The sequence below is a fragment of the Rhinoraja longicauda genome, chromosome 14 (assembly GCF_053455715.1).
Source record: "Rhinoraja longicauda isolate Sanriku21f chromosome 14, sRhiLon1.1, whole genome shotgun sequence".
In the NCBI taxonomy this organism is placed as follows: Eukaryota; Metazoa; Chordata; class Chondrichthyes; order Rajiformes; family Arhynchobatidae; genus Rhinoraja; species Rhinoraja longicauda.
The window spans coordinates 46,658,059-46,730,147 of NC_135966.1; positions in this window are offsets into that span (position 1 = coordinate 46,658,059).

Genomic DNA, 72,089 nt, shown 5'->3' on the forward strand with positions numbered 1-72,089 from the left:
CATTTTTAACAGCTCTATCTCTGAGAGTGCAAGGAAGGGAAGACTATTGATTACTTAGCTGAAGATTCATGGACTCTATATACATTATGATTCAGTACAGGTTGGTGTTTAGAGCTGCCCATTGTTCATTGGTGTCTGTAGTGAGTGATTTCAATGGAATTGACCCTTCCTGCAAACTCGACCAATCTCCCAATACCACAGACAAACAAAAACTACCTATGCTGTATTTAAAATACATGGGTGTCCGAAATAACATTGTGCATGTGTAATAGATTCTTTTGTCCATATTCCTGCATTAGTTCAGTTCAGTTTAGTTTAATTTAGTTTATTGTCACGTGTACTGAGGTACAGTAGAAAGCTTTTGTTGCGTGCTAACCAGTCAGTGGAAGAAATACATCGTTAATCGAGCCATCCACAACGTACAAATACATATTAAGGGAATGAAGTCTGAAGAAGGGTCTCGATCCGAAACGTCACCCATTCCTTCTCTCCAGAGATGCTGCCTGCCCCGCTGAGTTACTCCACCATTTTGTGTCTGTCTTCAGTTTAAACCAGCATCTGCAGTTCCTTCCTGCACATGTTAAGGAAATAACGTTTAGTGCAGGGTAACATCCGATTGAAAATAGTCCAAGGGTCCCCGTTGAGGTAGGTAGAAATGAGAAATATTGTTCGACAGTCCTTTAGCTGTAAATAACACAGGATGCTGGCACCTTCACTAAACTGTAGGCATTACACAGTAACTTGCCTCAAAAATGACAGGTCCCACAAAATCCACTTACAGCTGTTTCGTCTTTTGTAATCACTTTTTGCCCATGTTCTATTTTCTTGACTGCTCCACTTAGTTTTAATAGGGCCCCAATTACAGCTGGTCCCATTCAATCCCATTGATTATGGATCCACCCCCACCATTATATTTTCATAACTGTCAAAGAAAAGAGCAGGTGGGCAGATCAGCGCCTTTATGTTCAATGTGTACTTGAAGATCACGATTTAGTGAGCTCTTTGCAGCAGGAATAACGTGGAATTGGATGCAAAAAGGAACACCGATTCGAGAAACACGCCCACTCACCCTTGCATGAAACAATACCAAGTTTGAGGGGTGAGGGCGGACTGGTATGAGGGAGTGAGTGTAATGAATCAGGGCGCATTCATTGCTTTCTTCTCCAGTGGAGGCCTGTGGAGTGAATGACAATAGACAATAGACAATAGACAATAGGTGCAGGAGGAGGCCATTCGGCCCTTCGAGCCAGCACCGCCATTCAATGTGATCATGGCTGATCATTCTCAATCAGTACCCCGTTCCTGCCTTCTCCCCATACCCCCTGACGCCACTATCCTTAAGAGATCTATCTAGCTCTCTCTTGAATGCATTCAGAGAATTGGCTTCCACTGCTTTCTGAGGCAGAGAATTCCACAGATTCACAACTCTCTGACTGAAAAAGTTTTTCCTCATCTCAGTTCTAAATGGCCTACCCCTTATTCTTAAACTGTGGCCCTTTGTTCTGGACTCCCCCAACATTGGGAACATGTTTCCTGCCTCTAACGTGTCCAACCCCTTAATAATCTTATACGTTTCGATAAGATCTCCTCTCATCCTTCTAAATTCCAATGTATACAAGCCTAGTGAATCCAGTCTTTCAACATACGATAGTCCCGCCATTCCGGGAATTAACCTAGTAAAACTACGCTGCACGCCCTCAATAGCAAGAATATCCTTCCTCAAATTTGGAGACCAAAACTGCACACAGTACTCCAGGTGCGGTCTCACCAGGGCTCTGCACAACTGCAGAAGGACCTCTTTGCTCCAATAGTCAACTCCTCTTGTTATGAAGGCCAACATTCCATTGGCTTTCTTCACTGCCTGCTGTACCTGCATGCTTCCTTTCAGTGACTGATGCACTAGGACACCCAGATCTCGCTGTACGTCCCCTGTTCCTAATTTGACACCATTCAGATAATACTCTGCCTTCCTATTCTTACCACCAAAGTGGATAACCTCACACTTATCCACATTAAACTGCATCTGCCATGCATCCGCCCACTCACACAACCTGTCCAAGTCACCCTGCAACCTCATAGCATCTTCCTCACAGTTCACACTACCACCCAGCTTTGTATCATCTGAAAATTTGCTAATGGTACTTTTAAATCCCTTCATCCAAGTCATTAATGTATATTGTAAATAGCTGCGGTCCCAGCACCGAGCCTTGCGGTACCCCACTAGTTACTGCCTGCCATTCTGAAAGGGACCCATTTATCCCCACTCTTTGCTTTCTGTCTGTCAACTGATTTTCTATCCATGTCAGTACCCTACCTCCAATACCATGTGCTCTAATTTTGCCCACTAATCTCCTATGTGGAACCTTGTCAAATGCTTTCTGAAAGTCAAGGTACACCACATCCACCAGCTCTCCCCTGTCAATTTTCCTGGTTACATCCTCGAAGAATTCCAGAAGATTAGTCAAGCATGATTTCCCCTTCGTAAATCCATGCTGACTTGGAACAATCCTGTTACTACTATCCAAATGCTCAGCAATTTCATCTTTTATAATTGACTCCAGCATCTTCCCCACCACTGATGTCAGACTAACTGGTCTATAATTTCCCGTTTTCTCTCTCCCTCCTTTCTTAAAAAGTGGGACAACATTAGCTACCCTCCGATCCACAGGAACTGATCCTGAATCTATAGAACATTGGAAAATGATCACCAATGCGTCCACAATTTCTAGCGCCACCTCCTTAAGTACCCTGGGATGCAGACCATCAGGCCCTGGGGATGTATAAGCCTTCAGTCCCATCAGTCTACCCAACACCATTTTCTGCCTAATGTGGATTTCCTTCAGTTCCTCCGTCACCCTAGGATCTCTGGCCACTAGAACATCTGGGAGATTGCTTGTATCTTCCTTAGTGAAGACAGATCCAAAGTACCGGTTCAACTCGTCTGCCATTTCCTTGTTTCCCATAATAAATTCCCCCTGTTCTGTCTTCAAGGGTCCCACATTTGCCTTGACTATTTTTTTCCTCTTCACATACCTAAAAAAGCTTTTACTATCGTCCTTTATATTATTGGCTAGCTTACCCTCGTACCTCATCTTTTCTCCCCGTATTGCCTTCTTAATCATCTTCTGTTGCTCTTTAAAAGAGTCCCAATCCTCTGGCTTCCCACTCTTCTTTGCTTTGTTGTACTTCTGCTCTTTTATTTTTATGCTGTCCTTGACTTCCCTTGTCAGCCATGGGTGTCTCTTACTCCCCTTGGAATCTTTCCTTCTCTTTGGGATAAATTGATCCTGCAACTTCTGCATTATTCCCAGGAATACCTGCCATTGCTGTTCCACCATCTTCCCTGCTAGGGCCTCCTTCCAGTCAATTCTGGCCAGCTCCTGCCTCATGCCTCTGTAATCCCCTTTGCTGTACTGTAATACTGACACTTCCGATTTTCCCTTCTCCCTCTCAATTTGTAGAGTAAAACTTATCATATTGTGATCACTGCATCCTAATGGCTATTTTACGTCGAGTCCCCTTATCAGATCAGGTTCATTACACAACACTAAATCGAGAGCTGGGTAGATGCTGGGAGAGTGGTGACAAACAGGAAATGGGAATATTTCATTTTGTGCCTTTTGTGTGGACATGTGCTCCCATTGAGCTGTATTATGAAGACGTAGGGTGTCCCTCATTCTCCTTGGCTGGATGGTAGCACATTGTTGCAGTCCATGTGGTGAGGCAACTCCTCCTGTACAGCTCAGCGGGCAGTATCCAATGACAACGCAGGAGGAGCTGCGATCCATTTCCAGGTTACAAAGGGCCATGACCTGGAAGGGAATATGGATATGTTGATGCCCTTCCCTCGGCAGTAAAGGTAGCAAATTTTAGAAATAGGTTTGAGCGTAAAAGGAGTTGCTGCGAAACAAAGTCTAGGTTGTCAAGTCAAGTCAAGTCAATTTATTTGTATAGCACATTTAAAAACAACCCACGTTGACCAAAGTGCTGCACATCTGACCAGGAAAAAAAAGAAACATACAGTGGCAGGCAGCCAAACACAACGGCGCGGCCATCTTGAACAAAATGTTGTGGACAATGCCGCCACAGGTAGCAAAGGTGGCTCACATTTAGGGCGGTAGATTAAGTGCCATTTAAGCTGCCTGCTTTTTCAACGATGTTGCCAAGATTCATGAACGGTGTTGACGTAGAAAGTATTCCTGATGGTGTTTTCAAAGCCTTTCATGAGTCAGGTTCCTACCCATTCCCCCCCCCCCCCCTCCCCCACTCACCTGGTTCCACCTTTCATCTATCTCACCCCTTCCCCTCACTCCTATATTCGATCACCCCTCTACAGTCCTGCTACAGCATCATGACACAAAACGTCAACCATTCCTTTCTCCCACAGATGCCGCCTGAACCACTGAGGTCTTCCAACGGGCTTTTGTTTTGCTCTAAATTCCAGCATCCCATGTCTCCATCCAAGAACTTCCATTGGTCCTGGACTGACGAGCTTGCAGAACACAAACCGCACGTGGTCACGGGGTGAACGTACAAACTCCGTACAGACGGCGCCCGTAGTCGGGAACAAACCTGCGTCTCTGGCGCTGAAAGCGCTGTAAGGCATCAACTCTACCGTTGTGCCACCGTGCCGTCCACACAGTCCAGTTGTCCCCCAGCAGCAACGACCGCACAGGTTCTGGCGGCCGAGGTTTGATCTTCCATGATGCACTGGAATCTCCAGCTTCAGCCATTGAAGCTTAGCCAGCTCCCCCAGACCCTTGTGTTTGGATGTGACTCGAGGGTGTGGCCGCACGCCTTCTGTGTGTCCAGCGGGAAGAGGGGCTTGGTGGTGCCCCTCTCTGGGATACAGCAGTGGCTCCATGAAGCATTAAACTGCTGCCTTCTCTCAGAAGCACCTTCCGTCCAGTGCTTCTCCTACAGTTGGCAGTCAGTCAGTTGGCCCAGGCTGTTGCCACACTCCTGGCTCCTGGCAGATGAGGACCACCAGTGCTTGTCCTCCATTGGAAGTGATCATGGCCGAGGATCTCACTGAGGAAGCTTCGCATGTGAACAGGATGCACAGAGGCAGAAAAAAGAAGGGCAGGAAGGGTCTGCACAAGTACGGCAGCTCCCTGCGCTCATACCTTACGTTGACCATCAGCAACAGAGAAACAGCGACAATGGAGTTGAGTCACAGTGGATCCTCACCTTTCTCTCTTTTCATGGGTGGTGGGAGGTCGGCCAGCACTGATGGTTCCCAAACCCGCTGCTGGAAGTGGTGATGAGCTGCCATCCTGTGGTGCTTCGATACCACTGGGTGAGCAGCTTCCACACAGTAAACACGCTCGAGCACAGGTTGCCAAGGGTGACTGATGTGGAGCCCACACTGCTGGCACCAGGGAGCACACGAATGGCTGCCATTGTCGTCCCAGCTGTTACAGATTAAACCTCCACGTGCGCTGGCATGGGAACGTTGATGTGTTGCAGGGGGCACACAGTTCAGGCAAACCTTGGCAGTTGTGGTGTACCATGGCGGTAGGTGAGGGTGGCAATGGTGAGGTGAGGGTTCAGTTGTGGTTACCCTGCTGGAGGAAGGATGGCATTAAGCTGGAAACAGTGCAAAGCTAATTTACAAGGATGCTGCCGGGACTTGAGGGGCTGAGCTACAGTAGAGGGTGAGGTTGGGAAGACTAGGAGTTTATTCCTTGGCTAAGGGGTGATCTTATAGAGGTGTATAAAATCACAAAGGGAATAGACAGGCTGAATGCACAGTCTGAAGAAGGGTCTCGACCAGAAATGTCACCCATTCCTTCTCTCCTGAGATGCTGCCTGACCTGCTGAGTTACTCCAGCATTTTGTGAATAAATACCTTCAGGCTGAATGCACGGAGTCGTTTACCCAGAGCAGGTACATTAAAAAAAAAGAGGGGAACATATGTTGAAGGGGCAAAATTTAATTGGAACTTCAGGGGCAACTTTTTCACTCAGTGGGTGGTGTGTACATGGAGCAAGTTGTCAGAGCAGGTAGTTGAGGCAAGTAATAAAACAGCATTTAAAAGACAGGTACTTGGATAGGAAAGATTTGGAGGGATACTAGACCAAGTGGACCCGTTGGGCCTAAACATCTCCTGCATTGGTGCAGCACCCTCTCCCCCCCCCTCCCCTCTCCCCCCCACCCCTCTCCCCCTCCCCTCCCCCTCCCCCCTTCCCCTCCCCCCCCCCCCCCCCACTCCATCCCCCTCAACCCCCCTTATCCTCAGCCAGCATCTGCAGTTCCTTCCGACGTGGTGGATTTTAACTGGTGTGATCAGAGGTTCCAACCTCTGTGCAAAGCTCTGACCTCAGCTCATGGAGGGGAAAATATAGTTGCCGGGGAAGGTTCATTCCCCGAAGAAAAAGAAGGCTCGCAAACAGAATATAATGGCACTTGGTAGAGCAGTGCTTACGAACAGCAGATAAAGGAAAAGTTGATCCATCTCCTATGGTCTCACATAGTGGGTCAATTGAGGTTCACGCCTAAAGAGAGTTGCCCCATTTGTAATTGTAACCACAAACGTTTCATTGCCTTTTAGGAATGGAGAAGAGGAAGCCTTCGACAAAGGCTAAAACGAACCCTGACTCCTGCAACCTCTGTAAGCACGCACAGAAACTTACTCGATATTAGTTGGACCTATTTGTGAGGTTTCACAGAGGCAACAGCATTTGTACCAAGCAGCTAAAAAGAACATTGCTTCTAACTTAAAACAAAACTCAGCAATTTGGTTTATGAAGGTGTGAGTTATTTTTGTTTATTGTCATGTGCACCGAGGTACAGTGAAACTCTTTTGTTGCGTGCTACCCAGTCAGCAGAAAGACAACACAAGATTACAATCGAGCCATTTACAGTGATAAGGGAATAACGTTTAGTGCAAAGTTAAGCCAGCAGAGTCTGGTCAAGGATAATGCGAGGGTCATCAAAGAGGCAGATAGTATCAGTAGTTCTGGACTTGTTCTGGACTTGTTTTATAATTTCATCACAATCGTATATCCAAATGGTGCACTTTAAGCAAAATTTAAATCAAGAGAAAACGACCAGTGAGATCTCCGTGGGAAATTCCAGGTCTCCACTAAACACAGTTCAGCCCCTTTGTAAGGCTGTGGGCAAAATCACAGTCCAGAGTTCACTGAGCTATGGGGTTGAGGAGGGATGAGTTTGTCTGGCCCAGGTTAGTTGATGCCAACCAGGGCAGTGTGGGTGTTGGCAAGAAATGCTGAAGGTCCTGCTCCTGTTATGTGAGTGTTGATGTCAGTCAAGGACAGAATGGGCTTGGATATGAAAGGCATCTTGAAGCCTGCAGTGATCAGTGGATGAGCCACTGGAGGATAGGGATATTATAGGGAAAAAAGTGAACCATATCAAGATGGGCTGAATGGCCCTCACTCACTTATGACCTTTGTCTGCAGTATCATTACCAACGATTCGCAAGCTCCTTGAATGATTTCTTCCTGAAGTCTTCCCATTCATTTCTGGTAGTAATATATAGATCTCGTTTCCCTTATCCCTCACCAGTCTGAAGAAGGGTCTCGACCCGGAACGCCACCCATTCCTTCTCTCCAGAGATGCTGCCTGTCCCGCTGAGTTACTCCAGCTTTTTGTGTCTATCGTCGGTTTAAACCAGCATCTGCAGTTCCTTCCTACACAAGAATGAAATAGTTACTTGTGAACATTATTGGTCCGTTGGTGTACAGACCTCACAAGAATAGGGCACTATAGAAACAAAAGGACCTTTCTTGCAAAAAAACATGTTTTTTTTGTGTGTGTGTGATTGCTTTTCAAGATGGTTGGCCTGTTTCAAAAACGGATCAAAACATAAAGGCTGGAAGTGTGCAGCCACCGTGCATCGACCTCTCCTCTTCGACCCCAGTTCCTGGAGAGGAAGCAAGGTTAATGAGATCAGCTGAACCCAGACGCCACCGGTTTTTAATGCACAAACCTGATGGAAACATCTCTAAAAAGGGCGCAGCGGTAGAGTTGCTGCCTTACTGTGTTTGCAGCGCCGGAGACCCGGGTTCGATCCTGACTACAGGTGCTGTCTGTACAGAGTTTGTACGTTCTCCCCGTGACCGCGCGGGTTTTCTCCGAGATCTTTGGTTTCTTCCCACACTCCAAAGACGTACAGATTTGTAGGTTGATTGGCTTGGTGTAAATAAGTGTAAATTGTCCCTAGTGTGTGCAAGGTAGTGTTAATGTGCGGGGATCGCTGGTCGTTGAGGACTCTGTGAGCCAAAGGGCCTGTTTCCGTGTTGTACCTCTAAACTAAACTCAACTAAAAGCCTTTTGGATCAAGATGACATTTTGGGGCTTTACTTTAATTCAGTGGAAGCTTTATTAAAGGTTTGCCAGGGCAGCGAAGTAAGATGGGGATTAGCACTTTTAATAGCCCAGTGTCTGCTCGTCTTCTCATCAGTTCTAGGTCTGTCCTATACTCTCGACTCCGGCCTTTTACTTGGTTTCTCTATTTAAGAAGAAATAACATTTTAAACAGGGTGCTGGGATTCAGCAAGTGACTTGTTTTCCTTTCCCTTCATTAGCTGCCTGCTGTGGAGTGGTGCATGCATCCTTTTAGCTGGCTTCCTGTTGCGTAATGAGCCTGATATTTATTATTTACTGCTCTCTGAGTGTCATTTTGGGGACACTGTCATCTGGTAAAGTGTTGTGCCAAGCTTCGGAACGGAGGGAGAGAGCAATGAGGTGGAAGGTGATACTATAATAAGATTCTGCTGCTACCATTTTTTTCTCTCCTCTCACAAAACTGCTGATCATAAATGTTTACGTTTCTTCCCCTCTCTTCAAGCGCGACCTTATTCTGTGAATTACGTCAACATCTGCGTCATGCTGTGAGACAGGTACTGATTTTCTCTCGGAGGGAGAGAAATACTTGATGATAAAGTATTGATAAAATAATTGAGAGAAAAAGTTGATGATAAATACTTTTCTGAATTTCTCCTCTTGGTTTTTCAAACCTCCAATAGCCAATATTCCAAAATATTCAATTTCTTCCTCCTTGCTGTTTGTAGTTCGCTTTGATCATGGATAAAATGGGAGTGTGAAAATGCACACCTCCAGATTCAGGGACAGTTTCTTCCCAGCTGTGATCAGGTAACTGAATCATCCTACCATAACCAGTGAGCAGTGCTGAACTACTACCTACCTCATTGGTGACCCTCGGACTATCCTTGATCGGACTTTGCTGGCTTTACCTTGCACGATTCCATTATCATGTATCTACGCACTGTAAATGTCTCGATTGTAATCATGTATTGTCTTTCTGCTGACTGGGTAGCACGCAACAAAAGCTTTTCACTGTACCTCGGTACACGTGACAATAAACTAAACCAAAACTCTCCTCGTGACCTACAAAGCCCTCCATAACCTGGCCCCATCCTACCTGACTGACCTCCTCCACAAACACACTCCCACCCATACCCTCCGCTCTGCTGCTGCCAACCTCCTGTCCCCCCCCATCCGGACCAAACTCAGATCCTGGGGGGACAGGGCTTTCTCCATCGCTGCTCCCACCCTCTGGAACTCACTACCTCAAACCGTCAGAGACTCCTCCTCACTCACCACATTCAAAACATCACTGAAGTCTCACCTGTTCAACACTGCCTTCAACCACTGACAGCCACCTCACCTTATTTTTCCTTTTCTGTTCGTTTACTTATTTATTTATTTATTTATTCATTCTATGTTTTAGTAAACCCTGTAAAGCGTCTTTGAGTTTTTAGAAAGCGCTATACAAATGTAATGCATTATTATTATTATTATTAAAACTAAATGATCCGATATGGAGATGGGAATGGGGCTGGAAGTGAACGGCTATCAACATGTCATGAGAGAGTGTAAACCCTGGGATTATGGATCAGAAGAGGGAAAGGACAATTAAGTAGTTTATATTATGTTCATCCAATCTTCAATACCTGTTTGATTGTAGCAATACATTGAAAATGACCCCCAGCTACCCTTGACTCAAAGGAGACCTGATGGAGAACTCTATTAGGCTGAGTAATGACATGGAATAAAAACAGCATAGCAATTTTTGGTAGTTTGTGGCAGCAGGTAAACATGTTGCAAGTTCAATGGGACTGAACACCTGCAAAGGGAATGGTTGAAATAGATTGGGAAGTGTTGAGAGCCATTAGGGCCTTGGATTTACTTAAGGAAGGAAACAATGCTTGCAAGGTGTGTCATAAGTCCATAAGGGATAGGAGCAGAATGAGGCCATTCGGCCCATCGAGTCTACTCTGCCATTCAATCTTGGCTAATCTATCTCTCCCTCCTAACCGCGTTCTCCTACCTTCTCCCTATAACCCCTGACACCTGTACTAGTCAAGAATCTACCTATCTCTGCCTTAAAAATATCCATTGACTTGGCCTCCACAGCCTTCTGTGGCAAAGAATTCCACAGATTCACCACCCTCTGCCTAAATAAATTCCTCCTCATCTCCTTCCTAAAGGAACATCCTTTAATTCTGTGGCTATGACCTCTAGTCCTAGACTCTCCCACTAGTGGAAACATCCTCTCCACCTCCACTCTATCCAGGCCTTTCACTATTCAAGAAGCAAGCAAAGGTCTTTATCCAAACATTAATATAATGCTTTGAAATGATGGAGAAATGTTTCTTTTCAATGTTCGTGTGGTAACCTGGTAGGTATGATCAGGCATATTTTGCGAATCCTAATTTTTATAAATTGACTGTGAGTAGGTTCCACAGTGGCTGGGGCTTGCCGATCAGCAAGGGGGCAAGGCTCTCTCCCAGCTGGGGTTTGAGAGTAAGCTGAGTTTCACTGTGGACATTATTCCAAATCGGGCAGATACTACAATGGAACTTGACAATGGATAAGGTTCTTCAATAAGGTTCTATAATAGGCAGATTCTACAATAGGCAGATTCTGTTCAGAGGAGCTTTTACAATGGACATGTTGTATGGTAAATGGGTTATGGGGGTGGGATTCTATAGAGTAGGATACATGGTAGTGGATGAGAGTTCTGCACTAACTCAGTACTATTGAAAGCAATCTGTGTAATCCTACACTGGACCGGTGGCATAGTGGTAGAGCTACTGCCTTACAGTGCCAGAGATCCAGGTTCAATACTGACTACGGGTGCTGTCTGTGCAGTGTTTGTACGTTCTCCCCGTGGCCTGCGTGGGGTTTCTCTGAGATATTCGGTTTTCTCCCACACTCCAAAGACGTACAGGTTTGCACGTTAATTGGCTTAGTATAAACAGAAACATTGAAAATAGGTGCAGGATAGGTGCAGGAGTGCAAATGTATAAATATAAAATTGTCCCTAGTGTGCGTAGTGTTAATGTGCGGGGATCGCTGATCGATGCAGGCTAGGTGGGCCGAAGGGCCTGTTTCCGTGCTGTATCTCTAAAACTAAAACTAAAAACTACATTGAATGGGGGTGGATCTGTTGTGGGCAAGATGCTAAAATGGGTAGGGTCCTCTGGGTGGTTTTAGTTTAGGCATTGTTCTTGATGGGGTGTGGTTCTACGTTGGGCTATTCTACATTGGGCTATTCTGGGTGCAGATTAACTTTGAACAGCATTTCACAGGAAGGAAAGTTTTATACCGTTGAAGATGCGCAATGGATGGGGCTTTACACAGTAAAATAGACTGGGACATGTATAAATGGATAGGCATCTAAAGTTGACCCAGGACACAAAGTAGGGTTAACGTCTTCATAGGGTTCAGGACTGGGCAGGGTGGCTAGAGTGGTAAAGTGGGTGGTTCTAGTTTAGAGATGCAGCGCGGAAACAGGCCCTTCGGCCCACCGAGTCCGCACCAACCTGCGATCCCCGCACACAAACACTATCCTACACACACTAGGGACAATTTACATTTGCCCAGCCAATTAACCTACAAACCTGTACGTCTTTGGAGTGCGGGAGGAAACCGAAGATCTCGGAGAAAACCCACGCAGGTCACGGGGAGAACGTACAAACTCCGTACAGACGGCACCCGCAGTCGGGATCGAACCCGGGTCTCTGGCACTTCAAGCACTGTAAGGCAGCAACTCTACCGCTGCGCCACCGTGGGCAATGCATAGAAGTGGCATCGCTCTGTACTGAGTGGAGCTCTTATATGAGAGGGTTAGAAATAGGGTGAACCTTGGCTCCAGACAAGCTTCTATGATGGGCAGGGGTTTCTAGGCAGTGTTAATATCGGGCAGGGACCTGCTGTGATTATGGTTCTAAATTGGTCAGCCGCATCTACGAGCAAGCCATTCACTCTGCCACTTACTGAACATTTGCCACTACCCCAGTAACTTGGAACCTGGTAATAAATTGGACCGCACCCCACGCTTTCTGCTGTAGCATGAATAAATTGGCATGAAAGAACCCTCTCTGGTAAACAAAACTCCATTCAACTCAATACTGGAAGTATGAGAATAGACTTGTATTTTGTTCTGCTTTAATATATTCGAAAATAAATACACAAGCAGATATTTTTTTCCCTGTAAGACAAAAATATACCTGACAATGCGAGCGCTTTCAATTGGCAACGTAATCAAGTTGTTTACAGAATCATCGTTACAAGCACGGCATAAAGTAAACTCATTATCATAGAGTGATTCTATTTTATTGCTGTATGGAGCTTCATTATCATTTCCCCGGGGAAAGGCTGTCTCTCTGACCATAACAGAATGAAATTGTGTTAATGATTAGGCTTTATAGCTTTCCAATGGAACAATATTGGGATCCTGAGTTTAAAAAGTGGGGTAGTGGCAAATGTGGTTAACACTCCTATCAGAGTAAGCTCAATGGAGTGACAGAGTTGACATATTAAACTGTTCTGTGAGGGGAACAAACAGACCAAATCAATCTAGTTTTCTTTTCTAAAATGCTATTTTCTTCTTGCGTCAGACGTGGCTCATTTGGTAGCTGGATAGTCGTAGGTTCGAGTCCCACCCCAGAGATTTCAATTCCAAGCTGATATCTAAATGGAGCAGTGAAGCAATGTTGCCTTGCCTGAGGTGCTGTGTTTGGATGTAATATTAATCGAATGCCCCAACTACCCTCTCTGATGGACATAAGTGATTCCGTAGCACTGTTTAGTAAGGCTGTTCTCATGATGTCCCAGTTTTATTTAATACTGAGAACAGATTATTTGGTCATTTATTTAATTGCTATTTGGGGAGGGATTTCCAGCAATTTTGCTGCCTTATTTCCCAGCTCATAATCGTGCCGAGACAGATGCGTTAACCTATTTTTTCAGGCACTTTCTGTCGGCATGTAATGTGGGCTGCAAGGACCCCACTTTACATGGAACCACCCAGCTGATTCCATGCTCACCTGACAACTGTTCTCACACACTGTCTTCCAATTAAACTCTGATAATCTGCCATCTCATTATCAGAATATCTTAATAATTTGGCTTCTGGATTCCCAGATGTTGTTTTTCTGTGCTCCCTTTCACACACCCAGATCCAGTTATAGAAACATAGAAACATAGAAAATAGGTGCAGGAGGAGGCCATTTGGCCCTTCGAGCCAGCACCGCCATTCATTGTGATCATGGCTGATCATCTACAATCAGTAACCCGTGCCTGCCTTCTCCCCATATCCCTTGATTCCACTGGCCCCTAGAGCTCTATCTAACTCTCTTTTAAATTTGTCTAGTGAATTGGCCTCCACTGCCTTCTGTGGCAGAGAATTCCACAGATTCACAACTCTCTGGGTCAAAAAGTTTCTTCTCACCTCAGTTTTAAATGGCCTCCCCTTTATTCTTAGACTGCGTCCCCTGGTTCTGGACTCCCCCAACATTGGGAACATTTTTCCTGCATCTAGCTTGTTTAGTCCTTTTATGATTTTATACGTCTCTATAAGATCCCCTCTCATCCTTCTAAACTCCAGTGAATACAAGCCTAGTCTTTTCAATCTTTCCTCATATGACAGTCCCTCCAACCCAGGGATTAACCTCGTGTACCTACGCTACACTGCCTCAATAGCAAGGACGTCCTTCCTCAAATTAGGAGACCAAAACTGCACACAATACTCCAGATGTGGTCTCATCAAGGACCGATACAACTGCAGAAGGACTTATTTGCTCCTGTACTCAAATCCTCTCGTTATGAAGGCCAACATGCCATTAGCTTTCTTCACTGCCTGGTGTACCTGCGCGCTTACTTTCAGTGACCGGTGTACAAGGACACCAAGGTCTCATTGCACTTCCCCTTTACCTAATCTGACACCATTGAGATAATAATCTGCCTCCTTGTTTTTGCTGCCAAAGTGGATCACCTCACATTTATCTACATTATACTGCATCTGCCGCGCATCTGCCCACCCACTCAACCTGTCCAAGTCACCCTGCAACCTCCTAACATCCTCTTTGCAGTTCACACTGCCACCCAGCTTTGCGTCACCCAGTTCTTTACCTCCCTTTAGCAATGTGAGGCCCCAGTTCCTGCATGCCCTTTGAACTTGCTGGGGTCATGTGCACCCTTGAAAATCACTGAGGCCCTGCTTACTGTGCTCTCTTGGAAAGCACTTGGTTCCACTTCCATGCTCCTGTGAAACACTCCAGTTTCTGTCTCACACACTCACTTGAACCATTAAGGGGTCACTTATTATTTTATTGCGTGACCTCCCTAAAATGTTGAATTATCGGGGTATTGGATTATCAAAGGCGTAACCTCCGGTAGTGTGGAAAAAACGCTGGTCTGGCACCACCAAAGTACGGCACACGGCGGATCAGTGGGATTTTACTATCTTTGCAGGAATAGTTCACTTGCACTCAAGTTGAATGGCTGATCAGTGATCCACTCACACCATATACCCGGCTGGGGACAGCCAAATCAACATCATTCTAGCATTGAAACTGAGACAAGTGTGCACCTTGGTCTTTCAATTTCTCCCTCGTATCCAAGTACATCTTTCTACATATGGCATCATTAAATCTAACTCTACGTGCATGTACGCATACTTCTGTATAAAGGAACAAAGTAATTTGGGTGTTTCAGAGCTGAAGTTTTAACTGTAAACAGGAAATATTGTTTGGGTGTGTTGAGCTGCAGCTATTGAACCATGCAGTGGCGTGTATCCAAGGTACCTTTGAACAGGGTGTAATTGGGGTCATTCAGATATGCAAATGTATTACTAAAAAAGGATGTGCTTACATGTTGGAGTTATTATTAGAATATGAATGCGTGGCAGGTTTTATGCCTTGTGCGTTCTTTTTAGAGTAAAATGTTTATGTTTGCGTTATTACTTTTGTTTCCACACAACTCCTAGTGTCATCCAACAGCCAGCATTTTTCATTGAGCTCTGTGCTGGAGCAGAGTACAAAAATCCGCTGGGAGTGTTAGATGCAAACAAGTGCATCAAATGCGGCTGGTTCGCATGGTTGCCTTGGTTCATGCAGTGTTACCCTCGCCTCTGGGTCAGAAGGTCACGGCTTCATGATCAACCTCAGCTTGCCGTTATAGACACCGCCACCTCTGTTCCTGTTTCCTTCAGGTTCCAATGTTCCACTGCTCACTACTGTGCCCAATAGACCCGAGAGAAACACTCTGCTTTACATCAGCCAACTGATGAGTAAAACCAGAAGAGAACCTTCCCATCAAATTACAAACTTCTTTTACTGTCAACCAGACTTAATTTCCTTTTACTTTTTTTTGGTGTTGCAAAATTGCATTTTTCTTACTGCCTGAAGGCCAATCTTTCTTCTCTGGCCCCAAATCCAACATGATCCACCATTCAGGAGTAACTCAGTGGGTCAGGCAGAATCTCTGGGGAGAAGGAATGGGTGATGCTTTGAGTTCCTACTCACCAGAGATGCTGCCTGACCCATTGAGTTACTCCAGCTTTTTGTGTCTATCTTCGGTTTAAACCAGCATCTGCCGTACCTTCCTACACACGAACCATTCAGGACCTGATCTCTGAGCCTTTTTCTCACGTAGTATTGTTTATAATGCAGCGATGGTTGGGCAAATTCCCAGCAATTTCACTATGACTGCAAAAAGTTGTGAACACTGCCCAGTCCATCAGGAGTTCTCACCTCCCCACCATCGAAGGGATTTACCAGAGTAGCTGCCTCAAAAAGACAGCCAGCATCATCAGAGACACACACCACCCTGGCCACACACTCATTTCACCCCTGCCATCGGTAAGAAGGTACAGGAGCCTGAAAACTGTAAAGTCCAGGTTCAGGAACAGTTGCTTCCCTACAGCCATTAGGCTATTAAACACTACAACCTGAAATAAGCTCTGAACTACATAGACTATTACTGTTATTATTGCATTATGTATACACACACACTAAATATTTTTTTCTCTCTCGTTTATTATATTGCTTACAGTGTACTGTGTTTACATATTCTATTGTGCTGCTGCAAGTTAGAATTTCATTGTTCTATCTGGAACATATGACAATAAAACACTCTTGACTCCTGACTCCTTGACGATTTACATCTCACCCAATGCCTACCCAGTCATTGGTTGTTCAAGGCATTCGGCCTCACTACAGTTCCTTCCCCCCTCTCACAATTACAAATATAACAACAGTTGCCTGAATGAGAGCTTCGTCTTCAATGTCACCCCACATTTACATCAATATGTTTTTTTCTTTCTTCCTTGTGATCCAGCCATTCACCATTCACATTCGGCAACCTACAATTGCCGATAGAAAGTGGTAATTCTATTTTCATACCTGTGTGGGATAATGGGGTAAATCAACTCTCAGCCATTTCGAACAGCTCCTGAGATTGAACTGATGAACATATATATAACTATTTTGCACTCCCTTGCATTTGGGGAAAAAATAATCTGCTTTGATTGCTGCAGTTTCTTACTTGAACTCTTTATTCTCTCGTCTCCAAATTGAATCTTTTTTTGGAGTGAATTGAAGCTGTTAGCTGTAGAATTTGCAATTTGATATGAACACAAGCACAATCCACGCCCCACAGTCCAAGCTATGAGCTGATGCAATCGCTAAAATTAACTTTGTTTCTTGGTGGATATGTTCCGCAAGGTTTCAACATAATTTCCCACCTCAGCTTATCCTGAACTGACCTTGTCGACAATCAACGTGCACATCCTTCCCAGCACTAACTGGAAATGGAAAGTAGACATTTACGACCCAATATGATGACGAAATAGTCTTCATCTCCATTTTTTCCCGATATTTTAGTACTTTAAAATATGTTACTTTTAATATATTACTAACTTTTTAATATATTACTAACTACAAGTAGCATGATTAGAAAATATGTTTTTCCCAGTAATTGAAGCTGAAATCTTGACCAGGTCACCACAGAGATGATCTTCTTCAAAGCAATATCTCAGCAACGAATGTTCTTCCGAGAGGCCCAATTAGGTGTTGCCTTTGCATTCCGACTTAAATACTGATTTTTCCAATAGTTTAACACTCTACTGGCGTAGAATTGTAAATAACGGTGGAGACACAGGTCCACAGCTAACAAGCTCAGGAATGTCCCACAGTAATCAGATCAGTGGTGCAGCGGTAGAGTTGCTGCCTTACAGTGCCAGAGACCCGGGTTCAATCCTGACCTCGGGAGGTGTCTGTGCAGAGTTTGTACGTTCTCCCTTTGACCGTGTGGGTTTTCTCTGGGTGCACTGGGTTCCTCCCACATTCCAAAGACATGCAGGTTTATAGGTTATTTGGCCTCCATAAAAAAAAAATTCTAGTGTGTCTAGAAATTTCTAGTGTGTCTAGAAAATTCTAGTGTGTCTAGGGTGATCGCTGGTTGGCGTGGACTTGGTGGGCCAAAAGGCCTGTTCCCACGATGTATCTCCAAACTAAACTAAACTAAAGACCAAAAAATAGTTCCAGCAAGACACTTAAACTCAGTTAGTCATGACAAAATATTTGTGGAAGCCAGTGAACGGACTGAAATTGTGTAATTACTGAGTTCTTTCACAGAGTGAAACCTAAGTGGATGATTTGTGTGCATGAGAGTGAGTCACATGTGATGTAATACCATCATCACTGTGTGACGTAAGCACCCATATTAGTTATTGTCAAACAACCTTACACTGAACCCTTTTGTTGTGAAGCTCCTGCTGTCTCCTAGAGGTTAGTATAAGTAGTGCCTGCTGGCACAAGCATTTAGATCACAGATCTGCTCACAACACCTTTCTGAAAATAAGCCTAACCTACTCTTCCTTAGCTGACTGGTGCAGTATTTACTGTCTCAATAGTGTGCATTGTAGTTGTAACTTTGAATGACAGACACATCATCTATTTGGATGACATTCACAAGCCAGTCAAATCAGTGGTGGAATCACTTAATTCATATAATCAAGACTGTCTCATCAAAGTCCCATTGATTGGTCCGGGTGTCAAGGTTGTCAGGGGTTATGGGGAGAAGGCAGGAGAATGGGGTTAGAAGGGAGAGATAGATCAGCCACAATTGAATGGCACAGTAGACTTGAAGAGCCGAATGGCCTAATTCTGCTCCTATCACTTATGACATAACCTTATGACCTTAAAGTCTCCATTAAAATAATGGAGGTAGGACGCCCATCAAATTAGTGGGCAGTGCGGGTGTGTTTAGTATTTGTTAACCCTAATGCCTTTGAACCCTTGCTTAATTTTTTATCCTCCCATTCAGTCCAAATTGGAAGTCAATGCCTGGCCAAGGGCTTGGCCTCAGTATGCTTGCTGTGAGCTTTGAGATAAAAGACCACTCCTGCTTTGTCCCCTGGAAGGAACACAATGCATTGCCCACACTTAGACACAAAAAGCTGGAGCAACTCAGCGGGACAGGCAGGTCGAGACCCTTCTTCAGATTCTACCTGAAACATCACCCATTCCTTCTCTCCAGAGATTCTGCCTGTCCCACGGAGTTACTCTAGCATTTTGTGCCTACCTTCGATTTAAACCAGCATCTGCAGTTCCTTCCTACCCACATAGTCCACACTTACCTGCTTGACAAAATTCAACGTTGTGTGGAATGGGCTTCCCGTACAGCAGCTGTGTGATACTAGACATCACAAAGCCAAACGTTTTAACCCTACTCTGGATTCATTTTGATCAAGATTAACTTTACATTTACAAACAGTTGGAGGACAAATTGAAAGACAAGGGAGAAGATGAGAAAAATGTATTCAAATATACAGCAAGAAGTTCACAAGTTCACAAGTTATAGGCCCTTCGGCCCATCGAGTTTACTCGTCCATTCAACCATGGGCTAATCTCTGCCTCCTGATCCCATTTTCCTACCGCAGCGGTAGAGTTGCTGCCTTACAGCGAATGCAGCGCCGGAGACTCAGGTTCGATCCTGACTACGGGCGCCGTCTGTACGGAGTTTGTACGTTCTCCCCGTGACCTGCGTGGGTTTTCTCCGAGATCTTCGGTTTCCTCCCACACTCCAAAGACGTACAGGTTTGTAGGTTAATTGACTGGGTAAATGTAAAAATTGTCCCTAGTGTGTGTAGGATAGTGTTAATTTGCGGGGATCGCTGGGCGGCGCGGACTCGGTGGGCCGAAGGGCCTGTTTCCGTGCTGTATCTCTAAAAAAAAAATTTTTTTAATAACCCTTGACACCCGTTCTAATCAAGAATTTGTCCATCTCTGCCTTAAAAATATCCACTGGCTCACGATTCTCTGTTCCTGAGACCTGTTTGGAACTCAAACTGTTCGTAAGTCGGAAATGAGGGTGTGGGAGAGGATGACAGGACGGGTGTGATGGGAGAAGGAGCAGGCACAGGGAGAGTGTCCAGCGGCCAACCTCTCCATCTCAGCCAGTGAACGAGCGAGTCCGCTCGGTGCGTGTGAAGCAGTCGCAGATTGTCGCAGCTCAGAGGGGAAGGGGAGAAGGGGCATGGAACGTGGAATTGCCCCGTTCTCACCCGGCACAAGATGCTTTCAGTCCCACAGCAACCTGCAAATCCATCCCACCAGTCTCCCAAATGGTCGCTTGTATTTAAGAGCCGTCCATTAGTTAGGCCAGAGAGGACCTGCAGCATCCCAAGTCCATGTCTCAAAGTCTGATTAAACCTCCAGAGCCGGGCTGAAGGACAGCACTGTGAATTGCTTTCCAGTTGGTATATTTACTTGATATTGGCCAATTCTGTACAATACCCTACATTCTGCAGTCCTTCCTCAAATCCCAGGATCCGGTATGATTCATAGAGGAGAATAAAAGGTTGCAATGGGTCAGCACGTTGGACCAACAGTAGAGTTGCTACTTACAGCGCCAGAGACCCAGATACCATCCTGACTACAGGTGCTGGCGTTATGGAGATTGTATGTTCTCCCCGTGACCGGGTGATGGACCTTCAAGGAACCATGCACCTGTACTCCGAAGATCCAAGACCAGTTACAGATATAGCAGAAAAAGTTTAACCTAGACAAGTGTGAGTACTGTACTTTAGGAGGTCAAATGTAAGTGAAAAGCATATAGTTAATGTCAGCTCCGTTAACAGCATTTACATGCAGAGGGATCTTGGGGTCTACACCTCTCGCCCCTTGAAAGTGGCAACACAAGTAGATTGAGTGGTGAAGGCAGGCGTGGGGTATGCCTTCATTCATCACTCCGGCCATTGCAAATAAGAGTCAGGAGGTCAGCTTGTGGCTTTATAAAACTTTGGTTCAGCTCCATTTGGAGTGATGTGTGTTGTTTTCAGTTGCCGCACTACAGGAAGGATCCGGTGATTTTGGAGAGGTTCCTGAAGAGGTCCATCGCAACGCTGCCGGGATTAGAGGGTATCGTCTATAAGGAGACGTTTGGCAAACTTGGATTGTTTTCTGTGGAGCATCGGAGGCCGAGAGGAGAATTGATAGAAGTTTCTAAAAGTCTGAGAGGCAGAGGTAGGGGGTGACAGTCAGCACATTTCGCAGGGTGGAAACATCAAAGATTACAAGGTGGACATTGTTGCTAAACTCTCGTCGAAGAGAGGAGGAGAACTTCTTCAAAGTGGACATTGTTGCTAAACTCTCGTCGAAGAGAAAACTATCAGTCTGAAGAAGGGTCTCGACCCGAAACGTCACCCATTCCTTCTCTCCCGAGATGCTGCCTGACCTGCTGAGTTACTCCAGCATTTTGTGAATCAACCACTACAAAGCATCCTTTGTGGGGACGAAGGTTTAAGGAAGACAGGCGGAGCAAGTGTTTTACACAGAAGGTGGTGGGTGCCTGGGACATGCTGTCAGGGAGGTGATGCCAGCAGATACAATAGTGATGTCAGCTTTTAGAAAGGCACGTGAAGAGGGATGTAGATCACACACAGGCAGAAGAGGTTAGTTTGGCATCGTGTTCTGTACGGACATTGTGGGTCTTCTAATATTCTACGTATGATGAGAGTGAGTAGACTAACCTCGATCTCCCTCTAATAGTTGCTCCATCGTGTTTCCTCTGCCAAAGCTGAATGAAAAGCTCATAAAGGTGTAACATCAACAGTTGTGTTGGAAAATAACTGCAGATGCTGGTACAAATCGAAGGTATCACAAAATGCTGGAGTAATTCAGCAGGTCAGGGCTCCACCTATATCCACCTCTTCAGGTCTCCACCTATATCCTTCCTTTGTCCCGCCCCCCTGACATCAGTCTGAAGAAGGGTCTCGATCCGAAACGTCACGAAGGGGTAGGCCATTTAGAATTGAGATGAGGAAAAACTTTTTCAGTCAGAGAGTTGTGAATCTGTGGAATTCTCTGCCTCAGAAGGCAGTGGAGGCCAATTCTTTGAATGCATTCAAGAGAGAGCTAGATAGAGCTCTTAAGGATAGCGGAGTCAGGGGGTATGGGGAGAAGGCAGGAACGGGGTACTGATTGAGAATGATCAGCCATGATCACATTGAATGGCGGTGCTGGCTCGAAGGGCCAAATGGCCTCCTCCTGCACCTATTGTCTATTGTCTATTGTCTATTGTCTATTGTCTATATTCATCCAATATGTTCTCTGCTGGTATTAACACTCCACTTAAAATAGCAACTTCACCTTCCCACTCTCCACCCTTATCTTTCTTTTCCCCTCCCTCACATTTCAAGCTTCCCTATAAATGTATCTTTACCTTTACCTCCCCCCTCGACTCCATTCAAGGACCCAAACAGACTTTCCAGATGAGGCAGAGGTTCACCTGCACCTCCTCCAACCTCATCTACTGTATCCGCTGTTCTAGCTGTCAACTTCTCTACATCGGCGAGACCAAGCGCAGGGTCGGCGATCGTTTCGTTGAACACCTCCACTCAGTCCGTCTCAACCAACCTGTTCTCCCAGTGGCTCAGCACTTCAACTCCCCCTCCCATTCCCAATTTGACCTTTCTGTCCTGGGCCTCTTCGATTGTCAGAATGAGGCCCAGCGCAAATTGGAGGAACAGCACCTCATATTCTTTTGTTGATAAATATTTTTATTAAACATAAATACATATTAATAAAATTTACTTATTACATACATTCGTGATATTATTAATATTAACAATTATGTCCTACATATTTCTATACTTTTTTTTTAGAGAGGGAAAGATAGAGAAAAATAAAATAAAAATAAGAGATCCAAATTGGAGAAATGAATGGAGTATTAAAAAAGTTATCTATCATTGGAGATATATCCATGATTTATTATTCATAATTCTTCCTCCATTCCATTATTCAGGCCACGGTCAGGTCCTCGCAACCAACCTGTTCTCCCAGTGGCTCAGCACTTCAACTCCCCCTCCCATTCCCAATTTGACCTTTCTGTCCTGGGCCTCTTCGATTGTCAGAATGAGGCCCAGCGCAAATTGGAGGAACAGCACCTCATATTCTGCTCGGGCAGTTTACACCCCAGCGGTATGAACATTGACTTCTCTAACATCAGATAGTCCCTGCTTCCTCTCTCTATCCCCTCCCCCTTCCCAGTTCTCCCACTAGTCTTCCTGTCGCCAACTACATCCTATCTTTGTCCCGCCCCCTCGCCTGACATCAGTCTGAAGAAGGGTCTCGACCCGAAACATCACCCATTCCTTCTCTCCCGAGATGCTGCCTGACCGGCTGAGTTACTCCAGCATTTTGTGTCTCCCTTTGATTTAAACCAGCATCTGCAGTTTTTTTCCTATAAATGTATCTTCATCGACTGCTTCAAGCACTTAATGATGAATCCATGTCCTCACCAAAGCATGTGCTCCTAGCTTCCTCTGGCTGCTTGCTGCCTGTTTATGTTGTCTGCTTGCTGCCTGCCTTCCTTATTCTGGATTCACTGACATAGAAATAATTTATAAGTTTATCCTTTTGAACCTCTGTATAATTTTAAATATTGCCCTTACATCTAATCTCATTTCAGAGTGTGACCCAGCCTGCTTAATCTTCCATGATAGGTGATTTCAATCATAAACTCAGAAGCTATATACTGTATTCCTTTCAGAAAAATCAATAAATGACTTGTAACTAGTTTAAGTGCCCCGCTATCAGGAAAAGGCTTGTACATTTCTACACTAAATTCCAGTCCTTCCCACAGTTTACTATTTGTGGTCTATTAACCCTTTCCATTCTGGCCAAAGTTGTCACAGATGAACCAACCAGGGGCGGCACGGTGGCGCAGCGGTAGCGTTGCTGTCTTACATCGCCAGTGACCCGGGTTCGATCCTGCCTACGGGTGCTTGTCTGTACGGAGTTTTTACGTTCTCCTCGTGACCTGCGTGAATCCCACAATGATCGCAGGGAAATAAATCTGGAATAAAATGCTTGTGATGCCATTAGTAATCACCAAAACATATATATCTGAAGAAGGGTCTCGACCCAAAACGTCGCCCATTCCTTCTCTCCCGAGATGCTGCCTGACCTGCTGAGTTACTCCAGCATTTTGTGAAGAAAAAAAATATATATCTCCATTGTGAATCGAAGGATTTGCCATCCTTCCCTGGTATATGTGTGACTCCAGAACCACCAATGTGGTAACTCTAAACTGCCCATTACATGTGCTTTACTTAGAGTGGATAAGGGAGAACCAGTCGATGTGTTATATCTGGACTTTCAGAAGGCCTTCGACAAGGTCCCACATAGGAGATTGATGTACAAACTTAAAGCACACGGTATTGAGGGTTCAGTGTTGAGGTGGATAGAAAATTGGTTGGCGGACAGGAAGCAAAGAGTAGGAATAAACGGGTCCTTGTCGGCATGGCAGGCAGTGACTAGTGGGGTACCGCAAGGCTCAGTGCTGGGACTCCAGTTATTTACAGTGTATATTAATGATTTGGACGAGGGAATTGAATGCAACATCTCTAAGTTTGCGGATGACACGAAGCTGGGTGGCAGTGTTAGCTGTGAGGAGGATGCTAGGAGGCTGCAGAGTGACTTGGATAGATTAGGCGAGTGGGCAAATGCATGGCAGATGCAATATAATGTGGATAAATGTGAGGTTATCCACTTTGGCGGCAAGAACAGGAAAGCAGAGTATTACCTGAATGGTGACCGATTGGGAGAAGGGGAGATGCAACGTGACCTGGGTGTCATGGTGCACCAGTCATTGAAAGCAAGCATGCAGGTGCAGCAGGCAGTGAAGAAAGCGAATGGTATGTTGGCATTCATAGCAAGAGGATTTGAGTTTAGGAGCAGGGAGGTTCTGCTGCAGTTGTACAGGGCCTTGGTGAGATCGCACCTGGAGTATTGTGTGCAGTTTTGGTCTCCTAACCTGAGGAAAGACGTTCTTGCCTTAGAGGGAGTACAGAGAAGGTTCACCAGATTGATCCCTGGGATGGCGGGACTTTCATATGAGGAAAGATTGGATAGACTGGGCTTGTACTCGCTGGAATTTAGAAGACTGAGGGGGGATCTTATAGAAACATATAAAATTCTTAAGGGGTTGGAGAGGCTAGATGCGGGAAGATTGTTCCCGATGTTGGGGGAGTCCAGAACCAGGGGTCACAGCTTAAGGATAAGGGGGAAGTCTTTTAGGACCGAGATGAGAAAACATTTCTTCACACAGAGAGTGGTGAGTCTGTGGAATTCTCTGCCACAGAAGGTAGTTGAGGCCAGTTCATTGGCTATATTTAAGAGGGAGTTAGATGTGGCCCTTTTTGCTAAAGGGATCAGGGGGTATGGAGAGAAGGCAGGTACAGGCTATTGAGCTGGATGATCAGCCATGATCATATTGAATGGCGGTGCAGGCTCGAAGGGCCGAATGGCCTACTCCTGCACCTATTTTCTATGTTTCTATGTTTCTATGTTTCTATGTTTCTATGTTTCTATGTTTCTATGTTTCTATGTTTCTATGTTTCTATGTTTCTATGTTTAAGGGAGGGATATTAAATATTGGCCAATCTATCAAGTCTTGATGTCCCCACCGTTGAAGAAATGTATTGGTGCGCTGCCTCATGAAGACAGTCAGCATGAACAAGGACCCACACCACCCTGACCTTGCTATCATTCCACTCTTGACATCAGGAAGAAGGTAAAGGAATCTGAAACACATGACCACCAGGTTCAGGAATAGCTATATCTAAACAATCAACAGGGTAGAGTCTGAAGAAGGGTCTTGTCCCGAAATGTCACCTTCTCTCCATTCCTTCTCTCCAGAGATGCTGCCTGTCCCGCTGAGTTACTCCAGCATCTTGTGTCTATCCCGGGTAATAAATACTACAAATGCCACCAAAACTCTGAACTGTGAAGTCTTGGTTGCACAGGAAACTTCACGGTGGCACGTTGGCACGGTGGCGCAGCGGTAGAGTTGCTGCCTTACAGCGAATGCAGCGCCGGAGACTCAGGTTCGATCCTGACTACGGACGTCGTCTGTACGGAGTTTTGTACATTCTCCCCTTGACCTCCAAGATCTTCGGTTTCCTCCCACACACCAAAGACGTACAGGTATGTAGGTTAATTGACTGGGTGAATGTAAAAATTGTCCCTAGTGTGTGTAGGATAGTGTTAGTGTGCGGGGATCGCTGGGCGGCGCGGACTCGGTGGGCCGAAGGGCCTGTTTCCGCGCTGTATCTCTAAATCTAAAAAAAAGAAATTCAGGCTTTTGGGGGTTCTTTTTGCGCTAATATTGTATTTTTTTAATTGGTTTAACTTTTCTTTTATTTGTTTTATTATGGTGTCCATTGAGTACCGTGTTTATAGACCTGTTATGCCGCTGCAAGTACAAAGTTCATTGCTCCATATGGGTACATCTGCAAATTGAACACTCGTGACTCTCTCGATGTCCATATCCAATGACAAATAAATGAAAAGAAAATGCATGAATTTGTGCACAGGACTGACATTACTATTCAGGGTCAACAGATATGCACTGCCTTAAGCTGTGCCAATAACACAGCACAACAATTAGTTTTATCTTATTACTAGACCAAGTGGACCCCTTGGGCCCAAACCTCTCCTGCATTGGTGCAGCACTCTCTCCTCCCTCCTCCCCTCTCCCCCCACCCCTCCCCCTCCCCACCCTCCCCCTCCCCCCTCCCCCAAGAACTTCCTTGCTATTGAGGCAGTGCAGCGTAGGTTCACGAGGTTAATCCCCGGGATGGCGGGACTGTCATATGAGGAAAGATTGAAAAGACTAGGCTTGTATTCACTGGAATTTAGAAGGATGAGAGGGGATCTTATAGAGACGTATAAAATCATAAAAGGACTAGACAAGCTAGATGCAGGAAAAGTGTTCCCAATGTTGGGGGAGCCCAGAACCAGGGGCCACAGTCTAAGAATAAAGGGGACGCCATTTAAAACTGAGATAAGAAAAAAACTTTTTCGTTCAGAGAGTTGTGAATTTGTGGAATTCTCTGCCACAGAAGACAGCAGAGGCCAATTCACTGGATGAATTTAAAAGAGAGTTAGATAGAGCTCTAGGGGCTAGCGGAATCAAGGGATATGGGGAGAAGGCAGGCATGGGTTACTGATTGTGGATGATCAGCCATGATCACATTGAATGGAGGTGCTGGCCTCCTCCTGCACCTATTTTCTCTGTTTCTATGTTTCTTTTATCTGTCAATGTTCTGCCATTCTGGATAGTTCGCTGACAGCTGTGATTATGTGCAGCTGTTCTTGAACTTGGACATTACAATTTTCAAGCTCTTATATCTTCTTCCCGATGGCAGGAGTGAACTGAATGTGTGGCTAGGGTAGTGTGGTGAAAAAAATCAAGGTTGGCTGTGTAAGAGAAAATAAGTTAGAAAAAGGGAAGAGAAACAGAATCATGGGATTGTCCTGCTCAGAGCTGGCCTAGGTTCAATGGGCCAAATGGTCTGTGTGTGTGTGTGTGTGTGATAATAAGGAAGCCATAAACACAAGGGAGGCAGTGCATGAATAGAGTCGTACGTCTTCTTACAGGCAGATTGAGAAGATCAGTTTATTGTCACGTGTAACGAGGTACAGTGAAAAGCTTTTGTTGCGTGCTAATCAGTCAGCAGAAAGACCACACGTGATTACAATTTACAGTGCATAGATACATGAGAAGGGAATAATGTTTCATGCAAGGTAAAATCAGTAAAGTCCAATCAAAGATAGTCCGAGGGTCACCAATGAGGTAGATAGTAGTTCGGGACTGCTCTCTAGTTGTGGTAGGATGGTTCAGTTGCCTAATAGTGAGACACCTGGAATCATCATCCTTTGAAGGAGATGTTTGGATTCAGAGAATGCACAAACTACGCAGACATAGAAAAACAGAGCAAAATAGGTGCTGATCATGGCTGATCACCTAAGATCAGTACCCCGTTCCGGCTTTTAACCCATATCCCTTCTATCCTCCACACAAACCTCCTCTCACTTCACTTGATCCCAGCTGGTCAACATATCCTTAATTTATTCCCTTGCATCTGTTGATCTTGCTTCCTTCACGGACAGATAATTCTCTCCAGCACTTGACCAACACTCATCATCAATAGCTCCCAGTGAAGAATATTCAGCTGAGTCCTCTTACATCGATATCCGTTAACTGCGGCCCTTCCATGTATGGAAACGTTGTCTCCAAGATGAATCATCCATATTAATCCCTACTTTATTAGACCTTTTCAAATCAATCTCCTTTCGATCACCCATTCCATTTCAGCCTCTGGAGATAAGAGGACCAACCAACTCACTCTGACAGATGAAAGCTCTCTGTACTGATACCACAGGACTGTGTAATGACTATAAGAGTAAGGTAAAATAGGAGGACTTCTTCATGAGTTAGAAGATCAAAGCGACACATATACAAGTTGGAGGGAGCCTGGGAATTCGTAGAGTGAACGAAGTCTGAATGGTTTTCAAGGTACCTTAAGGGCCTGTCCCACTTAGGCAATTTTTTTGGCGACTGTCAAAGTCGTAGCAGATCGCCAAAATTTTCTTTTACCCGACGACAATGACCACGACAATGCCGAGCCAGGACGAGATTACACCGTCTTCAGAAACATCAGGAAAATTCCCACGCTGTCAATGCTTCTCCGGCGTCCTAATTTTCGCTGAAATCACTGACAAGTCGGTAAGTACTTGAGAGTTTTGAACTATAACACCTTGCCCGGGTTACTTGAAAACCAAGCTTCACTGTAACAAGGAATAAACTGGATTTACTTCCAGTTTACTAATAGCTGTATTAAAAAAAAATTTTTTCTAAGTGGTTCGGTGGATTTTTGTGAAAAGTGTGTGGGCATTCTTTGAAAATGTACGGGAGATATATATCTGGTTTCTGGGTTGCATGTCTGGGTTGGGAGCCCACTTTAAATGTAATGGCTGAGGCCAAAAACATCGCAAAATTCCCACGCTTACCTGACCGTCAAACTGTCACCTCCAATCTACCTGTCAAATGTCCTGACGGTAAAAGCATTTTATGGTATTTTGAAATGACGTTACTTATTTTAATATTACGTGCTTCTAAATGCATCTAAGAGAACCTAGCAAACCTGGGGTTAGCAGGCGACAACGCCCGCAATAAGCAACGATACCTGGCGACAAGCCAGCTGTCGCCGAGAAATTTCAAACCGGATGATTTCTCAGCGACGCGCCGCGATCCACTACGATTTTTGGAAGACTCCTCACGATCATGCCCGCAACACCCCGGCGAACTGTCGGCGACAACCTAGTCGCCAGCAGTCGCCTTAAAATCGCCTAAGTGGGACAGGCCCTTTAATGGAGGAAAATATGTTTGAACTATTTCAGAACAATTTGATGCCATGATTGGTGGGATTGTGTAAGTGCTCTTTTTCCTCCATATTTGTCTTCCTGTTTAATAATACCAAAGTCATTAATTTGTGCCGTGATCCTCAGGTGCAGTGCTTCTGCAGAGTGCAGTGTGGAGTGTGCAATCACAGGATTGATAACTATCAGTACAATGGCAGTCAGGGGAGCACAGCGATAGAGTTGCTGACTTACAGTGCCAGACACCCAGGTTCCATACCGACCACGGGTGCTGTCGGTTCATTTGCCGAAGGAGGCATAATAGACCGCCGATGCTGGAATCTTCAGCAAAAAAAAGTGGAAGTTGGAGAGGAACTCAACAGATCAGACAGTATCTCTGGTGGAAATGGACTGATGATCTTTTGTGTTGGGACCCTTAGCACTCGTTGTGTCGATCGAACCTGGCTCTCCGGCACTGCAAGCACTGTGAGCCAGCAATCTACCGCTGAGCCACCGTGCCACCGTACACTTTTCAGCTTTTGTTTTATCTGCAAGCATTTGCACCCAATCCACTTTCACCAGGTCCCCTCGTGATGGTGAAATAGCATTTCTTTTCATAAGGTAAGGTTGAGTAAAATCCAATCTCTGATGGACTGTCTGAAAATTGTCTCAAAAAATGTTCTGAAGGGAAACGTAGACTTGAAGTCCTGTAAAATGGAATTATCATTTCCTCACGGCTGATCTCCAAGCCTATGAAGATAAAAGCTGATTTTCTTTAGCTTTATGATCCCTTTTATTCATTGGTTTTCAGTGGTCTGTGTACACTGACACCCAGCCTCCTAAATCGCCATGTCTTTTATCCTCTTAATACCCTATTCAGCAAATGTCCTGACTTGCCATTCTCAGATGCACAGGGGAGGTCCTCCATGTTAAATTCCATCAGGCTTGGTTCATCTGATCAGTTGGTCTCTTTGTCCAAAATTACACTTACTATTAAAACATAATGTACCTGTGCTTTAACTCCAGGATAAGCACTCAACTAAGAAAACCAAGCCCACAACCAAAGTACTATCTAACTAAATACACCAACTTACAATAAATGATTCCATATGCAAAAAAAACCCCAGCTCTTAAAAATTAGCTCTTAAAAAACTAATCCTGTGGATGCAAGTATATCATTGGGTTTATCAAGTGGCCACCTCCCTACATTGGTGTTTCATTGAGTTAGGCCCACAACATCTTGGGAAGGCTCAACAGTTGGTTAGAACAACCCTCCAGAACAACCCCCCTCCCCCCCCTTGGAGAGAGGGAATGGGTGATGTTTTGGGTCGAAACCCCTCTTCAGACTGGGAGTTAGGGGAATGGGAAACGAGAGATATAGACGATGATGTAGAGAGATGCAGAACAAATGAATGAAAGAAATGCCAAAAAGTAACAATGATAAAGGAAACAGGTCATTGTTATCTGTTTGCTAGAACGAGAAGCTGGTGTGACTTGGGTGGGGGAAGGATGGAGAGAGAGGGGATGCAGGGGTTACTTGAAGTTAGAGAAATCAATATTCACTGGGTTGTAAGCTGCCCAAACGAAATATGAGATGTTGTTGGAAGGAAGCTCAGAGCAACTGAGCCTGGTAGATAGTTCCCTGGGCTTGGAGCCTTCTTGATATACTGTAGGCTTTATCCCCTGTAATCCTTGCACTTGAGGTACATCAGATTAACTATGAGGCAACAGAAGCAATATACTGAGCTTGGAATATCCCCTCCCACCTCATTACCCTGTTGGCTGTGATCTGCTCCAGCTTTAAACGTCACCTGTGTCCACGTCCCTGCACCATTGGGCAAAGACCCAATAAAACCTGATCTTTCCACCTCTGCAGCCTGGAGGTTAAATCTTTCCCAACTGCTTTGGAATGGAATACCTAACTCTAGTCAATGGTCCACTTGGAAGATCGTGCACTTTGTAAGTATCAAAGAATGAGTTTTGGCTTGATTGATATCGACGATCCTCACAGAGTTCACCACCATTCTTTACCTAGACTGCTGAAGATTGAATGGTGCTTCAGACAAGGTACTGCATATCGACCAATTTCAGAAGAGCAGTGGAAGATAAAAGGAAAAAACATATTAGTGGTCAATATCGAGGTGCCAACTCTCTCAAATTGATCTCGCTGCCAATGGAAACAGTCTTCTTACTCACGCTATCAAATGCTTTCAGGATTTTGAACACCCCTTGTGGTTTCAAAAGGGGGGAAATGGCAAATATCTCTCATGAGATGATGAAAGGACCCAACTTCTTCAGATCATTTGTAACTAAGGTGGGTGCCCGTAATCAATGACTTGTATTCCTACTGCTCCCACAGTTACAATCAAATGGGAATGAATGTAATTCCTTCATCCAAACTGAAGCAAAGCGAAATGAAATGTCCCATACTGAGTTGACAATGTAGAGCTGGAAGGCAGTTTAGAGAGGTGTAAGTGAAAAGGGTCTGAAGAAGGGTCTCGACCCGAAACGTCACCCATTCCTTCTCTCCAGAGGTGCTGCCTGTCCCGCTGAGTTACTCTAGTATTTTGTGTCTACCTTTGATTTAAACCAGCATCTGCAGTTCCTTCTCACACAGCTAAAAGGAAGTGATCTCCAACAATCACAATCCAAAAACATCCCTGGAAAACATGGAGCACCGCCACAAACATTGCCAACGTCTCAGCAAGGACAGATATGGATGGCAAAATTCACCTTTACCTTCAACGTTTGAGCACATTCTGAGGAAAAGGCTGGTTAATAATCGAGATCTTAATCTCATGGTCTCCTGGGCAGTAGTCCTGTATGTTTCTGTGACTTTGACTACACCTCAAAACACTGAAGAGATACCTCCATTGCTGCCTCTGCAAATCCTCCCATCCACCGGAAGTATAAATGAAAGGTCATAAGGACATAAGTGATAGGAGCAGAATTAACACCGTGGAGCTCGCGGTCCCTGGTTAGGGACCGACTTCGGGAGCTCCAAGCCACAGGAGCTTCGATCGCCCCGACGCGGGAGCTTCGATCGCCCCGACTGCGGGTGATTTGACTCCCCCGACCGCGGGAGAAAATGAGGAAAGTGGATAAGACTTTATTGCCTTCCATCGCAGTGGGAATGGGGAGGAGTCGCTGTGGTGGATGTTCATGTCAAACCTTTACGTAGTTGTGTGTCTTGTTGTTGTTTTGGTATGACTGTATGGCAAACCAAATTCCTCATACATTACAAAACATACTTGGCTGATAAATTACGATTATGATTATGATTATGATTAGGCCATTCGGCCCATCAAGTCTACTCCACCATTCAATCATAGCTGATCTATCTCTCCCTCCTAATCCCATTCTCCTGCTTGCTCCCAACAACCTCTGACACCCCTGAAACAGCATTAGTTTCTTCTTGCAGCCAGCCTGCCAGACATTGCGGCCATCGTTACACTCAGTCTGCTAAATTGGCCAGCCATATTCATTGCTTCTTCAACACCCCCAAACTCCCTGAACAGCTGCATGATTCTAGTGCAGTCATGGGAAGAGATTACCAGGAGGACAGATGAAACGATTCAGGAATATTTTCAAGGCTTGAGACTTAAGGCTTTAGACTTCAGAGACACATCATAGAAAAAGGCACTTTGGCCCACCGAGTCTAAGTTAACCAACAATCACCCCATATCATAACACTATCCAACACCCTAAGGACTATTTACAATTTTACTGAACCTGCAAACCCTGTGTGTCTTTGGAGTGTGGGAGGAAACTGGAGCACCCAGAGAAAGCACAAACTCCGTACAGACATCACCTGTACTCAGGATCAAACGTGGGTCTCTGGCCCTGTAAGCCAGCAACTCAGCAATTACATTAAAGGGTTTCAAAGGTCATTAATTGTCACATGTACCAATTAACAGTGATATGTGAATTACCATACAGACATACAAAAGAAAAGCAACAAGACACACAACTACATAAAAGTTAACATAAACATCCACTACAGTGGATTCCCCACATTCCTCACTGTGATGGAAGGCAAAAAAGTCCAAACTTCCTCCGCTTTATTCTCCCGCGGTTGGGGCAGTCAAACCATCTGTCTGGGTGATCGAAACTGCCACAGCCGGCAGTTGAAGTTCCCGCATTGGGGAGGTCCAAGCTCCCACGTCGGGGCGATCAAAACTCCCGCGTCAGGGTGGTCGAAGCTCTTGTGGCTTGGAGTTCCTGAAGTCGGTCTCTGACCACAGGCCGTGAGCTCCTTGATGTTAAGTCCGCAAGCACCCACGGTTGGAGCTCCGAGGTCGATCCCTGGCAAAGTGATCGAGGGCTCCGCGATGTTAAAGTCCCGTAGGCTCCCCGTGGTGGAGCTCTCAAAAGTCGGTCTCCAGCAAAGGCCGCCAACTCCTCGATGCTGGGCCACAGTGCGGGCGGAGATACAATATGAAAAAAATTGCATCTCCATCCTGGTAAGAGATTAGAAAAAGTTTTCCCCAACCCTCTCCCCACTCCCCCCACATAAAACAAGAACACTAAAAACATACATTTAACACGTACTATTAAAACGCAAAGAAGGAATGGACATTGCTGGCGCCACCTGGTGGATTATGGTGCAGTGATATGCGAATTAAGCACTAACTTCTGAGAATCTTCAGTCAATGCCCAAAGAAGGAGCATTCAGGATGGTATTGAGAACATGGAGTCTATGCCTCTTGCAACATGAAATGTTTTATGGAGCACACAACCTCACAGATTAGCCCACAAACCCACCGCACAATAGCCCAAGCGATCAGCCACCTCCCACCTAAGGCAGAATTAGTCATTTGGTACATCAGCCATCTCAGAAACCAGAGAAACAGTGTACGTACAAGTCATTCTAAATCCCAAGGGGATCACGTCAGAAAGAATTCCCACTGTTTAATCCATTCTTTGCACCCTTTTGAAATTTCAATTTCACTTCAGTTTGCAGATAAGCCAGCCACTAGCAGGTGGATTTATGGACCAGGTGCAGGGTACAGTGTGCTGATTCACCAACCAATGGATGTCAGAAAAGTGGACCTGACAGACCTGAGGAATATTTATTATCGTCCAAGCAGCAACTGCTGAGGGGATTTAATCCACCAAATGTGAAGTAAACCTCAGCAAAGAACATGATACAATCGTGTGACTGAACTAAAGATGGAAGCCATGTATAAGAGAAGCAAGCTAAACAGCAATGATCTCAGCAATTCCACCTATCACTTGCCAGGCTTTGTCCACCCACTCGCTCACCCCCCCCATCCCGCAACTCTTTTTCAGCTCCACCCCCCCCACTATAATCAATCTAAAGGAACCCAACCCAAAACCTATCCATGTTTTCCAGAGATGCTGCCTGGCTCACTGAGTTACTCCAGCAATTTTGTGTTCTAAACAAGATTCCAGCAACTGCAGTTCATCGTGTCTCCAGAAAAGATTAACTTCGCTCTTGAGAAATTGTTTCCTCGGAGCTCCCTGGCAATGCCCTATCAATTAGCTCTTGTACAACCTTTGTTGTGTTCCAGATGTCAACTTCTCTACATCGGCGAAACCAAACGCAGGCTCGGCGATCGTTTCGCTCAACACCTTCGTTCAGTCCGCTTTAACCAATCTGATCTCCCGGTGGCTCAGCACTTCAACTCCCCCTCCCACTCCCAGTCTGACCCTTCTGTCATGGGCCTCCTCCATTGTAATAGTGAGGCCCACCACAAATTGGAGGAACAGCACCTCATATTTTGCTTGGGCACCCCAGCGGTATGAACGTTGACTTCTCTAACTTTAGATAGCTCCTCTGTCCCTCTCTTCCCCTCCCTCTTCCCAGTTCTCCCACTGTCTTCCTGTCTCCGACTACATCCTTTCTTTGTCCTGCCCCGCTCCCCTGACATCAGTCTGAAGAAGAGTCTCGACCCGAAACGTCACCCATTCCTTCTCTCCTGAGATGCTGCCTGACCCGCTGAGTTACTCCAGCTTCTTGTGATACCTTTGTGGAGCACACTTGGTGATCACAACGTCAAAGACGTACAGGTATGTAGGTTAATTGGCTGGGTAAATGTAAAAATTGTCCCTAGTGGGTGTAGGATAGTGTTAATGTACGGGAATCGCTGGGCGGCACGGACTTGGTGGGCCGAAAAGGCCTGTTTCCGGCTGTATATATATGATATGATATGATATGATAATTTCAGTACAGTAAGGCCTATTTGTAATCTTTCTCCAGGATTCTGTTGGTTGTAACTGTGAATATGTGTGAGCAATGAATCTTCAATTTTGGGGTGGATGTGAGTGGCACCCTAGTCGGATGGATCAACAAAACACAGTGTCCGGACTCAGGCTTACTTCAAAGCTGGCCAACTTCTCAAAGTAAACAGGCCAAGCTGAAGGAGTGGTTACCAAAATAAAAATTAAAATTAAAACCCCTAAAGGAAAAGGATTAATTTCAAAGGAGGACGCAATCCAGGCCCTGAAAGACATCACTCCCCACTCTCCTGTTCCATCGCGGTTGGATGACAAAGATATGCGCATAGCTGACTGCCTTGTCAAGCCACTTCTTTATTTTTCATGGAGCTACCCTCCTGACAGCAACTTTCTTTTTTGGCAAAAGCACACGTTGTACAACTAGGACGGTCCTGGTGACCTTGCAGTGAGAGGCTGCCGAGACAATATACTGTTTTGAAGCTTCATTACTTTCCACTCTCTTTTTAATGGAAGCTAACTTGAAACTTATAAAAAAGACCAAAAGTAAGTTTTTATAATTTTTTTAAATGTTTTAAGAGCCCCTAAGTTTTAGCTGTCCAGTCTCCTCGCCCCACACATGTACACATAGATTTTTTCACACTCTTGCAATGTTTGTAAGATACTTTTTATTTACCACTGGATTTGAAACATTGGTGAGAATGGTTTTTAAGTGATAAATATAGACCTCTGCATTGACAAAAATTCCTGGACTATCTTGTAAGACTTGCATATATAAATGAAATATGTATGTGCATCGTAATTAGAAGAAAAGCTCAATATAGGTATGTAACAAAGTAATTAGCTTGCAAGTTATGACCAATGCTTAAAATATATGTGCACATCAGCACAAACAAAATGCTTCAACAGTTACCAAAATAGACGAGTTTATTTGTGGCTCTGTTTAAAAATGAAGCATTTGCAAAGTATTAAAAGGGCTCTGTTGTGCTTCTAAACAAGAAACTCTCACTGTGGTTCAAGCACAAACGGAAAGTTTGTTGCTGGGTGATAAGTAAACCACAAACCAGAAATAAAACTAGTTCGACTCACCACGTGTAGGAAGGAGCTGCAGATGCTGGCTTACACCGAAGATAGACACACAATGCTGGAGTAACTCAGCGGGACAGGTCACTCATTCCTTCTCTCCAGAGATGCTGCCTGCCCCACTGTGTTATTGCACATGCATTATCAGCCTGTCTTTAGACGTACCAGATCTATCAACATCTGAAAGGTGAATATAAGCTTGCTGGCCTATTAATTGACAATATTAATAGTCTCCATTATGGCGAGTCTGGAGGCTCGTTCTTTGTTGAAGAAGTTTATTGTGACAGCAATATTCGATCACAAAGTGACCTTGCTGGCCAATCTGAGGGTTCGACATCCCAGGACCACTCCCTATGGTCGCTACACCATCATTAATGTATCCCAAGGTGCTTCATAGAAGCACGACCTTCTAAAAATTCGATGTTAAGTGACCAAAGTTTGGTTAGAACCAGGTTTTAAGGATAACGTCAATGGCAGAAAGAGTGTGGAGGAGGTTCGGAGAGGAGATTCCAGACCTCTAGAAGCTGACAGTTCAAGGCACAGATGCCAGTGATTTGGGAAGAGTTTCGGACAGATACAGGACTGCAGGAGATTGCAGTGAGGAGGAACAATGTAAATGGGAAGATTTTAGAGAGTTTAGTGATGAAATGGGTGGACAATAGGTGATCAAGGCCCACACTGGGAGCTCTGCATAACATTGAGCTTATAAAGAGTGCCATGTGAGGTAAGTCATTTTGTACATTTGAATAGTCCAGAGACAGCAAAGGTATTGGTGAAAAATCTCAGCTGATAAGCTGAGGATCCGGAAAGACTGCAGTCCTGAAACTAAATGAACAGAGTCTGCAAAAGTCGGATCTGATTCTGTGAGATACTGTTATTGTTTATGTCATTGAGGGAATTGATGCTGGAAATGAAACAAAAACCGCAGGAAATCTGAAGTAAAATACCTCAGAAAATGCTGGTCTCAGAGGTCAGGTTGCAGCGGTGGTAGGTGCAGGTAAACAATGGTGCTGATAAATGGGCTGGGGAGTTATCACCTAGGGTTGCCAACTGTCCCGTATTAGCCGGGACATCCCGTATGTTGGGCTAAATTGGTTTGTTCCATATGGGACCACCCTTGTCTCGTAGTAGGCCCGGGGGGAGCTATAGGCCTAGACACTGTAGGCCTGGACACTGTAGGCCCGGACACTGTAGGCCCGGACACTGTAGGCCCGGACACTGTAGGCCCGGATACTGTAGGCCCGGACACAGTAGGCCCGGGGGCCGCTGTAGGCCCAGACAGTGTAGGTCCGGATACTATAGGCCCGGACACAGTAGGCCCGGACACTGTAGGCCCGGACACAGTAGGCCCGGGGGCCGCTGTAGGCCCAGACAGTGTAGGTCCGGAGGCCCGGGTGCCGCCTGACAGAGGTTGCATAGCAACCCGCCTCCCGGCCCGGGCGGCCGCCATTGGTGGAGCGGGAGCACATGGGTGAAGTCACGTGGGGCACGGGGCAGTGACGTCACCTTTTATCCCTTATTTGGGAGTGAGAAAGTTGGCAACTCTACTACAACCTGCACCCTCGGAGGCAATCCGCTGCTCCGAGATTGGCTGCAGGAGGTTCCCCTGCTGCACGATGTTGGCGCGGTAGAGCAGGCGCCACGCCAGGTGGCCGAGAGCGCGGATCGGTCGCGACCTGCAGCAGCACGGTGTGCCAGAGTAGCGGTGGAGGACACCAACAGCATCGTCTGGCCAGGCCGACCCTGCAAATCTGACCCAGTGCCGCCACTAAGACAACGGGCCTTTATGGCCAAGTTAAGACTCTACATTTTAAACAACTTTATCTGTTGTTTGTCTGTTATCAGGCAACTGAATCATACTGCCTCAACCAGAGGGCAGCGATGAAATACTGTCTACCTCGTTGTTCACCCTCAGACTATCCTTGATCAGACTTTGCTGGCTCTACCTTGCACTAAACGTTATTCCCTTATCGTGTATCTACACACTGTAAATGGCTCGATTGCTATCATGTATTGTCTTTCCGCCGACTGGATAGCACGCAACAAAAGCTTTTCACTGTTACTCAGTACACGTGACAATAAACTAAACTGAAACTGAAAAATAAACTTTGGATTTGAATGGCGCCAGAAACCTGGTGACTCTTGTGTGCTGTCTTAGTGTAATCTAAACTCCTGTCCTCTTGTACCTAAGTATGATTGTGCCTGCTGTGACCGCCCCATCCCTTCAATACCACTCTGATCTCTATCATTGGCAGTCCAGTCATGGGAGGCCAGTGCCCAGCATCATTGGTGACAGCCAGGTCCAGTTAGCTGACATTGCATGGCCCACCTAAACCTCGTCGGCCTACTCCTGAAAACACTCAGGCATTCCAGCCTGAGGGAGGGAAGCTGAGCGGAGAAACAGAAGAGAAAGAGGAAGGAAGAAAGAAGAGAGTGAGAGTGAGTGTGAGAAAGCTTCCTAGTTACCTGTGTTCCCCTGTTGCAGGTTCGAGGAAGACTGATCAGGACAAACACAAGACCATCAGCACCATTGTGTGGTCAAGACTGAGCTGCCAGGAAGAGACAGCCAGGCTAAGACTGAGTGGCCATGGCGAGCCTGAGACCGGCAGGGCCTCATCCTTCCCACACACAACGACGCCCACACTCAGAGGCAACACCTGAGCCATCAGGGTACACCAGAGACTGCCAGTGCTGTCTCTTCAGGCCCAAAGCTTAGCTGCCAGGATAAGCCTGAGTCTGCCAGCGCCCCCTCTTGAGGCAAGGATGAACTCCAGGGAGAAGCCGAAAGATTACGTAGAACACAATGTGCTGGAGTGTCTCAGATGGTTAGGCAGCATCTCTGGAGGACATGGATAGCCAGTGTTTCAAGTCAGTCTCTGAAGAAGGGTCCTGACCCGAAACGTTACCTATCCATGACCTCTATAGTTGTCACCTGACACGTTGAATTACTCCAGCATGTTACATTCTATGCAAGATTCCAGCTTTTGCAGTTTCTTGTATTACCAAAAGATTATCTAGTCAATATATCACGATGGTTTACCATAGCTTGCAAATTGAGTGCAGCATTTTTCCGCTACACTGACCACACTTCAGATGTGTAGGAAGGAACTGCAGATGCCGGTTTAAACCGAATATAGACACAAAAAGCTGGAGTAACTCAGTGGGTCAGGCAGCATCTCTGGAGAGAAGGAATGGGTGACGTTTCGGGTCCAGACCCTTCACTTCAGATGTCCGTGACTGCCTTTACTGGCTTTACTGAAGTTATGAAAGATGCTATACCTATGTACGTTACTGCTGCTTCTTGTAAACCAGGAAGGTTGGAAATATGTAGTGGTGAACACCTGGCGAGGTAAAGATGAGAACTCTCAGCATGTGCTCTCATTTATCTCAGTCTTGCCAAAGTTGCCAAGGATAATTGCGCATCTCCTTGTATAAGAGATCTTCCTTTTCCGTTTTTGCTGGATGAGTCTTGCCTACTCACTTGCAAACATGCAGAATGTAGCAGCTGGGATAAGGCAGTAATAAACACACACACACAACCAGTAGTGCAGCCCAGGAAATCTCCACACCGATGGGGAAACGTTGTTATACGAAAAAACTAGAAATACCCAGTGAAAGATCTAGTTTAGCATTGAGACCCTTCTTCACACTAATGAAGGGTCTCGACTCAAAACGTCACCCATTCCTTCGCTCCAGAGGTGCTGCCTGTCGCGCTGAGTTACTCCAGCTTTTTGTATCTATCTTCGGTTTAAACCAGCGTTTGCAGTTCCTTCCCACGCATCTAGTTTAGCATTTAGACACGATCCCCGTGAAAAAGAAACAAGACATTGCTACATGTTTAGTAGGAATGGAGTGCGGGGGAAGAGCAAAGTAGTCAGAGAACGTATCCCTGAACTTTCCTCTCTGGTGGGGAACAATAGAAGCAAGGGTATTTGTGTGTACATCATCCTGTCTGGGGCAGCACACTGCCTTCCTGCACTGTCACACTGCCATTGTTTATTCGTAGCAGTGGACATGCGGATGGATGGATGTTGTTATAGGGTCTCCCTGCCCTGAGGGGCGAGGCCTACAGTTCTGCTTCCTTTTAGTTTCTTAGCAACACCAAAAACAGAGCAAACTGGCTGGAAGGCCACCTGTGCTGCAAACACAATAACCAAGGACCAACATCACAGATCAATATTAGCAGCGTGCTATTGTCCGGAAACATCCCAAGGTCAGCCCCACATCCTATATGAGCACTACACCTCACCAGAAGACTGCTGTGGGCTTTTCTGAGAAAGTGGAAAGACCTAATCATCTGTTTTGGCTGGCCCTCCCTCCCTCCCTCCCTCCCTCCCCTATTTGCTACTGAAGACAACATCAACTTCTCTTTCACAGCTAGGGATGAGGCATAAACACTGGTTTACTAGAACAACATTTAAAAGAAATTTGGGCTGGTACACGGATAGGAACGTTTTAGAGGACTATTGGCCAAACACAGACAGGTGGATCTGGTGTAGATGGGACATTTTGGTCAGCATGTATGTGCAAGTTGAGCCAAGGATTTCCATGATTCATGACCCTGTGACTCCCTGACTCCACTGGTCTTGAGAAAACAGAAGACTCAATGAGGAAGTTTTACCATTGACTGCCTGTGATATCCAACCTCTGTTTGAAGAGTGGGTAATGTGGGTACACGGCGCCATATCTGGATCGTCTTACTCTGGACATTGTGGAGGAGTTACTCTGGACATTTGGTTGTGGGGAGACCTGATAGAAGTATATAAACCTTTGAGAGGCTTTGATAGGTAGGATAGACAGTTAGAACCTTTTTAATCCCAGGATGGAAAAATTAAATGTTAGAGGACATAGTAGGTTTAAGGTGAGAGAGGAACCGTTTAAAGGATAAGCTCGGGGCAAGTATTATACACGGGGAGATGTGAGTGTCTGGATCGTGCTGCCAGGGGTGGTGGTTGAGGCAGTTATGATAGAAGCATTTAAGAGACCTTTCGACATGCAGAGAATGGAGGGATAAAGATTGTATGCAGGTAGATAAGAATTAATAATAATAATAATGCATTATATTTATATAGCGCTTTTCATATACTCAAAGACGCTTTACAGAGATTTAGAGAACATAGGGAAATGAATAAATAGATAAATAAGTAAATAAGTAAACGAACAGAGAAAGGAGACAGAAGGTGAGGTGACCTTCAGTGGTTGAAGGCAGTGCTGAACAGGTGAGACTTCAGCGATGTTTTGAATGTGGTGAGTGTGGAGGAGTCTCTAACGGTTTGGGGTAGTGAGTTCCATAGGGTGGGAGCAGCGATGGAGAAAGCCCTGTCCCCCCAGGATCTGAGTTTGGTCCGGATGTGGGGGGATAGGAGATTGGCAGCAGCAGAGCGGAGGGTGCAGGTGGGAGTGTGCCTGTGGAGGAGGTCGGTCAGGTAGGATGGGGCCAGGTTATGGAGGGCTTTGTAGGTTATGAGGAGGATTTTGTACTGGATTCTCTGGGGGATGGGGAGCCAGTGGAGTTTGTAAAGGACGGGGGTGATATGGTCACAGATCGGGGTGTGGGTGAGTAGAAGGGCAGCGGAGTTTTGAATGTATTGAAGTTTACTGATGATTTTTGAGGGTGCGCCATAGAGGAGGCTGTTGCAGTAGTCCAGACGGGAGGTGATGAAGGCATGGATGAGGGTTTCTGCAGCTGTGGAGGAGAGAGATGGACGGAGACGGGCAATGTTTTTGAGGTGGAAGAAGGCTGTCTTTGTGATGTGTTTGATGTGTTTGTCGAAGGAGAGGGTTTGATCAAAGATGATTCCAAGATTCCGGATGTGAGGGGAGGTGGATACTGGGAGACCATCAATGTTGAGGATGAAGTTTTGGGTGGATTTGGTGAGCGTTTTTGGACCAATGATGATGATTTCAGATTTGTTGCAATTGAGTTTGAGGAAATTTGATTGAAGCCAAGATTTTATTTCAGTGATGCAGTTTGTCAGTGTAGAGTGTGTGGTGGTGGAGATTGACTTGGTGGAGATGAGGAGCTGGATATCATCGGCGAAGCAGTGGAAGTTGAGACCATGACGGCGGACTAATTGACCAAGGGGGAACAGGTAGAGGATGAAGAGGAGGGGGCCAAGGTCTCGGCATCATGTTTGGCACATCCAGGACTGAAGGGCCTGTTCTTGAGCTATACTGTTCTACGTTCTACAGTGTGTTCTGTAATTAGTGCTATTTGCTCAAGATCTACCTATGCTTTTGAAACCTAAATTATAAATACAGCCTGGGGAAACAGTGAAGGGAGTGTGCCCTTTTGTGTTGTCAGAACCTCCTCTCCCAGGCACCTTGCTGGAATGTCAACCTTTAGCAAGAGTATCAGTGTGTACCAGATGCTAGTACGCACGCAATCTCAAAACATCCTGACAGGGAAGAGAGGAGCTGGGGAGAGTATTGTCAGAAGAGAAGGATCTTCCAGACAGTTGAATCAGGCTTGGTTTCTCTCGCCATTCTTTGTAGAACGTGTGTCATTTAGCATAAGCCACAGCATCTAAACATGTAGCAAGGAACTGCAGATGCTACTCTACACCAAAGATAGACAACACGCTGGAGTAACTCAGCGGGACAGGCAGCATCTCTGGATTGAAGGAATGGGTGACGTTTAGGGTCCAGCCCCTTCTTCAGACTGAATGAGATTGTCTATTTTGCTGAAGAGTCTCCCTTCAATAGTTTTCTTTTGGCTGCAATATGCCTTGAGATACCCAAGGTGGCGAAAACTACAATAGAAGTGTGAGTTCTTCATCATTTGCTGCTGTAAAAACTCCAAATGCAGGAGACATCAGTAAGCACTTGTTCCACCAGCTCTACAAATATGAAGTGGTAGGCATAAGCATTTTTGGATGTACTTCACCAGTCCTACATGGAATGTGTCTGATTTCTCGAGCAGAAAGAAGGAAAATTGGCTTTGCTGATAAACCTCTTTGAGCCTAGGAAAAAAAACTGCAGATGCTGGTTTAAATGGAAGGTAGACACAAGATGCTGGAGCAACTCAGCGGGTTAGGCAGCATCTCTGGAGAGAGGGAATGGGTGACGTTTCAGGTCGAGACCCTTCTTCAGACCTGATTTGTTAACAGTCAGAGTGCAATACAGAATGCGATTTCCCCTTAAAAGATGTTTTTGTTTTCTGCTGTGCATGAACATTGCATTGATTCAAAGCCTACTTTATTATAATTACGGTCCTACACAAAATATATTTGCTTAAAGAAATAGTGAACCACAGCTTTGTAGGTTAATTGGCTTGGTATAATTGTAAATTGTCTCCAGTGTGTGTAGGATAGTGTTAGTGTGCAGGGATCACTGGTCGGTGTGGACTCGGTAGGCCAAAGGGTCTGTATCTCTTAACTAAAACAAAACTAAACTAAACTGTTGATTATGGCATCCAATAAATTGGTGCATTTTTTACTAACCAAAGTTTCATGGAGAAATCCAGTTTAAGAACATAATAATATAGTGCAAGTAAGGATTTGAAGCTGTAAATCTGTGGAATTCTCTGCCTCAGAAGGCAGTGGAGGCCATTTCTCTGGATGCTTTCAAGAGAGAATTAGATAGAGCTCTTAATGAAAGCGGAGACAGGGGGTATGGGGAGAAGGCAGGAACAGGGTACTGATTGAGAATGATCAGCCATGATCACATTGAATGGCAGTGCTGGCTCGAGGGGCCGAATGGCCTCCTCCTGCACCTATTGTCTATTGTCTATTGTCTATTGAAGTGTTTGAATTTCTTTCAGTGACACAGACCTGTCTGCTAGCAGCGACTAAGGCTTCCACACTATAACATATCTCCTTGGGTAGCTGTACTCTCCACTGTGACTCTAAGTCACACAGAAAAGGGAGGTCTACAGTTTTTATTACCAGTCCAGGCTGATCCAAATAACCAACTTCGATCGCGATAGTGACAGGGCAAAACATGCTACAGATTCCTGGTCCTGATCACCACCCTGTGATCTTATCCCATATCTTCAGAGGCGGAAGAGAGCAACTGAGCATCAGTAAAAGCATCAGCAGACTCGGCGATCGTTTCGCTCAACACCTTCGCTCAGTCCGCCTTAACCAACCTGATCTCCCGGTGGCTGAGCACTTCAACTCCCCCTCCCACTCCCAGTCTGACCTTTCTGTCATGGGCCTCCTCCAGTGCCATAGTGAGGCCCACCGGAAATTGCAGCCCAACAGTATGAACATTGACTTCTCCAACTTTAGATAGTTCCTCTGTCCCTCTCTTCCCCTCCCCCTTCCCAGATCTCTCTCTGTCTTCCTGTCTCCACCTATATCCTTCCTTTGACCCGCCCCCCCTGACATCAGTCTGAAGAAGGGTCTCGACCCGAAACGTCACCCATTCCTTCTCTCCTGAGATGCTGCCTGACCTGCTGAGTTACTCTAGCATTTTGTGAAATAAATACCTTCGATTTGTACCAGCATCTGCAGTTATTTTCTTACACATCAGTAAAAGTAATCTTCCTAAATACAGTATATGTCTTCAATAGGTATTGCATTATCCACCAGGAGAAGGCAATTTGACTCCTGAGTCTTGGCAATTGCTCATCCAAGTGTAAAACGTGTAAACAGCAACTTTTATATTTCATTCCTTAAAAGTTCAAGAGAAAATCTTTTAAAATGTTCATTCAAGAAAAAAGATTAAGTTAATGACATTCTTGAAATACTTTAGTAAGAAGATGTTTGACAAGTGGATTTTGCTGTATCATTTTGCAATTGAATAATAACAGATGTGTAATGGAGAACTCCCAAACATTGTAAAAAGGATGTTCAGATGGGTGTATTGCTGTGTACAGCAACACATGGTCAGTGGAATAAAGCACAAAGGATAGTTTGCAGACTTCCTTTCATTCGCCTTTTTTACGTGTTTGGAAGTCCAGCTGAGTCAGCGGTTCATTAGCACATTTCTTTCCCGCAGTTGGTCATAGTTTGTCAGTGGCAACAGGACATGTGGGCTGGAAACATCATTAACAAAGCCCCTAACAATTCCCATCAAAGCTTATTGGAGATGACAAACGTTGGTTGTGTAGACACGGATCGGAGATCTGGGTGGACAGGTGAAATGCATTTCTCACATTGTGTTCAAATTAGTGCAAGCCTGCAGCTGTTACAAATGGATTGAATAACCTAAATCATGTTGCGTTTGCTTTGTAATTTGTTAATATTTTAACTCATTCATTACTGGCAAATTATTTGTTAATGTTGCTAGTGCAACCCCAATGTGCAATTGCAGTAAGTATAAGATCCAACAGGTGATATTGTCAGATCAAAGGGTCTGGCCATTGATATCACAATGACATAATGCAGTAACATAAGTACGGCAGGGATGGGAAACATCACATTGACATAGCATACTGACATCATAATTATAATGTTTAGGAAGGAACTGCAGATGCTGGTTTACACCGAAGATAGAAGATAGGCACAGTGGTGCAGCGGTAGAGTTTCTGCCTTACAGTGCTTACAGCACCAGAGACCCGGGTTTGATCCCGACTGCGGGTGCTGTCTGTACGGAGTTTGTACGTTCTCCCCGTGACCTGCGTGGGTTTTCTCCGAGAACTTTGGTGTCCTCCCACACTCCAAAGACGTACAGGTTTGTAAGTTACTTGGCTTGGTACAAATGTAAAAATGGACCCTTGTGAAGGATAGTGTTAATGTGCGGGGATCGCTGGTCGGTGCAGACTCCATGGGCCAAAGGGCCTGTTTCTCTAAAAAAATAAAATAAATGCTGGAGTAATTCAGCAGGTGAGGCAACATCTGTGGAGAAAAGGAATAGGTGACATTTCCCGTCGAGACCCTTCTTCAGACTCATAATTATATATTAATTATCATAACCATAATTATAATAGTGACATCAACGAGACTGTGGATTTGACATCACCATGGCACTGCCCAGTGACATTTCAATGGCATCGTGACATCATACTTAACATGGCTATGTACTTAATTTGATCATTATTATAGTCATAGAGTCATGCAGCAGTGGGTGCAAGCCCTTCAGCTTAACTTGTCTATGTTGACCAAGATGCCCCATTTACACTAGTTCCACCTACCTGCATTTGCCCCATATCCCTCTAAACCTTTCCTATCAATGTACTTCCCCAAATGCCTTTGAAATCTAGTTAAGTTCAGTTCATTTCAGTTCATTTCAGTTCATTTCAGTTCAGTTCAGTTTAGTTTAGTTTAGTTTACTTTACTTTAGAGATACAGTGAGGAAACAGGCCCTTTCGGCCCACCGGGTCCGCGCCGACCAGCGATCCCCGCACATTAACACTATCCTATACCCACTAGGGACAATTTTTACATTTACCAAGCCAATTAACCTACAAACCTGTATGTCTTTGGAGTTGGATTGCCTTCCACAGCTGTATAGTTATATCACCTGCCTCAGCTATTTCCACTGGCAGCTCAATACCATAAACCCACCACCTTCTGTATCAAAGGTTGCTGCTCAGGTTCCTATTAAATCATTCCCCTCTCACCTTAAGCCTATGTAGCCTGGTTCTTGATACCCCTTTTCAGGGTAAAAGACTGTGCATTTACCCTACCTATTCCCCTCGTGATCTCATGCGGCCTCACCAACGACTTGCACAACTGTAACATAAAATCACAACCTCTATACACAGTACCCTGACTGATGAAGGCGAATGTAACGAAAGCCTTCTTGACCACCCCATCTTTCAAAAAACTAAGTACCTGCACTCCTAGATCTCTGCTCTACAACATTCCCCATTTCCCAACAGGGCCTTGCCATTCACTGCAATGATAGGAAGGAACTGCAGATGCTGGTTTAAACTGTAGACACAAAATGCTGGAGTAACAGTCAGTCTGAAGAAGGGCCTCGACCCAAAACGTCACCCATTCCTTCTCTCCAGACATGCTGCCTGTCCCTCTGAGTTACTCCAGCATTTTGTGTCTATCTATGGTCCCACCCTGGTTTGATTTCCTAAAATGCACACCTTGCACTTAAACTTTATTAACTATTGCATTAAACTTCATTAACTATTCCTCAGCCAACTGATCAAGATCCTGCTGGAAGTTTTTGTCACCATCCACGCTCTCCACAATACCACCCACGTTAGTGTCATCTGAAAACTTACTAATCATGCCTCTGCTTCCTCATCCGAATCATTGATAATAAACCCCATGCAGCAATGTGCCGACAGGCACGCCACTAGTCACAGGCCTCCAGTTGCAAAAAGCAACCTTCCACCATCAACTTCTTTTCTCTTCCATGAAGCGAATTCTCTATCCAGTCATAGCCACAAACTATGGGTCTGATAGCTTCAGACTTATCCAGTCTCTATCAAGTCTCTATCCCGTCTAGCTCTCCCTAGATCCTATATGATCTAATCATCTGGACTTTCTTCCTTGCAGAACCTTATCAATGTCTTGCTGGTCTACAGTCTATAGGTCTATATTGGTCTATTGGTCTATATTGGTCTATTTACCTAAATTAGTGCATCGTATGGGAGGCGCATTCCCAATCTCGTTGTACCCCTGGGTACAATGACAATAAAGATATATTGTATTGTATTGTATTGTATTGTATAGGCAATGTCTACAGTTTTGCCTTTATCAACCTTTTTGGTTACATCTTTAAAACAAACAATCAGATCCGTAAGTCTCGATTTTCCACATTCTTGCTATCACTAATCAGCCTGCCTTTCCAAATGCTTCTATATCTTGTACCAAAGAATACGCTCCAGTAACTTACCACTGAAGAAGGGTCTCGATCCAAAACGCCACCCATTCCTTCTCTCCAGAGATGCTGCCTGTCTCGATGAGTTACTCCAGCATTTTGTGTCTATCACAGATGTTAGACTTGCTGGTCTATCGTTCTCTGGCTGTTTTGCAGCCTTTCTCAAACAGAAGAGCAACAATGGCCACCGTCCACATTGGTCAGCATTATGATTGTAAAGTGATTGTTTTTAGCCTGGCCTTCCCAATGAGGTCAGTTTTGATAAAGTATCTCACCTGAAATATTAACCTTTTCCTTGGATACTATCTATGTGTACCTAGAACATAGATCAGTTGAGTATAGGAGCAAAGAGGTCCTTCTGCAGTTGTACAGGGTCTTAGTGAGACCGCACCTGGAGTACTGTGTGCAGTTTTTGTCTCCAAATTTGAGGAAGGATATTCTTGCTATTGAGGGCGTGCAGGCTTGTATACACTGGAATTTAGAAGGATGAGAGGAGATCTTATCGAAACATATAAGATTATTAAGGGGTTGGACACGTTAGAGGCAGGAAACATGTTCCCAATGTTGGGGGAGTCCAGAACAAGGGGCCACAGTTTAAGAATAAGGGGTAGGCCATTTAGAACTGAGATGAGGAAAAACTTTTTCAGTCAGAGAGTTGTGAATCTGTGGAATTCTCTACCTCAGAAGGCAGTGGAGGCCAATTCTCTGAATGCATTCAAGAGAGAGCTAGATAGAGCTCTTAAGGATAGCGGAGTCAGGGGGTATGGGGAGAAGGCAGGAACAGGGTACTGATTGAGAATGATCAGCCATGATCACATTGAATGGCGGTGCTGTGTTCAACTTGATGCAAAGTTAAACTAATCTCTGCCTGCACATGATTCCCATGTCCCTCTATTCTCTGCATATCCACACGCCTATTAAACTTTCCCCCTCTGACCTGAAAGCCACGCACTCTAGACTTTGACATTTTCACCCTGTTAAAAAGGTTTTGATTGTCTACCCTATCTATGCCTCTCATAATTTGACATACTTCTGTCAGGTCTCCCCTCGCCATCTGATGCTCCAGAGAAAACAATGCAAGTTTCTGCTACCACTCCTTCTAGCTAATACTCTCATATCCAGGCAGCAGTCTGGTAAACCTCTTCTGCATCCTCTCCAAACCTCCACAGCCTTCCTGTAATGGAGCGTCTAGAACTGCATGCAATTCTCCAAATGCAGTATGACCAAGGTCCTACAAGGCTGCAACATGACTTCCTGACTCTTCTACTCAATTGCCCCAACCCCATGAAAGCAAGCATACCATCCATCTTCTTCACCACTCTATCTACTTGAATTGCCACTTTCATGAAGCTTATGGACTTGGAGCCCAAGAATCTTTGTATATCAATGCTGTGAATCTATTTTTTAAATTTTTTAAATATTGATGTTGTTTATCAACTTAAATTTGCAAATCCAGTTTTCAGTTGCATGCTTTTTTATTACAGCTTTCCCCGTTTATTTATACTTTGATTTACTCACGGATAAACAAGATTGCGGACTTTTTCAAGGAGTTGCTTGGGCTGACTAATTTGCCATTCCCACTGCTTTACTCGATGCTGAAGCACACTTCAATTGCTGATTCTTCATCTGCAATGATAATTCATCTACTTCACACAATCTCAACCAATTCCCCAGACAATTTGTGCTTAAGACATTACCCGAGTAAATCACGGAAAGCCCCTCAACAACAGCTTGCATCTATATAGTGCTTTTAATGCAAGACAAAATGCCTCATGTTGATTCATGGAGGTGTAATAATAGAAAATATAGACGCCAAGCAAAAGATGGAGATAATTAATATGGATGACCAAGAGCATGGTTGAAGAACTGTACCTCTTGGGGACTCTGGAGAGGAAGTGGGAGGTGTAGAGGTTTAAATAGAGCACCACAGAATATTTAGGGACCATTTTCGATGCTGCTGCTGCTGCTGCTGCTGCTGTTGCTTTGAATCCACTGGCAGAGTTTCCAAGTGTCAACCATTCTGAGGATGAAAAATAGTTTTTGTTCAGAATAAAAAATTGTAAAATGCAAAAACATCTTCTAATTTGGTGAGGGAAGGTTGTTTATGGGAGTGCAAGTTCCTGCCTCCCATGTCACAGCATGCCAAGGAATGAATTAGAAATAGTACCTTACTGATGACGGACAACATATTGGGACAGGAAGTGTTCGAAAGACCAAAAGAAGCAATGCTTAAGGTCTCGGTTCAGACCGAAGATCGGGTTAAAACAGAAAACTTGGAAAATTGATAGGGGTCAAGGGAGACATTTTTAGGGCCATCCTAAATATTGTCTAATCTACTTCACAGTGCACTTGTACTTCTTAACCCCATCCTCTCAAACATTCACACCATATCACCACGCTTCCAGTGTCTCCAATCACCCATCGAATCTGTAATTCTGGGAATTCCTCTCATTCATTAAAGGACCATTTGCATTTCTCCAAAACCTTTAGAATAGTTCATCCCTGCACCCAGATAATCACCCCAATCACGGCCCAGGAACTGCTCTCAAATCCACTTGCCAATGATCGAACCTTGGTTACATGGTAGAAAAGAACTGCAGATGCTGGTTTAAATTGAAGGAAGACACAAAATGCTGGAGTACCTCAGAGGGACAGGCAGCATCTCTGGAGAGAAGGAATGGGTGACATTTTGGGTCCAGACCCTTCTTCATGATGGAGTAACTCAGCGGCACTGGCAGCATTTCTGGAGAGAAGGAATGGGTGACGTTTTGGGTACAGACCCTTCTTCATGATGGAATAATTCAGCGGGACAGGCAGCATCTCTGGAGAGAAGGAAAGGGTGACATTTCGGGTCGAGACCCTTCTTCACGATGGAGTAACTCAGCAGGACAGGCAGCATCTTGTGAGAGAAGGGATGGGTGATGTTTCAGTCTGAAGAAGGGTCTCGACCCGAAACATCACCCATTCCTTCTCGCAAGCGATGCTGCCTGTCCCCCTGAGTTGCTCCAGCATTTTATGTCTGCCCTTGGTTTGATGGTCATCTGTTCGAACCCTATGCAGGAGATCACCTGGTCTACCTTGGTCAGTGTATTATTGAGGAACAGCTACTGATTATTTCAAATATTTCAACTCCACCGCCTCCCCATCAGGAATTGAAATGCACCGTGAATATATTCAGGGGAAAAAAAGACAATAGACAACAGACAATAGGTGCAGGAGGAGGCCATTCGGCCCTTTGAGCCAGCACCACCATTCAATGTGATCATGGCTGATCATTCTCAATCAGTACCCCGTTCCTGCCTTCTCCCCATACCCCCTGACTCCGCTATCCTTAAGAGCTCTATCTAGCTCTCTCTTGAATGCATTCAGAGACTTGGCCTCCACTGCCTTCTGAGGCAGAGAATTCCACAGATTTACAACTCTCTGACTGAAAAAGTTTTTCCTCATCTCCGTTCTAAATGGCCTACCCCTTATTCTTAAACTGTGGCCCCTTGTTCTGGACTCCCCCAATATTGGGAACATGTTTCCTGCCTCTAACGTGTCCAACCCCTTAATAATCTTATACGTTTCGATAAGATCCCCTCTCATCCTTCTAAATTCCATTAAATTAAGACCCATTCTCCAAATATCTTTGCCAGTATTTATGATATTTCGGAATATTAAAAGGGATCCCAGCTTCCTGTAATTTATCTCCCTGGTGTTTTATGGGCCTTGCCAATTGCATTTCCTGACAAGTGACTGCGCCCCAGAAGCCAATGTTTAATGCTCATCCCTGGCTGCTCTTGACAAGTTGGTGGTTAGCCAGTTTCTTCAACTGCTTTAAACCACATGGTGAAGGTTGGAAGTTCATATCCATCTGGTGTTGGTTTACTAATCTCACATATGTGGAGAGACTGCGAGAAACCATTTTGCACGTTAACCGGACCGAGTGTACCATCCATAAGTAGCGCAAAATGAGAGAGAGAACAGAGGACAGCGATAGTGCAGATGAAAAAAAGTGCAAGGATTGCAACGAGGTGAATGGGAAGATCAGGTATTTGACCTTAGTAGAACAGAAGTCATAAGTGATAGGAGCAGAATTAGGCCATGCAGCCCATCAAGTCTACTCCGCCATTCGATCATGGCTGATCTATCTTTCCCACCTAACCCCATTCTCCTGCCTTCTCCCCATAACCCCTGACACCCGTACTAATCAAGAATCTGTCTATCTCTGCCTTAAATATATCCACTGACTTGGCCTTCACAGCCGTCTGTGGCAAAGTCCATTTAAGAGCTTGATAAAGCGGTGAACTTGTTTTCGAATCCAATGCTACCTGCTTTCACGTTTTTGTATCTTCTGTCTAGCGGGAAAGCAGAGGAGAGAGAACAACTGGGGTTTGAGTGGTCCATGGCTGCCCTGATACTATAACAGCCTTGTACTGATATAGAAGGAGATCATTCAGGCCATTAGGTCAATGCTAACTCCTGGGGAGCAATGCCATTAGTTCCATTCCCATTCCCCCTACTTCCACTTACACCTGGAATTCATTCTCTCCGTCATCAACTCCCTTTCATTCATTTTGCCTTTTGGCCTACAGTTAGGAGCAATTTATAATGGCCAATTAACCTACCCACCCTTACTGTGCCGAGATGTGGAAGGAAAAAGAGCAGTTGGAGGAAAGCCTTTAGTCACACTGAGATTGTACATAGTGCACACAGCCAGAGGTCATAATTGAACCCGGGTCACTGGAGCAATGAGGTAGCAGTGCTACCTGCTGCCCTGCTGCGCTATCTTTCACACCTCAAATTGTCAGATATATTTCTGAATGTAATGGATGCTTCAAATCTCTATCCAATAAGTTCACACATTGTTCATGACCAACAAAACAGAAAGACTGCTGATAGGGTTCGGAGAAGTGGGACAGTGAGCACAAAGTCTTTCGTAGACCGAATGGGTTCAAAGGGCTTTCCCTGTTATAAACACTCTGCAGTGACGCCAAGCAATTCCCTGCTGCTTTCTTGCTGAACTTTCCAATTTGTTGCATGCCCAGAGCAACAGAAGGCCATTAAACCTTTAGCTCAGTCTCAAGAGTAATGTGGAAGTCCTATTCATGCTTCAGAGTATTTTAAACCAACAAATGTCCATCAGCAACAGCAATTATCCTTTAATTGACCTCGGTATACGGCCGTTTAGACCTGGTCCTCAGAGGGAATACTTAAGCAGGTCAGATTTCTGCACCACTTTGGGACATGTTGTCACCTCAGAGAGATGGGCCATTTAAACACTGTGCCAGCAATAGCAACAACAGCAGCTTTAATGTATCAAACTAATCAAACGCAGGGGCAGAATCAAATACCATTCAACGCACAGCTACAGATGGTGACTGACCGAGAACCTGGTCATGGAGGTAGTGCTGTTTGAAGGGAGGAAAGCGAAAGGAATAGGGATAGTGACATGGGAAGGAATTCCTGAACTTTGGATTTGGCAGCTGAACGCACAGCTGCCAGTGGTGGAACTGTTATAGTCAGGAAAGAGCTTGATGCCAGAATAAATATCACAGAGGTTTGCAAGGCTGGAGGTGGTGGGAAATTAGGTCATTTGAAATCGAGGGTGAATGTTTTACGCCAAAATATTTGATTCCAAAGTTAGCGGAGTGCGGGGCACGGGCAGAGTTAGAATCGTAGGATTGTGGTATCACGGAATCACACAGCACAGAAATGAGCCCTTTCACGTGCGCATGATGCCTGTCGAGGCAAATCCCATTTGTCTGCAATAGACCCATGAACCTCAATGCCTTCTATCCAAGTACTTGTCCAAATGCCCGTTGAGGGGGGACCTCATTGAAGGTTGAGGAGGGACCTCATTGAAGATTGAGGGGGATCTCATTAAAACTTGCAGCATAATGAAAGGCATATATCGAGTGGATGTGGAAAGGATGTTTCCACTGGTGGGAGAGTCTCGGACCAGAGGTCATAGCCTCAGAATTAAAGGATGCTCTTTAAGAAAGAGGCGGCACGGTGGCGCAGCGGTAGAGTTGCTGCCTTACAGCGAATGCAGCGCCGGAGACTCAGGTTCGTTCCTGACTACGGGCGCCGTCTGTACGGAGTTTGTACGTTCTCCCCGTGACCTGCGTGGGTTTTCTCCGAGATCTTCGGTTTCCTCCCACACTCCAAAGACGTACAAGTATGTAGGTTAATTGGCTGGGCAAATGTAAAAATAAAATAAAAATTGTCCCTATCGTGTGTGTAGGATAGTGTTAATGTGCGGGGATCGCTGGGCGGCGTGGACTCGATGGGCTGAAGGGCCTGTTTCCACGCTGTATCTCTAAATCTAAAGAAAGATCTAAAGGAGGTGAGGAGGAACCTCTTTAGTCAGAGGGTAGTTAATCTGTGGAACTCATTGCCACAGAGGGCTGTGAAGGCCAAGTCAGTGGATATTTTTAAGGCAAAGATAAACAAATTATTGATTAGAATGAGTATCAAGGGTTATGGGGAGAAGGCAGGAAAATGGGATTAAGAGGCAGAGATCAGCCATGATTGAATGGCGGAGTAGACTCAATGGGCCAAATGGCCTAATTCTACTATAACTTGTGAACTTGCTTCTTAAATGTTACATTTGTGTCTGCCTCTATCAGCTCCTCTGTCAGCTCGCTCCAGATATCCACCAACCTCGATGAAAAAACTCACACCTCAGATTTCCTTTTAAATTTCTCCCCGCTCACCACGCCCTCTCCTTCTAGACTACACTGCGCCGAGAGAAAGATTCTGGCGATTTACCCAATCTATGACCCTCGTAATATAGTAAACTTCAACAAAGTAACCCCCCAGCCTCCTCTACTCCAGTGAGAATAAACACAGCCTATCCAATCTCTGGATGGTTTTGGGTGGTTTGATGTTCACAGGGCAGAGGAATGGGGTCAAGTTGGTATAGTTTTGGAGCAGCTGCCTGTGCTGAATGAGCATGGTCACATAGTATTAGCCAGGACAGTGTTGTGGAGGTAACATAGAGTTAATGGACCAGGACCTTTGCTACCTCTGGGATATAACCTCAATGACTTCACTTCTGAAGTCATACCATCATAGAAATATCCAACACAGAAACAGCATCTTTAGCAGCTGTTCACTTTCTTTAGTTTAGTATAGTTTAGAGATACAGTGCGGAAACAGGCCCTTCAGCGCTCCGAGTCCGCACCGACCAGCGATCCCTGCACATTAACACTACCCTACACACACTAGGGACAATGTTACACTTGTACCAAGCCAATTAACCTACACACCTCTTCGTCTTTGGAGTGTGGGAGGAAACCGCCGATCTCGGAGAAAACCCAAGCAGGTCATATCATATCATATCATATATATACAGCCGGAAACAGGCCTTTTCGGCCCTCCAAGTCCGTGCCGCCCAGTGATCCCCGTACATTAACACTATCCTACACCTACTAGGGACAATTTTTTACATTTACCCAGCCAATTAACCTACATACCTCACAGCGACATAGGTCACGGGGAGAACGTACAAACTCCGTACAGACAGTGGTCAAGATTGCCTAATGTCGCTGAAATGAGAGAGCTCACTGCACACCCTACCAAACTTGCCATGTGCAATATTATAAGAAGTCTGGAGGCACAAGAAACTGCAGATGCTGGAATCTTGAACAGTTGGAGGAACTCAGCAGGTCAGGTAGCATCCATGGAGGGTCTCTACCCGAAACATCATCTGAATGTTCTCTCCACTGATGCTGTCTGACTCGCTGAGCCCCTCCAGAGCTTTGGGTTTTATTACAGGGAGTCAGCTGCTCGTAAAAGAAGCGAAGTGGATTGCGTTATCACAGCGGTAGACTGAGCAGAAGGAAAATGTTTTTAGCTCCCTTCAATAATTTGTGTTAGATTCAATGTGCTTGTATTTATGTGGTTAGGTTAATATTCTACCCAAAGCTATTCCCAACATCTATGATTGCAAGCATTGGTGTTGCAATGTTACAGCGCAAGACTGGAAACTTCAGAAAGAAGGAGGTGATCTCTGGAGACTCTAAGTTTCCTGGTTATGTAGACACTGTTGAAAGATTCTTGCTAACATTGTGTGTAAGAAAATAACTGCGGGATGCTGGTACAAATCGAACGTATTTATTGCTAACATTGTGATCATCAATCTCATCCTCTTTGTAATATTCAACTTTAAGACTGTTTTCCAGGGTCCCTGGAAAAGGACATCCAGTTCCTGTTGAAGAAGTGTAAGAAAATAACTGCGGATGCTGGTACAAATCGAAGGTATTTATTCACAAAATGCTGGAGTAACTCAGCAGGTCAGGCAGCATCTCAGGAGAGAAGGAATGGGTGACGTTTCAGGTCGAGACCCTTCTTCAGACTGATGAAGGGTCTTGACCCGAAACGTCACCCATTCCTTCTCTCCTGAGATGCTGCCTGACCTGCTGAGTTACTCCAGCATTTTGTGAATAATACCAGTTCCTGTTTGGTCGTTCCATGAGCAGCATCAACAGTTTCTTCAAAATATTTATTTTCAGAGAGAGAGTGCGAGAGAGAGAGTGCGAGAGAGAGAAAGAGAGAGAGAGAGCGAGAGAAAGAGAGAGAGGGAGAGAGGGAGAGAGGGAGAGAGCGAGAGAGCGAGAGAGAGAGAAAGCGAGAGAGAGAGAGAGAGAGAGAGAGAGAGAGAGAGAGAGAGAGAGAGAGAGAGAGAGAGAGAGAGAGAGAGAGAGAGAGAGAGAGAGAGAGAGAGAGAGAAGAGAGAGAGAGAGAGAGAGAGAGAGAGAGAGAGAGAGAGAGAGAGAGAGAGAGAGAGAGAGAGAGAGAGAGAGAGAGAGAGAGAGAGAGAGAGAGAGAGAGAGAGAGAGAGAGAGGGAGAGCGAGAGAGAGAGAGAGAGAGAGAGAGAGAGCGAGAGAGAGAGAGAGAGAGAGAGAGAGAGAGAGAGCGAGAGAGCGAGAGAGCGAGAGAGAGAGTAAGTGCCGCAAAGGAGATGACATCATACAGCAAGCATTGACTAGTTGGCTCGTATTGTGGCACATGTTCTGGGAATGAACCAGACTGTGCATTAAAGAAAGACCCGTATTAAAAGTCCAGACCAATTAACTACCATTAGGAGTGCTCTGTGCAAATCAGTTGGGCTCCACTGGGAATGCGTTTATTCCTGACGTCCACGACACTGACCGAAGTGGAAGAAGAGCAGATGACTTTTGCTTGTATATTTAGCCTCTTCTATTCCATTTATTTCATCCAGTGTTCCCCGCGCTAACTCCTGAGGCTCAGCGGTCCGTAATGCTCCAACAGCATGCCTGCAGAAACTCGACTCCTGACGATTAACTTTCCAGACAAGTGTGCACTGGGCTACTCACTGGCCAAATGCAATGCATGCACAACCTCGCCTGGTGCCCCAAATGTTCAGAGCGGAGGATAATGGAACAGAAATCAAAATCAGTAATCCTGGGTAATATTGCCCCCCACCCGAAGCCAGCTGTAAGCTCCCAGTACCAGCACCGGTCAGGGTGAGCTAACACAGAGCAGGGAAGGAAAGAAGCCCTGAACGTGACTGCCCCATCAATTGGGCTGGACATTCAGCAGACAAGCCCTCCTCCTGAGCACTCCAGAGTGATAAAAACTGAGACTTGTGCCTCTGTAACATCAGCAGCACTGCAAATAAAGCGCAGGCGATATGAAGTGTCGAACGTTGCTCACAGTGCCCAGGTGAAAGTCTCCACTCTCCCTAGAATGCCCCACATCTGTAAAAGGAATGAAGTCAAATGCACTCAGGCATTCTCGGCACATTTCCTAATAGGCACAAATCCGTATAACTGCCCATAACTCAATATTAATTGGCACTAAATTGGCAGTGTTACCCAACGAGCCTGCAAGAATGGTAGGTGTGGGAAATGGACCTGTCATTGAGGTGCATTAGAGAGAGGGCTGCCGTTCTGAGACTGTGGTTTACCCATGTTATTTCTCGTCCCATCCCTGGCAATCTTACCTGATAACAGGAGATTTATGCGAGATTAAGAGTAAAATACATCCATATTTAATCTCTACGAGCCAGATCCCAGTTTAGCACTTTGGAAATGTGGGTATTAAAACCTGGCCAGCTAAAATATTTAAAAGGAAAGTATTGTTAACAACTATCAAAGTAATAAGCTGCCAAGCACACATAGATTGGAAACCACAGCTGCAATAGAGAATGGATATGAGTTGTATCAGCGTTAAGAACTTTGGCTGTGTTATGGAAAGTGAGATATTAATCTTTAGATTCCAACTAAATCTCTAAGGACTAGTTAGTTGTGGAGAAAACTGGTAAATAGCAGTCCTCCGTAGTAAACGCAGTCCTCAGAAGTGAGAAACAATATATTTGGAGAGGTCATACAAGGTCGTGCTAAGAAATTCAGAGAAACATAGAGAACATGCCCACAGATTGCTGACAAATAAAAGCAGGTACGTATGGTGGTTAAGAGGTCATACGTGAGGCTTTGGTCCATTTGTCATGTCACAGTGTGTCAGAGATGTCAAGCTTGAACTTTGTAATACACTTAAGATTGACACAAAATGCTGGAGTAACTCAACGGGTCAGGCAGCATCTCTGGAGAAAAGGAATGGGTGACGTTTCAGGTCATGACACTTCATCAGCCTCCTATACACTTTGTAATGCACTCCAATACACTTTATAATGCACTTCAATACACTTTGTAATGCACTCCAATACACTTTGTAATACACAGTCGCAATACAATTGTTAAATCACAACTCGAATACAATGTACACTTCAGGTCACTATGTTATAAAAAGTAGGGTATGGGAGTACAAGTGGCTTAACGAGGAAGTTAGCAATGTTAACAGGGAAGAGTGGTCATAAGGTCATGTGATAGGAGCAGAATTAGGCCATTCGGCCCATCAGATCTTCTCCGCCATTCAATCATGGCTGATCAATCCCTCCCTCCTAACCTCTTTATCCTGCCTTCTCCCCATAAACCCCTGACACCCGTACTGATCAAGAAAGAAGGGCTAGACTAGTGTGAGACTCATATATGTAAGGCACCAGGCATGAGCAGCACAATCAAATCTACTGTATTCACTGCTCCTGATGTGGCCTCCTTTACATCAGTGTGACCAAGCATAGACTAGTCGGCTGTTTTGCTGAATACTCGTGCTTGGCCTGCTCCATCTCCCAGTTGCTGACCATTTTAACTCCCCTTCCCATTGCCACACTGACCTGTCCGTCCTGGGCCTTCTGCACTGCCAGGATGAGACCTCTGGCAAACTGGTGAAGCGCACCTCATATTTTGCTTGGGTAGTTCACAACCCAATGGTATGAACATTGAATTCTCCAATTTTAAGTGACGAACCAACAACTCTTTCCTCTTCCACCAATAGCCCTTCCTCTTACTTTACATAGCAACATAGAATCATAGAAACATGGAAAATAGGTGCAGGAGGAGGCCATTTGGCCCTTAGAGCCAGCACCCCCATTCATTGTGATCATGGCTGATCATCCACAAACAGTGCCTGCCTTCTCCCCATATCCCCTGATTCCACTAGCCCCTAGAGCTCTATTTAACTCTCTTTTAAATTCATCCAGTGAATTGGCCTCCACTGCCTTCTGTGGCAGAGAATTCCACAAATTCAAAATCCTCTGGGTGAAAAAGTTTATTTCCACCTCAGTTTCACATGGCCTCCCCTTTATTCTTAGACAGTGTCCCCTGGTTCTGGACTCCCCCAACTTAGGGAACATTTTTCCTGCATCTAGCTTGTCCAGTCCTTTTATAATTTTATACGTCTCTATAAGATCCCCTCTCATCCTTCTAAACTCCAGTGAATACTGTTGTACTTCGTGGTCCGGTACCTGTTGTACCTTTAGTGACTCTGGACGGACCACAAGTACACGTGTATAAAAGGTTACAATGCTGGAGCTCAACTCCAGGCTGTTTATTCCGTCGTCACCTGGATCCAGAGTGACCGCCTAATCACACCAATCACTTATATACACAGGCATACAAAGTAGTCCTTGGATACACAAAGTAGTCCCAGCAATATCATAACATCCCCCTTGTCTTATATATTACAACATCCCCCTTGTCTTATATATTACAACAAATACAAGACCAGTCTTTCCAATCTTTCATCATATGACAGTCCCTCCATCCCGGGGATTAACCTCGTGAACCTACGCTGCACTGCCTCAATAGCAAGGACGACCTTCGTCAAATTAGGAGACCAAAACTTCACACAGTACTCCAGATGTGGTCTCACCAGGGCAACATTTCACGCCTTCTCACCTGATGTCCTTATGTCACAGCCCTTTGCCTTCTTCCTTCTTCCCATCTCTGGTCTGTGTCCACCTATCGACCAGTCAAACCACCTTACCTGTATCCACCCATTACTTGCCAGACTTTGTCCTGTGCCCCCACCTCTCTTCCACCTTTCTGCCCCGACTGGACCGTTTGAAGGTACTGGGCTTGCATTCGCTGATGTTTAGAAGAATGAGGGGGGACCTCATTGAAACATACGGAATATTGAAAAACTTGGATAGACCGGATGTGGAGAGGATGTTTCCACGAGTGGGACAGTTTAGGATTAGAGGTTATAGCCTCAAAATTAAAGGATGTTTTTTTAGGAAGGAGATGAGGAGGAATTTCTTTGGTCGGTGGTGAATCTGTGGAATTCTTTGCCACAGAAGGCTGTGGAGGCCAAGTCAATGGATATATTTAAGGCAGAGATAGATAGATTCTTGATTAGTACGGGTGTCAGAGGCTATGGGGAGAAGGCGGGAGAATGGGGTTGGGAGGGAGAGATAGATCAGCCATGATTGAATGGTGGACTAGACTTGATGGGCCAGGTGGCCTAATTCTGCTCCTATCACTTTTCAACTTATGATCTTATAGTCAGTCTGAAGAAGGGTTCTGACCGAAAACGTTGCATATCCGTGTTCTCCAGAGATGCTGCCTGACCTGCTGAGTTACTCCAGAACTTTGCATCTATTTTGTAAGCCTGCATCTGCAGTTCCTTGTGTCTACCTGAAACAAAATGTGTCCAGCTTGTTCAAAGGTTCTACTCTAAATGCCCTTGTGCACAATAATACACATGAACCATTGTGATGCCACACATGATTACAGAAACTAAATTTCTAACCATTTTTTTTAACGTACATCAACCAATTTAGCTAATTTACAAATGTAACCGAGTCCCACTGTCCTTGCTATTGAGGGCGTGCAGCGTAGGTTTACTAGGTTAATTCCCGGAATGACGGGACTGCCATGTATTGAAAGACTGGAGCGACTAGGCTTGTATACACTGGAATTTAGAAGGATGAGAGGGGATCTTATCGAAACGTATAAGATTATTAAGGGGTTGGACACGTTAGAGGCAGGAAACATGTTCCCAATGTTGGGGGAGTCCAGAACCAGGGGCCACAGTTTAAGAATAAGGGGTAGGCCATTTAGAACGGAGATGAGGAAAAACTTTTTCAGTCAGAGAGTTATGAATCTGTGGAATTCTCTGCCTCAGAAGGCAGTGGAGGCCAATTCTCTGAATGCATTCAAGAGAGAGCTAGATAGAGTTCTTAAGGATAGCGGAGTCAGGGGGTATGGGGAGAAGGCAGGAACGGGGTACTGATTGAGAATGATCAGCCATGATCACACTGAATGATGGTGCTGGCTCGAAGGGCCGAATGGCCTCCTCCTGCACCTATTGTTTATTGTCTATTGTCCTTCAGGGCAGTACTGAAGCCACAGGTCAGATGGAGCTGCTGTTATGAGAGTATCATCCACATCGATAGTATTTTATCGCAACTCTTATCAGAAATATTGTGTTGGAATAATAATGTCACATCTTCAATCCTACATTCTTCTTCACTAATGTGGTGGCGCAGCGGTAGAGCTACTGCCTTACAGCGCCAGAGACCCGGGTTCGATCCTGACTACGGTTGCTGTCTGTGCGGAGTTTGTACGTTCTCCCCCGTGACCTGCGTGGGCTTTCTCAGAGATCTTCGGTTTCCTCCCACACTCCAAAGACGTACAGGTTTGTAGGCTAATTGGCTTGGTGTAAATGTAAAATTGTCCCTAGTGTGTGCAGAGCGGTGTTAATGTACGGGGATCGCTGGTCGGTGTGAACTCGGTGGGCCGAAGGGCCTGTTTCCGCACTGTATATCTAAACTAAACTAAAATTAAAAATCTCCTAATTATCGTGTGCAAAGATCAAGTTGTCCACGTGGACTTATCTGAATCGTTCACCAACCCCTGCGAGATAATTTTCAGAATCATTTACCTCCACTATTTCTCACCTTCTCATCAACGAGCTATCAGCACATTTCAGCATACAAACGTTATTAATATGTGGACTGCACCTTATCTTTGTGAGGTGTTGTACATTGATACACCTTTCCTTCCAATTTAGGCCGAAGGACAATCATGTTTCCTGCTGGTATATAATCAAATCCCTATGACATGTTTGCTCAATGTTTCCTTAACTCTGCAAATTGTTTTTCCTGCTTCCTCAACTAAATCTGGGAGGTTTGAAGAATTTAAATAGAGCTCTATTTCATTGCTTTTCACAGATAGTTCAATCTATCGGTAGCGCAGCGGTAGAGTTGCTGCTTTACAGCGAATGCAGCGCCGGAGACTCAGGTTCAATCCTGACAACGGGCGCTGTCTGTACGGAGTTTGTACGTTCTCCCCGTGACCTGCGTGGGTTTTCTCCGAGATCTTCGGTTTCCTCCCACACTCCAAAGACGTGCAGGTATGTAGGTTAATTGGCTGGGTAAATGTAAAAATTGTCCCTAGTGGGTGTAGGATAGTGTTAATGTGCGGGGATCGCTGGGCGGCACGGACTTGGAGGGCCGAAAAGGCCTGTTTCCGGCTGTATATATATGATGATGATAAAAATCCGATAATTACTTATTTTAGGAAACTATTCTGGGAATAGTTTAGCTTAGTTTAGAGAAACAGCGTGGAAACAGGCTCTTTGGCCCTCCGAATCATGGGGTCAGAAGGCTATAAGGAATAGGAGTAGAATTAGGCCATTCGGCCCATCAAGTCTACTCCGCGATTCAATCATGGCTGATCTATCTCTCCCTCCTAACCCCATTCCCCTGCATTTTCCCCATAACTACTAACACCTGTACTAATCAAGAATCAATCTATCTCTGCGTTAAAAAATATCCACTGACTTGGCCTCCACAACTTTCTGTGGCAAAACTTCTTCTTGCGTTTGAGGCAGCAGAAGTTATGTAACGCCCTCCAGGCGCTGTAACCAGTGCAATGTGCTGTTGTCGAGGGCCGTGAGGTCTACCCCTCCACCAGGGGGACGGAGGACAGTGCAGTCGGACATGCCGTGCTGCGCTGCTTGCTGGTCTTCTCCACACACGCAGGCTGCTTACGGACGCAACCCCCAACGATGCACGTTGGCATTGAACCGGCCGACCCCTGTGCGGAACCGGTTCAGGGCGACCCACTCTTTGCAGGGCGTGTCCAAGCCGGGTGGGGCTGTGGTGTTCGGTGCGACAGTGAATTGAGGAGGTCGTGATGTCTGTACCCAGCTGGTTCTCCATGCTCCTAGTATGTTGAAACCGGAGCCACAGAGGGTCGCTGCATGACGGGAGAAAGGGTGACGAGACGACAGGCGTTGAGGTCCCAGTTGCTGTGAATCCCGGGCGAGGTGGTGCAAAGGATGTTTGGCGTCCGATGGGGCCTTGCACACCAGCCTATGAGTGAAGAACTCTCTGCGAAGCTTGGCGGGTGCGATACCTGCGAGCACCGGCAGGAGATCCGTCGGAGCAGGGCGTAGGCAGCCGGTGATGATCCGCATGGTGTCGTTGAGGGTGGCGTCTAGCTTGCTGGTATGAGCGTTGCGGCACCATGCTGGGGCGGCGTACTCAGCGGCGCTGTACACGAGTGCAAGAGCACTGGTTCGAAGAGTAGATATCCTGGCACCCCATGACGATCCGGCCAAGCAACGCAGGAGGTTGTTCCGTGCCGAGACTTTAGCACGGAGAGCTTCCAGGTGGGTCAGCTTGTAGGTCAGCTGCCGATCTAGTTTCACCCCGAAGTATGTGGGAAATGGGTTGTAGGGTAGGAGTGACCCATTGAGGGTGATGGTTAGCTGGCGTTGAGCTTCCTTGTTGTTCAGGTGAAAGGCCGTTGTGGTGGTTTTTGCCACACTCAGTTTTAGTCTCCAGGTCTTAAGGTACAAATTCCTTATCTGCCGAGAGCACATCCTCAACATTTGACCAACTCCTGTCCGAGTGCAGTAGGGCCAAGTCATCTGCGTATCCATACTGGCGCGCGGTCGTGCGTGGCAGATCGCTGATATAGAGGTTGAAGAACATGGGGGCCAGTACCGAGCCTTGGGGGACTCCGTTTCTTAGGCGTCGCAGTCCACTAGATTGTCCGTCGCTGGTCTTGAGTACAAAACTGCGGTTGGCAAGGATGTTGGCAAGGAACCGCACTAAATGACGGTCAGGGCAAATAATTCCACAGATTCACCACCCTCCGACTAAGGAAATTTCTCCTCATCTCCTTCCTAAAAGGACATCCTTTAGAGCGGCACAGTGGCGCAGCGGTAGAGTTGCTGCCTTACAGCGAATGCAGCGCCAGAGACTCAGGTTCGATCCCGGCTACGGGCGCCGACTGTATGGAGTTTGTACGTTCTCCCCGTGACCTGCGTGGGTTTTCTCCGAGATCTTCGGTTTCCTCCCACACTCCAAAGACGTACAGGTATGTAGGTTAATTGGCTGGGCAAATGTAAAAAATAAAAAATGAATGTCCCTAGTGTGTGTAGGATAGTGTTAATGTGTGGGGATCGCTGGGCGGCACGGACCCGGTGGGCCTGTTTCCGCACTGTATCTCTAAATCAAAATCTAAAAAAAAAAAAATCTAATTCTGAGGCTATGACCTCTAGTCCTAGACTCTCCCACTAGTTGAAAGATTCTCTCCACATCCACTCTATCCAAGCCTTTCACTATTCTGTACATTTCAATTCTTCTAAACTCCAGCAAGCAGAGGTCCAGTGGCAACAAACGCTCATTGTAGGTTAACCCACTCATTCCTGGGATCATTCTTGTAAACCTCCTCTGGACCCTCTCCAGAGCCAGCACATCCTTCCTCAGGTATGGTGCCCAAAATTGCTCACAATATTCCACATGCAGCCTTACCAGCGCCTTATAATGATTCAATATGACATCCCTGTTGTTGTATACAAGCCCTCTTGAAAGAAATGCTAGCATTGAGTTTGCCTTCTTTACTACCGATTCGACTGGCAGATTAACTTGTGGGGAACCCAGCACCAGCAATCCCAAGACCCTTTGCACCTCCGATTTCTGGATTCTCACCCCATTTAGAAAATAGTCCACGCCTTTATTCCTACTACCAAAATGCATGACTCCACACTTTGCTACACTATATTCCATCTGCCACTTCTCTGCCCACTCTCCCAACCTATCCAGGTCCTTCTGCAGAGTCCCTGCTTTCTCTACACTACCTGCCCCTCCACCTATTTTCATATCATCCACAAACTTGGCCACAGTCTTCAATCCCCTCGTCCAAATCATTGATGTACAAGGTGAATAGCGGCCCCAGCACCGAGCCATGCGGAACTCCGCTTGTCACTAGCAGCCAACCAGAAAAAGCCCCCCTTATTGCCACTCTTGGTCTTCTGCCATCCAGCCAACCTGCTATCCATGCCAGTATCTGCCCTTTGATATTGTGGGCTCTCATCTTCCTAAACAGCCCAACATGTGGCACCTTATCAGAGAGTCCGCTCCAACCAGCGATCCCCACACATTACCACTACCCTACACACACCAGGGACAATTTACATTTATACCAAGGCAATTAACCTACAAACCTGTACGCCTTTGGAGTGTGGGAGGAAACCGAAGATCTCAGAGAAAGCCCGCGCAGGTCATGAGGGGAACATACAAACTCCGTACAGACAGCACCTGCAGCTGTCTTTCTAACCACTTTGAATAGAAGTCAAATAATATTAAACCGAGTACAAAGGACACTGGAAAGACCTTCCTTTATAAGGTTATAAGTGATGATGTTTGCTGATGATGCACAATGTTCAGCTCTATTTGCAACTCCTCAGCAAATAAAGCTACCCATTTTTGAATGCTGTACTCAATGTCAGAGACACAATGTTGAGACAGCAAGTTAGTCATCTCTCTGCTCTTGGTTCTGCCACTATGAGAACAGCAGAAGTCAACTCAGAGAGACCAAGAGGAGCTCGTGATCAGGAATAGGAGAATAGTCTTCGCAAGATCAACTTGTAAAATCTTCTGACTGCAAATACCATTTTAGTGGTTTCTTTCTCTATCTTTAGTTTAATTTAGTTTAATTTAGAGATGCAGCGTGGAAACAGACCCTTCGGCCCACCGGGTCCGCGCCGACCAGCGATCCCCGCACATTAACGCTACCCTACACACACTAGGGAGAATTTACACCTACACCAAGCCAATTAACCTACAAACCTGTACGTCTTTGGAGTGTGGGAGGAAACCGAAGATCTCGGAGAAAACGCACGCGGTCACGGGGAGAACGTACAAACTCCGTACAGACAGCACCTGTAGTCAAGATGGAACCCGGGTCTCCGGCGCTGCAAGCACTGTAAGGCAGCAACTCTGCCGCTGCGCCACCGTGCCGCTTGATCATCCGAACACCTTAGCAGGGTTCATTTTTTGTCAGATAAGCAGTTGGATTCTCGTGCCCTTGATGTGCCTAACTACTGCCTCAGCTCCTATTAGAAGCATCCCGTGCAAGGTTTAGCAAATGGCTAATATCATAATGCACCAACAATGACGACAGCATATGGCACGTTGGCCTTCATAGCAAGAGGATTTGAGTATGGGAGCAAGGAGGTCCTACTGCAGTTGTACAGGGGCTCTGGTGAGACCACACCTGGAGTATGGGGTGCAGTTTTGGTCTCCTAATTTGAGGAAGGACATTCTTGCTGTTGAGGGAGTGCATCGAAGGTTCACCAGGTTAATTCCCGGGATGGTGGGACTGACATATGATGAAAGAATGGGTCGGCCATTTAGGACTGTGATGAGGGAAAACATTTTCACCCAGAGAGTTGTGATTCTGTGGAATTCTCTGCCACAGAAGGCAGTGGAGGCCAATTCACTGGATGTATTCAAGACAGAGCTAGATAAAGCTCTTAGCGCTAACGGAATCAAGAGATATGGGGAGAAAGCAGGAACGGGGTACTGATTTTGGATGATCAGCCATGATCATAATGAATAGCGGTGCTGGCTCGAAGGGCTGAATGGCCTACTCCTGCACCTATTTTATATGTTTCTATGTTTCTATGACTGTGTTCTGAGGCCATTCCAGCACAGAGCAGGTTCCTTTCCCGGTCTCTTCCTCACAGCAAGAATTTGCCATTTTGAATAGTTGATGAAATAGAGTCCAAATTGTGGCAGGGTCAAGTAGAACTCAAATGCAGGATAACCCCTGGAATGTTTCCAGGTTTTCTGGTGACCTTGATTTCTTCTTTGACTGGCTGCACCCATTTTCTTCTGCTTGCGGACCTGAAGTAAATCATTTCCTTCTGCACTGAGGCAATTTTTATTTAAAGCTTGGCATTAAAGCTGATAAATGCTTCCTCAAGTATACAAAGGTTTTCTTCATTCATGGTGATTACAATTAGGATGTCACACTGATTGCCCCACAGCTTCTTATCAACACTTTGCTTGGAATATTTCAGGTGCTGATTTTATCCCGTACAATAGCACTTGTATAGTACAACCTCTTGCGGGTGTTAATTGTTCAGTAGGATTGGCTCTCTCTGTCCACATTAACCTGGACATTGGCATGAAACAAGCATCTAATTCACTGAAGACCTCCTCCCCTGTGTATTTAATGTTCTAACCTTGGGGCAGACCATAATGTTCATCATCCATCGATCTATTAAGGGTCTGTTCATAATTTGCGTGGAGCCAGTCAGTCTTATCTGCCTGAGGCATCACAGTATAGATGTTGGCCGATCACACCATGGTACTTTCGCCAATACCTTGCGTCAGTCCGCTTTGTTTAGGTCTTTAATCAGCTTTGGAGCACGTGGCCGAGGAGGAGGGAGCCACTGGTGACGACAGTAGGCCGGTGGGAGAGGGACCGGGGTAATGCCTCCAGCGCCTTCAAGGTCGTCTGCAGGAGGTGCCACGGGACACAGGGGCGGTCTGGAGAGGAGAGGAGAGGGACATCGGTTGGCGGGCCGAGCCGGTCGAGGGCGATGGAGGAGGCCCTGCAGAAGCCTGGACTTACCTGTACATCGAGCCCATGGACCATACTATGGACTTTCTTGTTGTAAATGGTGCCAACGTGTGGCGACTGTGCATTTGTGGGCTGTGCAAAAGAATTTCACTGTGCTGTGCATACGTGACTATCTAGACCCACTGAAGCTGTCTACCTTTGCATTAGGTCAGTCTGGCATATGACAGCTTGGTGCACTTTAATGGCCAGGTGTAGTTCCTTAAACGTAATGTCACATCGCCAACGCGGAAACACCCTCAAAATTTTTTTAGATTTTAGATTTTTTGGGGGATTTTTTAGATTTAGAGATACAGCGCGGAAACAGGCCCTTCGGCCCACTGGGTCCGTGCTGCCCAGCGATCCCCGCACATTAACACTATCCTACACACCCTAGGGACAATTTTTACACTTGCCCAGCCAATTAACCTACAAACCTGTACGTCTTTGGAGTGTGGGAGGAAACCGAAGATCTCGGAGAAAACCCACGCAGGTCACGGGGAGAGCGTACAAACTCCGTACAGACGGCGCCGGTAGTCAGGATCGAACCTGAGTCTCCGGCGCTGCATTCGCTGTAAGGCGGCAACTCTACCGCGGCGCCACCGTGCCGCCATTGCAGAACAAAGGGAAATGCGAGGGGCATTTCACACGGGACATACGGACACACTGTCTGCATTACGCAGCATGACAGGACCAGCGACCAGGAGAAAGTGCTTCATCACTGGGCCCAGGCACAGTTGTCATACTCCCTGGAGGAGGAAATGTGGTTATAGAGCCAAATCAGCCCAGTCTGTGTCAGGGACATGGCTGAGACCATTGAGGATGGCAAAGTATGTAAATCTTCTCATAATCCATTTCTGGCTGATTAGGCAAACTCTTCTAATTCCCAGGCTGCAGATGGTCGAAGTGTGCATCTCCCCATCTTCCATCTCTCTCTACTCTCTTCCCTCATCCCCCCTCCCCCTCTTCCCTCATCCCCCCTCCCCCTCTTCCCTCATCCCCCCTCTTCCCTCATCCCCCTCTTCCCTCACCCCCCCTCTTCCCTCATCCCCCCTCTTCCCTCATCCCCCCTCTTCCCTCATCCCCCCCCCTTCCCTCATCCCCCCTCCCCCCCCATCCCTCACCCCCCTCCCCCCTCTTCCCTCATCCCCCCTCTTCCCTCATCCCCCCCCTCTCCCCTCATCCCCCCTCTTACCTCATCCCCCCTCTTCCCATATCCCCCCCCCTCTTCCCTCATCCCCCTCCCCCCTCTTCCCTCATCGCCCCCTCCCCTCTTCCCTCATCCCCCCTCTTCCCTCACCCCCCCTCTTCCCTCATCTCCCCCTCTTCCCTCACCCCCCTCTTCCCTCATCCCCCCTCTTCCCTCATCCCCCCCTCTTCCCTCATCCCCCCTCCCCCCTCTTCCCTCATCGCCCCCCTCCCCCCTCTTCCCTCCCTGCACTTCTCTCCCTCCTCCATGTGCTTTCCTGTAACTTACACTTGAGCCTTTCTTCCTTGCAGATACCAAGAAGTAGCTGTGCAACTGAAAGAGGGTGAGGAGGGACGCTCTCTGTCTCTCAAACTGGCACTTTAGCCCCTCAAGTCCTGGTAACATCCTCATAAATCATCTCTGCACTCTTTCCAGCTTACATATCAATGATTTGAATGAAAATGTACAAGGTATGATTAGTAAGTTTGTAGATCATGCTAAGTTAGGTGGTATGGTAGACAGTGAAGATGGCTATCAAGAATTACAGTGGATCTTGATTAGCTGGGCAAGTGGACTGAGCAATGGCAAATAGAATTTAATTCAGATACGTGTGAGGTGGTGTATTTTGGAATATCAAACCAGGGCAGGACCTTCATAATGAAATGTAGTGCCCTGGGTGGTGTGATCTAGGAGAACATCTCTGCTCAGTCCACCTAAACCTATATAGTCTCCCGGTTGCTAAACACTTTAACTCCCACTCCCATTCCCACACTGACCTTTCTGTCCTGGGCCTCCTCCATTGTCAGAGTGAGGCCCAGTGCAAATTGGAGGAACAGCACCTCATATTTCACTTGGGCAGCTTTCACCCCAGCGGTATGAACATTGACTTCTCTAACTTCAAGTAACCTTTGCTTTCCCCCTCTGTCCATCCCTCCCCTTTCCCCATTCCCTGACTAGTCTGACTGTCTCCGAGTACAATTTACCTCTGCGTTGTTGTTACCTTCTCCCAGCTAACAATGATCTATTCTACATTTTCCTTGATCTCCATTCCCTTTGTCCTATTTTCACACCTTACACTCCCTTATCTCTGTATCTCCCTCTCCTCTGACATCAGACAGAAGAAGAGTCTCGACCCGAAACGTCACCCATTCCTTCTCTCCAGAGATGCTGCCTGTCCCACTGAGTTACTCCAGCATTTTATGTCTATCTCAGGAGTACAAGTACATAATTCTCTGAAAATAGCAAAGCAGGTACATAGGGTGGTGAAGAAGGCTTTTGGATGTTGGCCTTCATCAGTAAAAGGAAATTAGTGTAGAGGTTGGGATGCTATGTTACAGTTGCACAAGACGTTGCTGCGGCTGCACTTAGACTATGGTTCTGGTCAACTCGCTAAGGGAAAACGGACATTAAACTGGAAAGAATGCAGAGATTTATTAGGATATTACCAGGACTCGAGGCCTGAGCTCTAGGGGTGAGGCTAGAATGTCATTCCTTGGAGCTGAAGACTCAGGGATGATCTTATAGTGATATATAATATTATGAAGGAAATACATAGTGTGAATGCACAGTCTTTTTTCTCAAGAACTAGAGGGCATAGGTTTAAGGTGAGAGGGGCAGAATTTAATAGGGACTTGAGGGGCAACTTTTTCACACAGAAAGTATTGGGAATATGAAATGAGCTATCAAAGGAAATAGTTGAGTTGGGTACAAAACAACATTTAAAAGACATTTGGACAGGTAAATGGACAGCAAAGGTTTGGAGGGATATGGTCCATATGCTGGGAAATTGGACTAATTTAGATGGGGCTTTTTGGCCAGCATGGATGTGTTGGGCCAAAGGGCCTATTTCTGTGGCTGTCTGACCATGATTATACTGCAAGCCCCCCATTAGGCAATGGAAGTTAAGGGAGCAAATATGCCTGGAAATCGAAGATGGATATGGGAATAATAGAGTTGATATAGTAGGCGACTTTAAGATCCTTGTTATTGACTGGAACCAGCAGAGTGACAAGGGATTCGACGTGGCAGAGTTAGCCCAAACGTCCAACTTTGGCAGTGACAGTTCATCTAACAAATGATGAATACAGGCACCTTGCATTTTACACATATTTGATTTATATGTTTTTAAAATAACGCGCGTGTTCCCTTAATACCATTGCTTGATTTACACATTGGTATTTTTGGGCTAATGCGCTCAGATTTACTGCTGACAGCTTAGCCGCGAATGCGCTTAATTTATATGTTTTTGAATTACGCGCTGCTTTTCAAGCAGATAATCCCTGTGTAAAACACATTGTGCCTGCACTCTCAATCACTGTGTCCGGGAAAGCTTTCTGAAGTACTATGTTGATGGACCCAATGGAGACATGGGCTACAATTGATGCCACTTCGAAAATTACACTCCACTTAGGGATGTAATGCGGAGGCTTTATCAGGTGCTGGTCAGATCGCACTTGCACTATTCCGAGTAATTTTACGATTTGGTTTACGAGAATGATCCCAGGAATGAGTGGGTTAACATATGATGAGCGTTTGACGACACTGGGCCTGTACTCGCTGGAGTTTAGAAGACAAGATAATGGAGAATCTTAAAAGGTTCTATTGGTATATTCATAACAAAATTCAAGATTCAAGATTCAAGATTCAAGATAGCTTTATTTGTCATCCAATATTGGACGAAATTCAGTCACCCA